Source organism: Lycium ferocissimum, unplaced genomic scaffold, assembly GCF_029784015.1.
Source record: "Lycium ferocissimum isolate CSIRO_LF1 unplaced genomic scaffold, AGI_CSIRO_Lferr_CH_V1 ctg192, whole genome shotgun sequence".
Lineage (NCBI taxonomy): Eukaryota > Viridiplantae > Streptophyta > Magnoliopsida > Solanales > Solanaceae > Lycium > Lycium ferocissimum.
In genome coordinates this window covers 1-70,512 of record NW_026718266.1, presented here as the reverse complement: position 1 = coordinate 70,512, position 70,512 = coordinate 1, and the positions used below count along the sequence as shown (strand labels likewise).

General features: G+C 34.2%; 8 protein-coding genes and 1 pseudogene across 10 annotated transcripts; 5 read left to right on the top strand and 4 right to left on the bottom strand.

The window, feature by feature from the left end:
* The first annotated feature begins 1,228 nt into the window (after window positions 1–1,228).
* On the top strand, window positions 1,229–2,170 carry LOC132042912 (cell wall / vacuolar inhibitor of fructosidase 1-like). The gene has a single exon (XM_059433415.1). It carries the CDS (start codon window positions 1,362–1,364, stop codon window positions 1,902–1,904), a length of 543 nt encoding a protein of 180 aa, XP_059289398.1. The 5' UTR covers window positions 1,229–1,361; the 3' UTR covers window positions 1,905–2,170.
* Window positions 2,171–11,984: 9,814 nt separating this feature from the next.
* Window positions 11,985–13,672, top strand: LOC132042917 (cell wall / vacuolar inhibitor of fructosidase 1-like). The gene is made up of 2 exons (XM_059433422.1): window positions 11,985–12,407; window positions 13,311–13,672. The coding sequence occupies exons 1-2, from the start codon at window positions 12,120–12,122 to the stop codon at window positions 13,521–13,523; spliced, it is 501 nt and encodes a 166-aa protein (XP_059289405.1). The 5' UTR covers window positions 11,985–12,119; the 3' UTR covers window positions 13,524–13,672.
* A 2,346-nt stretch (window positions 13,673–16,018) lies between these two features.
* LOC132042916 (DELLA protein RGL1-like) lies at window positions 16,019–18,936 on the bottom strand. The gene is made up of 2 exons (XM_059433421.1): window positions 17,461–18,936; window positions 16,019–17,100 (listed from the first exon to the last, which is right to left on the bottom strand). The coding sequence occupies exons 1-2, from the start codon at window positions 18,356–18,358 to the stop codon at window positions 16,394–16,396; spliced, it is 1,605 nt and encodes a 534-aa protein (XP_059289404.1). The 5' UTR covers window positions 18,359–18,936; the 3' UTR covers window positions 16,019–16,393.
* A 9,653-nt stretch (window positions 18,937–28,589) lies between these two features.
* LOC132042907 (putative ubiquitin-conjugating enzyme E2 38) lies at window positions 28,590–29,810 on the bottom strand (annotated as a pseudogene).
* A 2,454-nt stretch (window positions 29,811–32,264) lies between these two features.
* On the bottom strand, window positions 32,265–35,075 carry LOC132042922 (putative ubiquitin-conjugating enzyme E2 38). 2 transcript variants are annotated; one of them, XM_059433426.1, is made up of 2 exons: window positions 34,758–35,075; window positions 32,265–33,418 (listed from the first exon to the last, which is right to left on the bottom strand). In XM_059433426.1, the coding sequence occupies exons 1-2, from the start codon at window positions 34,810–34,812 to the stop codon at window positions 32,445–32,447; spliced, it is 1,029 nt and encodes a 342-aa protein (XP_059289409.1). In that variant the 5' UTR covers window positions 34,813–35,075; the 3' UTR covers window positions 32,265–32,444. The 2 variants fall into 2 exon arrangements, with proteins under 2 accessions (XP_059289409.1, XP_059289410.1); XM_059433427.1 differs by lacking the exon at window positions 34,758–35,075 and adding an exon at window positions 33,680–34,134 and having other exon boundaries at window positions 32,265–33,437.
* Window positions 35,076–37,637: 2,562 nt separating this feature from the next.
* Window positions 37,638–43,387, top strand: LOC132042921 (probable pectinesterase 67). Its single transcript, XM_059433425.1, has 5 exons — window positions 37,638–38,044; window positions 39,636–39,798; window positions 40,316–40,525; window positions 41,481–41,728; window positions 42,903–43,387. Exons 1-5 carry the CDS (start codon window positions 37,764–37,766, stop codon window positions 43,054–43,056), a joined length of 1,056 nt encoding a protein of 351 aa, XP_059289408.1. The 5' UTR covers window positions 37,638–37,763; the 3' UTR covers window positions 43,057–43,387.
* Window positions 43,388–45,624: 2,237 nt separating this feature from the next.
* On the top strand, window positions 45,625–48,382 carry LOC132042914 (uncharacterized). Its single transcript, XM_059433419.1, has 4 exons — window positions 45,625–45,784; window positions 45,864–45,919; window positions 47,880–47,946; window positions 48,026–48,382. Exons 1-4 carry the CDS (start codon window positions 45,659–45,661, stop codon window positions 48,104–48,106), a joined length of 330 nt encoding a protein of 109 aa, XP_059289402.1. The 5' UTR covers window positions 45,625–45,658; the 3' UTR covers window positions 48,107–48,382.
* A 1,255-nt stretch (window positions 48,383–49,637) lies between these two features.
* LOC132042929 (F-box protein At1g49360-like) lies at window positions 49,638–51,161 on the top strand. The gene has a single exon (XM_059433439.1). The coding sequence runs from the start codon at window positions 49,663–49,665 to the stop codon at window positions 50,740–50,742; it is 1,080 nt and encodes a 359-aa protein (XP_059289422.1). The 5' UTR covers window positions 49,638–49,662; the 3' UTR covers window positions 50,743–51,161.
* Window positions 51,162–51,317: 156 nt separating this feature from the next.
* On the bottom strand, window positions 51,318–58,455 carry LOC132042927 (uncharacterized). Of its 2 annotated transcripts, XM_059433437.1 has the most exons (13): window positions 58,012–58,455; window positions 56,939–57,350; window positions 55,861–56,470; window positions 55,528–55,568; window positions 55,126–55,194; window positions 54,034–54,134; window positions 53,878–53,956; window positions 53,336–53,434; window positions 53,159–53,227; window positions 53,030–53,079; window positions 52,863–52,944; window positions 52,651–52,745; window positions 51,318–51,814 (listed from the first exon to the last, which is right to left on the bottom strand). In XM_059433437.1, the coding sequence occupies exons 1-13, from the start codon at window positions 58,425–58,427 to the stop codon at window positions 51,703–51,705; spliced, it is 2,235 nt and encodes a 744-aa protein (XP_059289420.1). In that variant the 5' UTR covers window positions 58,428–58,455; the 3' UTR covers window positions 51,318–51,702. The 2 variants fall into 2 exon arrangements, with proteins under 2 accessions (XP_059289420.1, XP_059289421.1); XM_059433438.1 differs by lacking the exon at window positions 55,126–55,194.
* Window positions 58,456–70,512: the final 12,057 nt, after the last annotated feature.

Genomic DNA, 70,512 nt, shown 5'->3' with positions numbered 1-70,512 from the left:
AAAGTCAGTTATTGCTTTCCGGGTATATTTTTTAGTTCAATCATTTGATATCTGCCGTTTACTGATCCGATTTATTTGAGTTTGAGCACAATAGTAATGGATAGAACACTCTTTTTGGTTCCTATCTAAAAATTTGTCATTCCCAAAACTTAAACTGAGAATGAAAGGATCTTAAACATCTCAATTCTCATCACTCCCTTTGAATTTTTGGACTATTCTTTTTGTTCAACCATCTCGTACATGTGCTTACTTACCCAATTAATTTGAATTTGCGCCTAGTAGACTAATTAGGAGGTACTTAACAGTTTCACGTTTTTCAAGCTCGACTCAAAATTTTCTGATTAAGAGCCAAAGAATCCTAAACATCCTATCGCATTCTTTAAGGATGAAATCGTTATTGATTTTTGGGATACTTTGTTAATGGATCAGTGCACATAAGCTGCTCCATAAGACTAGTAGTCTTGTACACCATGTTAATTAAACCAACATACGCAAAACACAGAGACTTGTTGGACTAAAACTCTTTGATGGTGATCGATACATGTTAAATTTACTTTTTCTAGTTATCAAATCAACTTAAACTTAGGTAACTATTTCGGTTGAAATGATTTTCTAAAAAGCTGGGTTAAATTGTCTATTTTAGTGTTACAAGAAATTCAAAAATGGTTTTACTACGTTAATTTTACTAATTTGGCTAATATTTAATAATCAACTTAATACATACATAGATATATATATATATATATATATATATATATATATATATATACATATATATATATATATATATGAATTTAACTTATATATACTACTAATTAGGGGTACATGGATCGGGTTGGTTCGGATTTTTTTAAACACCAAACCAAACCAATTAATTTTCTTTTACATTGTGAACAAGTCACCTAAATGATGACTATGGTAACAAAAAATGAATAAACAGCCTAAAAAAAAAAAAAGATGAACAAGTCACCTAAATGATGACTATGGTACAAAAAAATGAATAAACAGCCTAAAAAAAAAAAAGATGATCTATCTACTACGGATAACATAAAAAAATACATTGATTCACATTGTGAGTATATATATTATAAGTTCAATCTCAATATATGTACATAGCGTTCAAATTAAAGACTATGCATACAACTAAACGTTTAATTTGCACCTACTAATTTGAAATCTTATGTCACCCTTTGATAGCTATCCCTATATATAGCTTTAGCTGTTTGTGTTTCTAGTCATCTACACAAAAGCAAACACCTTTCCACTATTTAGCCTTCTCCCATATTCTCTTTCAGTCTTCACAATCTTCTCATTTCTTTCATCAATTCTCCATATTTTCAACAACACAAACTCTAAAGAAAATGAGAAACTTATTTCCCATATTGATGCTAATAACCAATTTGTCACTCAACAACGACACTACAAACAACAGCAACAACAACAATAATAATAATCTCATCCATACGACCTGTAGGGCCACTCCCAACTACTCCCTATGTCTCACCACCTTACAATCTGATCCACGTAGCTACAAGGCCGAGGGTGGTGATGACATCACCACCCTAGGCCTCGTCATGGTGGACGCGGTGAAATTAAAGTCCGTACAAATAACGGAAAGGATAAAAGAGCTCGAAAAATCGAACCCTGAGTGGAGGGTTCCACTTAGCCAGTGTTACATGGCGTATTACGCCGTGCAACGTGCCGATGTAACCGTAGCCGTTGAAGCTTTGAAAAAAGGAGTGCCTAAATTTGCTGAAGATGGTATGGTTGATGTTGTTGTAGAGGCTGAAACTTGTGAGTATAGTTTTGAGTATAAGAAGTTGGTTTCTCCAATATCTGATATGAATAGGGACATAATTGAACTCTCAAAAGTGGCTAAATTCATAATCAGAATGTTATTATGAGGTGGGAAATAAGTCAAATTTGCGGTCCAGTGCATGAAGCTCTTGCTATGTGTGAGGTCTAATGAAGGATCAGATTATATTGGCTCTATCGTGCGCAACTTCGTGAACTTACATTTCTACAAGGGGTTATGTTTTTCTTGCCATCTTTCTATACTAGTTTAATTGTTTTTTTTTTTCTCTCTTCAGATTCCAGTGTCTTTTTGTGTGTGTGTGTCTGTGTATAAAAGATTGTGAATTTATCTAACATTAAACAAATGTAGAAAATAGTCTTCTGGTTGCATTGAATTATATTTTTCTAATTATATTTTCTATGAATTCTACATGTTTTTATTTTTATTTGGTATGATGATGGCATGATCAGTTGAGCTTAAATATAATAGTAAGGACACATATAACTTAATCCAACTTGTTTGGGATTGAGGCGTTCTTGTTATTGTTATATTTGTAGTTGTGTAAATTTTGAGTGTTTTTTTTTTTTTTTTTTTTTTTTCAAATTTTACCAACTTTTGGACAAATGTGAAGCGCATGAATACAAATTGTGCATGGAAATTAAAAAATCCAAATTAGTTTAATCTACTTTAATAATGCAGTGGGCAAAAAATCTAAGATATCTTCTCATACAGAGGGGAAAAATTGAATATTAATTTTACCATAAACAAAGAGAAGTGGAGCTAGAGGTTCTAGCTACTTTCAAAATCCTGTATTTATTTTTAAAAAATCTTAATATGTATAAATAATTTATACAAAATTCAATAAATAATCTTTTTTTTTTTAAATTTAGAATCATGAATCGTAAGCTCAAACTTTTGAATTTGCCTCTTACCCTAACTAGAAAAGAAAATCAATGCTAGCTTTAAATTCATTGTTGCTTTTGTGATGATTAAACTCCCGGCTAAACAATTGATATATTGTTTCGTTGGTGCTTGCACACAAAGCAAGCATTCTACGAGGTGATGGTTTGGTTTCAATTATCTTTCTCTTTTCTTTAAAAAGAACCTAAACTATTTTCATTATCCCATATATTCTTCTAATCTAAAAAAGTAATGATTTTCAATATAAGTAATGGGTAACTTGATTTGCTAAATTTTAAATACAACAGCAACAATATACCCAGTGTTATTCCACAAGTGGGGTCTGAAGAGGGTAGAGTGTACACAGACCTTACCCTTACCTCGTGAGGTAGAGAGGTTATTTCAAGAAGACCGTCGGCTCGAGTGCATAAGAGCAAAGTAGTTATGAAAATGAAAAAATCACTTACATAACGATTTTTGTCTTAATTGAAATCTAAACTTTGATCTCTCATAATTCTCTCTCACCTTATTAACCGTTAGGTCACTCTTCTTGATATCGAATGTCACGATCGAGCAGTAATTTATCAACAAGACTTAATTAAACTGATTTTGATTTTATTTTCTTCAACGAAACCTTTGAGCTTGTCAATCCATTCTTTGTCATTTCAACTTTATAAAATGTCCCCAAAGATAATATTATTTGGATGTCACGATCGAGCACTTATCTATCTATCAACAAAAATTATGTTAGCGCATACTTGTCTTCAAGACTTAAACTGATCTTCATTTTAACTCACTTTATTGATCGTTAAATCACACTTTTAGGGTGTTTAAATTTATTCTCATGTTAAATGTCACATGCACCAATCTATCAACAAAAAAATGTGTTGACTTGAACCGATCTTCATTTAGTATCTAACCTTCAAATCGAGCTTGAAATGTAACATATAATTACTTACATCCTTATTTTAAAAATTGAAGATAGCAAGTATTCTGTAAAATTATCGAAGTGATGAAAAAAAGTTAAAGTAGAACTATGGCTGGGAGAACAAAGCCTTGAGAGGTTGCAATAAAAGTGCCTTTAGTTTTTTAACTTCCTTCCTTTAGGACTTTTTATAAAGTGGAAGTGAGGTTTATAAAATATGATTTGTATTTAGACTAAATAAATCTCCAGTGGGCACATTTTCTTGGGGAAGTTATATAAAAGTCCATATTAATGAATAGTATTTTATTGAGTAATCATGGTGCGATGCTTTAAGGTTATGTATAATATGAAAAGCTAGAAGAAAGGCAAAACCTGTTTTTGTCATTTTCACTAAAGATGAGTGATACCCTGTAACCCACTATCTCATCAGAAAAGATGATGACAGAATAAGATTAAAAATATATATTCAAAAAGTAGAAGCATATTCTTATCTTTTAACTAATATTATATAAAGCTCTCCTAAGGTAGATATTGATATTTCATCATTTTATCATAGAACAAATCTCTTTCCTTTTTATATCTATGACGGTCAGCTTATGCACACTTCAACGATTAATTTTGTGAGTATAGTTAGACCTCTCCATAACATTAATCCAACGACCACATTTTTTTTCTTGAAATCTTATGTTATATTATATGTTTTCTTTATAATAACATTTTGCTATATCAGCTAAAGAAAATCCAGACAAATGATGTCGTTATAGAGAGGGTTGACTGTATTTGATACCAAAACAAGTATCGAGTAACTTTGTCAACTAAGATTTGCTCATGGCAAAATGAGGATTAAAAACACCTATTATCTTAGGTCATTGGGTGTAATTACCACATTTCTTATCACTAAAGACTTAAGGACTGATTGGCCCAGAATAAGTGTAGTGGGTTAGGTAAGTTGAAGCCCATAAAACAATTTACAGCCCTATAAAACAACGAAGCCTACAATTCTTGGATATTCATACTGTTGGACCATTAGACTTTTAGAGACTCGTTAAAAACAAAAACTTGAAGACTACTTCCTTTATTTAGGATAAAATTCATAAATAGCCGCTTTAAATCCTTATAATTAACAAATAATCACTGTCATAAAATTTCAAATTTCATAGAATAAATTCCAGGACATTATCATAAAATTTTACAGGTGAAATTTGAAACTCCACGACTTTGTCCACATTTCAAAGACAAAACCAATCTTATTATCATAAACTCTGGTTATTATAGTTAACGAGTAACGGTCTAAGAGATTTTGCATACTAGTACTTTGGGGAGTAACAAATGTTTTCCACCTGCAATAATGCATCTTTTGAAATTATATTGGAACCAATAATCAAATTATCTGAATACCTTAATCTTTTTTACAATGCATACAACATAAACTGCGTTCCTCACCTTAAGCATTAGTTGAAGTATAGATTGTGAAAAAAAAAAAAAATTAATGGGGGTGGTGCACAAGTGGGACACCAGGGCCCATCTTTAGGCCCAAGAAAATATCCAGCCCGGCCTCTAACACAGCCTTCTCCTTAACCGGGCTGTTGCTCGGTCGAACTGTATATTTAAGGAAAAATGACCTAATAACACATATTTAAGATTCTATATTACAAAACATAACTACATAAGGATATTTTTCCTTATTTACAAAACATACCAACAAAATACAAAGTATATCATATTTGGGTTTAAAGGGACCCACGATTTTAGAAATTTTTTTAAGGAAGAAAATACGATTTTAAATGTGTTAATTAGGATAGTTAGCTTCAGCTTCAAAAAACATTTCTCTCTCTCTCTCTCTCTCTCTCTCTCTCCCTCTCTCCTCTCTCCTTCTATGATCGACACCATTTTCATACCTAAACTCCATCTTAATATAGTCTGGTATAAATTTTCAAACTAATATTACAATGTATTTTTGATTATTAACTTGTGTATTAATTATATATAAAAATTAATTTGTATCGTTTTGAGATATATATGATCATTGTGTGTTTTGAAAATCTGTATAAATTAAATAAACTATAGTTTTAAAAAATGGTGAAACTTATATATGTATGAAATGGGTATGGAGCCTACTATATGTCATTTTTTAGATATATGCGGCACAATGTGTATGAAATGCGAACAAATTTGATATCAATTAGTCTTAAAAATGTTGAAAACTGATATGTGTATGAAATGTGAATGGAATGTAGTTTGTCATAATCAAAATATACATACAACTTTTATACATATTTCATACGTAGAAATTATAACGAATTTATACCTGTATATATATTGCATACAAAAATTAATATATATTTATTTTCTGGTATATGAACTTTGTATGGAATCTGGTTGTATCAATTACAAGTTTATTATGCATATTTTTCTCAAAATTTATACATACTTTGATTAGATTTTATACAATTTATATGTACTTTATAATAATCAAAAATACTCATATAATTTTTATACATATTTCATATATAAAAATTATAAGAATCTATTAATACATATTGCATACGAAAATTATACATATATGTTTTTTGGTGTATGAACTTTGTACATAAAAATTACTTATAATGGACTTTTTGAGTAAAAGTTGGAGAAAATTAGGTAACAATATCTCTTAATTTTGAATGGGAGAGAAAAGTGGATGAAATAAGGAAGCAAAAGTTGGAGAAAATTGGGGAACTATATATATAAATTTTGAATGGAAAGAGAGATAAAATAAGTAAAACGATTTCCTCCTTATTTAATGTGTTTTATTTGCTTCTTTTTAATTTCCTAATTTGTATAGATTTTGTAACAAGTCTATTGATATATTTTGTAAACTAAAAAATATCATCATGTTATGTAAATATACCCCCATATCATGTACATATATGTGTTTTGCCCTATAAGTAAAGATTGTGATGAAGTGGTGAATACTTAGTCTTTAAAGTAGCTAGCTTCAAGTGTCTGTTTTTTACGACAAGGTTTACATCTTAATGTTCGCAAGGAAACATTGTTTTTCAATTATTTCTTGCTAGATCGAATCGTGCAAATGGTAAGTTGAATGGTTTGGTTCCACTTAGTAGCCTAACTCTGGGCCGCTTTACCTGCTAAGTTTCGAAACAACTCACAAGCTTTGCCTTTAGAACTCAAGTATTAAAACGAATCTTATTAAATTTTTGTATTCAGATATCTTGAGTTCGAATCTTGAGAATGAAATCGTCTTTAATTAAAAAAAAAAAAATCTTAAAGGTGAAATTGGAAAAGGCAGGTGTTACAGTCTTGGTGCTGATAATGACTTCTATTTAGTCATTGTCCAAAAAGTTATCGATTTCAATTTTTATACAAACAGTTACAAACTCATAAACCTTCGTGTTAATCATTAAACACCTGGCTAATTTCTCTCTCTTGTCTTTTTCGTTAAGTTCCTTTGTTAAAAAAAAAAAAAAGAGCATATATTTTCTCGAGTGAAAATTCGAAAAGACAAACTCGCATAAAATTTATTACCATTCTTATCAAACACTACTAAAAAGCGTTCATGAAAAAAAATCGATGGAAATTTTTTTAATAATTTTTTTAAATCCATTTTTAAAAGAATAATACATCTATTATTTTTTGCACAAAAATGAGCAAAAAAAATATAATTATTTGTTATATTATTTTCTAAAATAAACCGATTTTTTTTTTTTTTATTTTTATTTTTTTATAAAAAATCGACGGAGACGGAGTAATTTTTTAAGCGAAAAAACGTATAAATTAAATATTAAGTATATGAACAAAAAATATCGGTGGTCTATTTTTAATGCCAAAACATACGGTTTGATAAATTTTTCTTTAATTTTCAAAAAAAAAAAAAAAAAAGCCGACGAGACGTCTTCTTTTTTTTTTATTTTTTTAACAAAAGCTTTTTTTTAAAACGCGAGAGAGCACTTGAGGAAAAAAATTGAGGTTAAAGAATGAACTTGAGGAAAAATAAACGAGGGAGAGAGAAATATAGGTACGAAGAACGGTTTAACGATTAATGAGGTTTATGAGTTTGTCTGCCTGTTTATATAAAAAAATAGATGGAGATCAAATTTAATAAGTTTTTGGATAGTTAAAGAAAAGCACCGATAAGTATATAGTTAAGAAAATAATTTTTAAGATAAGGGCCTAGGCCTTTTCTCGAGAAATTCTTTAAATCTAATGGAGCTAGACCTTGGATGAGAAACCAAAAAAAGAAAAAAGAAGCTTTATGTTTCAAATCAAACAATTATTTGTCAGTGTTAAATAGAGCAAAAAGTGATGAGATTGGAAGGACAGGTGTTACACTCCTGGTGCTGATAATGACTTCTATTTACATTGTAAACGTCGATTTCAATTAGTTAGGTGGATGTTAAGTGTCCACCTGGCTAATTTTCTGCTGTCCGTCACTTATGTGGGCGCCGACATATTGTGTGATGCTGCATTATTACTTGTTTGATTTTAATTTATGTGATAAATTTTTTTTTTAACCTGTCTCAAGAGAATAATATATTTATATTTAAAAATAATTTAAATTAATAATTTTTTTATTCTTAATAAAATAATTTATAACCAAATAAATATTTTCTGGATTGTTTAAAATCATAAATTTTAAAAGTCTTTTTTATTTTTTAAACATCGCATCTATTCAAATTATATCACATAAATTGAGACGGATGGAGTATTTTTTTTATTGATATTATGTGATGCTACATTATATAGTTTGTATATGTAAGTTAGGGGTGTCAATTTTTTATTTAAGCTTATAACCTTCCCGAACAATTAGGGTGGTCTTTTTAATTTATACAAAAAATCAAAAAAATTTCGAACCGAACTACCTTGCATGTATGAAATATATTTTATATATTACAGATATGTTAAATTGAATATAGAAAATATATTTTATAAGTTCTATTTTAAATATAAAAAATAATTTTGGTACAAATTTTTGGGCCTTTAGTTGATTGATTTAATTTCAAAAAAGATACCTCATATACATAGTCATACGGTCATAGATTTAGATGGTTTAAGTGGGCATATTATAGTTAGGACTAACGAAGTTTACCTCCATACTATGTTGCTTGATGTATATGTATCAACTTCATCATATTTATTGTTATGATCAATTCAACATTTGTTGTTTTTGGCAAGTATTCTTCTCCTTGGTCAATTAATGAAATTCACGTTGTTGTTGTCTTACTAATTGATCGTTTGGTTTGATTTAATTCTTTTGTGGCTTTTTTAATAGCTTTTTATTAAGTATTTCGAAACAAATAGAAGCTTTATTTGATGGTGTAATATCGTATTTGTGGAGGCAATATATGTATAATTAAACACTTTAAAACTAAAATAGCAAAATTAATCAACCACATGAAAAAAATTCGAGATGATGGGACGATGCTAAAAGTCTAATTTTGATTACACAAAAATAAAATAAAAGAATTGGGATGGTATAATTTTTTTTAAAATATATCGGATTTAAGGAAAAAATGAAATTCTGCTTAAATAATATCATGTTTGGTAACTAATATATGAATAACTAGAATAAGGCATAACTATTTATATTGTTGTAAATTATTTCACTAAAGATAAAAGAGTAAATTTAAAGTTAAATTACTCTAAATATAAATATATATCCTTCTTCTTTGGAAACTAAAAAAGAAAATCTATTACATAATTAAAACAGGGGGTTATAAATTTTGCTTTTCCGTGAAGCAAAACCAGTAGCCGCTTTTAGACAAATTGCGCAGCTCACAGCACATGGGCGTGGGGCCAGAAAACAGATTATTGTTATTTATTTATGGAGCTAGTAATATTTTTATAATCATGAAAAGGACACTGCTTTCACATTGGTGTATTTTGGGCTTTGATAAGACAGTAAATAAAAGATAGTGCAAAAATGTCAAAAAGTATGTATGGTGTGCAAATCGCTTTTAACTCAAAATTGGGCCACAACAACCTCAAGATAGTGAAGTGATATCATGAAATAAAATGTATGATCTATTATAGAGGAACTTATAACCAAAATATCCGTTTGTCCAAAATCGAATAAATTAAAAATAATTAATAAATATATAATATGTGTATAATTCATGTATAAGATGTATATAATCATATATAATCAACGATAATTTATGTATACTTGCTAAAAAAAAATAACTTATGAATTTCTACAATAATTCCAAATTAATAGTAGTATTATACTAAGAATTGAGTTCACAATTCGTAAGCAGGCTGGCTAATAATGTCATGCAATTTTATCAACCACTAGACATATATTACATCACGCAATGATCTGATAATATCGTCCAATCAAACAAGTAAGAAGAGCCAATCATGCAAACACTAACTATAAATTAACCCAAAAAAAGAAGAGATAAGAAAAAGGCAATAATACATTCCACTTTCATGAGAATAATGAAAGGAAGCATTATCTCTTATCAATATAATGATGGATGTATCCGTCAACCTTGTAATTAAATATGTCCATTAACTTTGATTCTAAATATATTTATACAATTACAATTGTATTTAAGATATATAATTTCTATTAAGTTCCTACCGATCTAGTTACAACAGGAGTTAATTAAAGCAAATACTAGGATATCTCACCTGAGATTTTATCTTTTTCTAGAATCCTCGTCTGACTTATTATATTGGATTTGTAACCTCTAATAGAGGACGGGTTAATTAAAAAGAAATGAGATCTCTTGCATTTTTATAATTTGAATTAAAGAAAATTACTTTTTCAGATCTCTTATGTGTTTTTTTTTCCAGATCTTTTATACGTAAAAAATAAAAATCACTTGTAAAAGGATCATAAAACTAAAAAGAGTTTGTAAATGGCTAAAAACTCATTTCTCCCGTTAATTTAGGTGGATCAAGGTAAATTAAAGATACTTTTCGCTTGTATGAATTTACCCTTTGCACTACGTTATCATAAAATTATTTATTTTGCTCTTTCATTTCAATGTCAAATTTTCTAAAATGTCATGTGCAACTTGTCTTTAAAAACTTGTTAGCCTAGAAACTTATTAATCCTGCTTGATTCATCCTTATCGACCCGCTTTCTATGAAAAGGTATCACAAGGCTTATATTTCAGACTAACAAACTTTCGAAAAATGTTTGCACATGATACCTTACGCAACATATGTGTCTTTTTCCCATCGTAGAAGGGCCAGTGATGCTTTTAGGTTTGTGTACACTTTGGTGGTTCCAAGTCTTATCATATAGAGTATGATTGAAGGCATAATACTTACGGGATTCTTGAATTTGTATACTCCAATTATTTATTCGGTACATATTTAAATTATTTTTAGTTCTAATAATCATTCAATACCTTGCTATTTGGGATTAGCTTTTTCTTGGACAGCCTCAACTGAAGGAGGTGTAATGCACTCACTGTCACATAATTTTTTGTTTTACTGTCACGAGTTTAAAAAAGAGTGTATTCACACTCTTTAGCATATCAACATCCGAGGGATAAAAACCTATCAAACTACCAAGTTCAGAAAGATAATTACAATAAAAATAGTTCAAATGTACATACATCAAATAAACGATGTCAAGTTTAGTTCGAAGGTCTCGAGGGATTATGCTTGTGATTTAATGATCTAATGGCAGCGTGGCTTCTTTAGAAACTTGCCCTTTCTACAAGCGAGACAGATTCAACGTTTAAATTTTGTGAGTTCAACTATTAAGATTCTTAGCACTGAATTAATTATGTTCGTAAAATTATAGACTCATATTGAATGTTTATGGCAAATTTTAGTAAATTTTTACATATTACCCCTTCCGTCCTAATTTAATTGTCTTGTTTTAATTTTTAGATTTTTTCAAAAAAATCATTTTGTATATTTAATAAGTTGATAATTCAAACATTACCATGAGACGGATTATACCTATAAGATTAAATGAATATTGTAGTATTTTATACATTAATTTACACATTTTTTAAAAATCCCTTTTATTTAACTTATTGTCAAGTTAATGACTTGGGTGGAACGGAGGGAACATTAATTAAGAGAGGTTTTACCTATTTTATCCTCATAACCGACGAAGACTAGCATGTTATATGATTGAAACACTGCTTTAATAGGAAGTGTAAAATGTTATTAAAATTGTTATGAGATAAGCTTTAAAAATATAATGGGTTATCTTTAAGAATCATTTGTATTTGAACAATTATAACATCATCTCATAATAAATAAAAATCAGTAATTAATTTGAAATAATTATTTTTTAAAAAACACGACAGGTAATTTGAGACCGAAGGGAGTAGAGCAATGATTTAATCATCCAAAGGCATCCATAAACCGGCTTCTTTACACACTCTTCTCACCCACAAGCCCGAACAAGCCCCACCGAGAAACAGAGAAAGAGATCAGCACGCAATTGAATCCATCCATCTATATAAAAAAACTCAAACAACCTCATATTTCACAACACCAATTTCTCCATATAGAAAAATCAAGAAAATGAAGAATTTGATTTTCCTAATGATGTTTCTGGCCATAGTACTACAAACAAATGCAAATCTAGTAGAAACAACATGCAAGAACACACCAAATTATGCACTCTGTGTGAAAACTCTGCGCTCAGACAAAAGAAGTGAAAAAGGAGACATAACAACGTTGGCACTAATAATGGTGGATGCTATTAAATCTAAGGCTAATCAGGCTGCAAATATGATTTCTAAACTTAGGCATTCAAATCCTCCAGCAGCTTGGAAAGATGCCTTAAAGGATTGTGCCTTTTCATATAAGGTAATGTAAAATTATGTTATATATTTCTTTTCTTTTGGGATTCAAAGTATAGTATATATATATAAAAGATATTGTGTTAGTTAATTCTCCTTGAACAAGGGTAGCTACTTCCCTACCTAAGGTCACTGGTCTTTTAATCTCAGCACACTTCCATTTAAATGGTAGTAAATGTTTTCTTTTTACTTGAAGCAATTAACTTTTAAATCTTTAAGTATAATTTAAGTTTTATGACATTTTTATAGCCACTATAAATCTTTAATCTCATAACTCCTGTTTTCCAAAGTTCCGCATTTTAAAAGGACCGTATGTACTTATCTTATACTTATTCTGGCAATAAATTTGTCATAAAAGATTAAATTATAAAGATCAGTCAATATTTTTATAAAAAAAAAATTAAGAGGTGTCAATATGTAATATATATACTTAAAGAAATATTTTTAGCTAGTTATATAATGCATTTTTTCAATGAAGGGGTGTTGATTGACACCCTTGAAGGACATGTGGCTCTGCCACTGCATCATGCGCCAAAAACCTTTCTTTTTTAGATTCCAAAAACCTTTCTGTTTTAGATTCTGTCTAATTAAATTACGCCATGTAAATTGAAATGGAATGAAATGAAAAGATGCTCTCTGTGTTCAATTTATGTGATGTCTGGTCAATTTGAAATTTGTGGTTTTAAATATATTATAAAATTTGTTTGGCTACAAAAATTTTAACAGTACATAGACATGTCATAATATTTTTGTGATTTTAAAATTTCTCCTCAAATGTAAAGTTAATTATTTTTAAATATAAACATTTGTCAATTTTTTTTAATGGGAAAAATGTCATTGGAGAGAATATCATAATAAAAATGTACTAACAAAAGATCGCATATTTTATTTTTATTATTCCAACCAACAGGTAATATTAACAGCAAGCATGCCAGAAGCAATTGAAGCATTAACAAAAGGGGATCCAAAATTTGCAGAAGATGGAATGGTAGGTTCTTCAGGAGATGCACAAGAATGTGAGGACTATTTCAAGGGTACTAAATATTCACCACTTTCTAAATTAAACTCAGCTGTTCATGAACTTTCTGATGTTGGTAGAGCTATTGTCAGAAATTTATTGTGAATTTTTGTGACGTGTGTAACTCTTTTCTTTCACAAAGTGACAAGTGTAGTGTACCCTCTTAATCATCACAAATGTATCATGACGTAATATATATTTACAAGTGTAGCACGTATTCTTATTAAATAGTAATGTTGTCCCCTTTTAGATAAGTCTTCCACTAGTGCTTTTAAATAGTAATGTTGTCCCCTTTTAGATAAGTCTTCCACTAGTGCTTTTATAACACTAAGAGTATTTAAAATATACTGATACGACTGATTTAAATTTGCCTGGTGTATCTTATAAATTTATCTGTGATTTTATACCTTCTACCAAAGCGATATAAATTTAATCCCATTTTGGATTGAAATTTATGCACTAATACCATACCAAATCTCTATTAGTATTTAAAATATGAAGGAATGCCTGTATTTATTTATTTATTTATAATTCATTGTCTTTAGTAAAATGAAGGAATTAATTTAAAAAATAAGCTGTGTAGAGTTAATTTAAAGAAAATCGCTTCCTACTACTTTATTTTTGGGGTTCAAATAAAAAATCTCTAGTTAAAGATGAAGGACTTGTATTCATTTTCATTTTTATGCTCGAACATGAGATTTTAGTTAAAGCTGGTACAAAAATTTCATCACATTTTATGCTAGCGCTCAAAACTTATTAGCTGTATATATAGATCTGTTATTCTGTTGTAGGTAAATAACCCAAATGTTCTAAACGAAAATAGGGGCAAACGTTTTTTTAAAGAAAACATTAAATACGAAATAAACATTATCATGCGAGTTTGTTAGATTGATTGTAAGCCTAATTGATTGGTGATGTTTCTTTCTCGAAAATGAAATGACTCAGAAATAGTAGTAGATCGTGTCACCATCTCATTCGCCCTTCTAATTGAGTCACATATAGTAGATCAGGTTCAAGAATTCTGTAACCATTTATATTATTAAAACATTTCATTAGCTTAAAATTTAAGTTTTCTTTTGATCCATCTGTAATTTTTTACATATTTAGTAAGTTGATAATTAAAATATCCTACATGATAAGTATATAACCACAAGATTCAAAGGACATTTTAATACATTATATACATCTTTAATTTAGGACCATAAGATTCAAAAGTCTCTCTTTATTTTTTTAAAATTTCGTGCCTAGTCAGACTAAAAACATTTAATTTGGGACGGAGGAAGTAGTATATATTTGTCTATACTGGTAGTCTCTCATTGCAAGTGTTGATCTATTAATTCACCTCCGGACAGTGTGTTCATCACTTCACAAACACAAATTTCCAAATTAAGTGTCGATTTAAAAATTTGAACAAGTAATTGAATTTGTTTAGTGATTTAAAAGATACCTGAATTGATTTGTTATAGACGAGAATAAAGTAACAACAATTAGTAATGAAATCAAGTAAATGTAAAGCAATAATATAATAAAATAAGCTTAACAAGAATTGAGAAATCTCTTAATTCGTTATTTCAGGTTGAAACACTCACCTTTAATATCTTCGAATACGGAATAAAAGAATATAGAGAACATAGAAAGTATGATGTATTGTTATATAATTTCTGATATTTTACAATAGAATGAAAATCTCTACTTATACTAGAGCTATAAGGTGCATGATCCACAAATCCTGCCCCCTTTGTTATCAAATATTAATGCTGCAATAAAAAGTAATTAAAAGGTGACAAAGGATAATAAAGCGTAATAAAAGCTAATAAAGGCTGGAGGAATCTTGGGGTATGTAACATTTCTATAATAGTTACATCTTGAATTGCTTCTTATCCGGCCACAGGTTTGTATATGGTGTCATCATGTTTGAATCACCACTGACTAGCCATCATTGACACGTGTCTCTTCCTAATTCACCCAACTCTTGACACCAATTTTTACTGTATACACTATTACTACGTGAACTTGATAATGAAATCCTTAGATTGATATTCTCATGCCTCTATCTCAAAACTTGAAATCGCCAACAATGAAATAAGGAATGTTCTATTCCATTAACCGTGGAAGCAAGTTTTCGTTTGTTACATCTAAGCATAGTTCTCAATGGTCAATGCATAATTGACCTCTACAAGGTAATGTCAAGTTTTTTTGGTACTTTTTCCACGAAAAATATTTTCTTAAAGAATGTTTCTTGATGTTTGATTGGTGAATGAAAATGTAATTTTTTGAGGAAAAAACTATTAAAATTTGGTAACGCTGTATGAACATGATCAAGGTTTATGAAAAGATACGAACTTTTAGTGCTAAAGACCGATAATGGTGTCTAAATATTGGTAAGAGCAAGTGATGTGAACATGATTAGGATGGATAAAAATTGACATTTTAGCGGTACAATGACGATGAGTAATTAATTAGTTTTTCAATTTAAAAGATTTAGTTTCGATAGCAGCTACTGCTACATCTAATACAAAAGGAAATTAATTGGAAATATCATTATATTTTGGAACAAAAAAGCAATTAGAGAACACTAAATTAAGTAGAAGACATGAATAGAATTTGGAAGTTGGACCCTGAAGTAATTATACAAAAAGGTAAAAAGATTCAAAGGAAAATCTATACATGGCTAGCTTCTAAAATACAAGTAGGGCATGTTAACTATCAATTAAATGAAAATAAGGGAGTTGAACAAAACATCTGTTTAAACACATAATAGTATATTGAAAAAAACAGGATTTTTATATTTAATGTTAAAGGGTGAGGTGAAGGTGAGCCATGGAGCTATATAGGTTAGGGATTTGAGCTGTGAAATCAACCGTTGATGCTTGTGTTAGTGTAGACTGCCTGCATCACACCACTTTTGAGTGCGACCCTTCCCCGACCATATATGAACGTGGGATGCTTAGTGCACCAGACTGCCCTTTTTAATGTTAAAGAGTGAGATAGGCTCCACGAAAAGCGCTTCTTTTGTGAAACTTCCATACAGAAAGTGAATTCAGAGGAGTTCCCTTCCAGCCAATTGCTAGAAAATTTCCATTCATTTCAAGCGTGAACGAGTTCTCACCACTGAATTTTTCCATCGCCATTTTCGCTTGGTACAACGACGAGTCACTCAGTTTCATTTCCTCCATTCCGAATCGCTTGAAGTACTTCCTCCATAAGTCAATTGTTACATGCCTAATTGTCCTTTCCTTCCCTTCAACCGCTATAACGTTCCATATTCCATGCCACATAAACTCTGATTCCATAGCCGATCTAGTTGATTCATCATTTTTCATATAATCTTCGAACACATCGAAGAACGCACCGTGATAGAACAAAGTTTCAATAAAACGGTTAACAAAAATCGGAGAATTATGATTTGCCTCAACTTCTGCGATAACCATTATACGAGGATTCAGACCTTTGATAAATCCCATCAAGAAATCCAATTTATCTTGTTGCATCAACATATTGGCGAGAAAAAATGGCGAGTAAACTGCAATAGCTTCCTCAGGATCGATATCTAACTCTTCTCTCTTGAGATCCAAGATATCTTCTACTGCAACAATCTTGAAAGAAAATGGAAAGTCGAAAGACTCAGCAAAGTTCATTAGTCGTTTACCCGTCTCCTCGATTTTAGTCCTTGATTGAGCACCTACAACAACAACATACACAGTGAGATCCCACATGTGGGGTCTGGGGAGGGTGGGGTGTACGCAGACCTTACCCCTATCTTGTGTAAGGTAGATTGGTTATTTGTGATAGACCCTCGGCTCAAGAAAAGGGTTTTTCAAAAACAGGTAATTTGAAACACTAGAGCAAAAGCTATGATGAAAATACTATAGAAAAGAAAAGTATTGACAACAAAAATAGTAAAGATAACCCTAGTGAAAGAATCAACAGTAGTAATAAGATAATATAGACTAATAATAATGATACTGATAAGATAATAATAGATTAATAACAATGATACTGATAAGTAGAAGAGGGAACAGACAAGTTGTCCATTGAGCACCTAATAAAGCAGTTATCTTAAGATGCTCAAGAGGATTTTGAGAGTTTCGTTGATGAGTTGCAAGTGCTTGCATCAAGATTGTCCATTGCACTCCCATTTTAATTTCGAGATCGATTATATGAATCTTTTTTGAGTTTCCTACATTTTCCACTATAGCTTGAATTCCAGCAAATTTTGCCACTTGACATAAAGGCATATCCTGAACTGCAATCGTGCAAGCATTTATACTCCTTAACGCGTCCTCAAAATCTCGCATTCCATATATCCCCGAACCTTTCGTGCATTTTTTTCCGGTTTCCCTATCGACTCGTTCACGAAGAGCACGAGAGAAATAGTACACCAATCTCTCAACGGGATTTCCTCTTTTGGAACTTAAGTTATCACATTCATCTAGAAGCTTAGTCGCGCGATCAAACAATTTCTCCCCAACTTTCTCTGCAGAAGCAAGAAGGCGTTCGACGAGCGCCACACTTCTAGAATCTTCCTTTGATAGGCTTAACAATGAACTAGCAAATGGATGATCAATAATACTATGTTCAGTGGATTGAATGAACTTTTGTCCACCTAAATGAAGAATTTCGTCTGTGGACATTTTACGAAGTACGCTTGGTGTGCGTTCACTTTCACTAGTTTGGATCATAATCTTTTGTCCCTTTAACTTTCTGAATCCATTTCCATAGTCTTTTAATATGTTAAGTGAAGAAATCAATGGAGATTCCTTCTTCTTTTGTGGGACATAGAGATTAACTTTGTTTGTTTCCTCTTCGACGTCGAAATCCCAATCATCAAAACTCACAAAATCTTCATCAGAAAGAAGTTTTTTCTTACTTGTTGCATCTTCTTCATCTTCTTGATTCAATACAATTCCATTCGAAAACCAGCTGATTTCATTTTCCATATTAATATTCAACTTTGGAGATTTGCGGAATCAATTTCTTGATAAAAAATGCAGATTTTTATAGGATTTTTAGTATGATTAGAATAATAGGAACATTGGTGGCATCAAATAATCGATGTTTTTCATTTGAAGAAAGACAAAATCAAGTGGTAGTAATTTCGGTGACATCAGTAACAAGAAATTTTAGCTGTCTCTCTCACACATATATAGCTGTGCACCCGAATTAGTCCAAAAATGAATAAACCGATATGTGTTTCAGAGGCGAATCCAAAGTTCAGAATGAGTGTGATCTTAAAAAACTTATATGCTTTAAGTTTTTTGACCGTATGTTTACATAGTTCGAACCCAAAGCAATGAGCTTAGTTGAACCCACAAAACGTGTCATAAGTCCGCCTCCACATATATACGAGATGATATCTTGGTTTTTTTCCCCATCCTGCTGGTTTTGTCGCCTACTAGTCCCAACCAATTTGTACTAGTCAGCTTTGGACCGAAGATTGATGATTGACCGAACGTGCTTTGGTAGCTTGTGGTGGAGTCCTCTCTGACGAATTGCCTCTATTATTGAGGGAATGATCGAGATTAGTAAGAGCATCCTTAGGGATCGTATAAATCAAAAGCTGAAATACTTAGAGAATCAACTAAAACTTTGTCGCATTTCTCATTTGGTTTATGGTTTACTTTGAACCAACTAATAAGTACATTAACACCTAAAATCTATATCTATGTATAATATAAAGCTAGGCATAGATAAGGTGATGTGACACCTCTCTATGGCCTAGAATGCTATTTATCTTTTTTCTCTTTTTTTTTTTTTTTTTTTTTTTTTTTTTTGACATTTTTCCTATTTTTCTCATTTATATTCTATGTAAAAAAATAAAAAAAAATAAAACACTTAAAAGTCACTTAACTAATATTTAATTCTCTTAATTATGTTAAATATGCCACGTTATAAACTGAAAGATACTTTCATTCCCTTAAATACACATTCACTGCTTTCTTATTCCTTAACCGTTTGCTCCACATCTCTAATTAACTAGACCACGTAATGGGTAGTAATGCTTGTACCTTTTCACATTCTTTGCAAGTAACTATTTATAATCTACATCCAATTTATATTTGCAAGATCTTGGAAATATTCGAATTGGAATTGGACGCACAGAGAGATATATTTAGATAGTAGAAGTATATTAATAAATCTGTTCAACCATCTTCTTTACTCTAAGCGTAGGTGTCTTATTTATGTTGGGAATAAACCCGCCACAGAAATAATATTCACGATATTAACAGCGGAATAATAATGTAGCACCGTGATATGGTTAATCAACAAGAATAAAAAAGAGCGATAATGACACCAAGATTTTTACGTGGAAACCCAAAAGGGAAAAACCACAAGCCGAGAGAAGCAACTGATATCACTATAGCAAGGATTTTACACTTTGTAGGTCTGAGTAAAATACTCCAAAGACCACTACACACTCAAAAGAAATTACCCTCTTTTAAGATTTTTACCTCACTACAATATCGCTCACACTCTTTATTTTTCCTCACAGACTATTTTCCTACCTATGAATGCCTCACTCTTCTTTCTCTCTTTGTTGGTATAGAAATGAGAAGCCTGAAGGCTTCTATTTATAGGGAAAACTGCCTCCCTCTTAACCAATCAAAATGAAGGAAACATTTGCAATTTGCAATTGCAAGATGTCGTGACATAGTCTTCAAGTGGCCAACTTGTTAGTCCCAAAAACATGTCCAGACTTCACTTTTCCTTTCTATCAATTTAATGGATATGGACCTCTTCAATCTCCCCCTCCAGACCCATTCACCGGAATGAGGTAACACCAGGTTTCTAGTTTGAGTGCATCTCGACAAGTTCCTTGCATAGATCGAACTTGTCTCTTGGTACCAATCTTGGTCAGCATATCCGAAGGATTCTCAGATGTAGGGATCTTTTTGACCTGCATAGATCCGTCCTCTATCTTTTCCCGAACCCAGTGATGTCGCACATCTATATGCTTTGTTCTTGCATGGTACATGGAGTTCTTGCTCAAGTCTATTGCACTTTGACTGTCACAATAGACGACATACTCTTTCTGATGCAATCTAAGCTCTTGAAGGAATCATTTCAGCCATATTATCTCCTTGCCAGCTTCTGTAGCGGCAATGTACTCTCTTCAACAGTAGAAGTGCGACACGAAAACTCGCAACTTTGATTGCCATGATATAGCTCCCCCGAAAATGTGAACAGGTATCCAGTAGTAGATTTATGAATATCAAGATCACCTACCATATCAGCATCTGTGTAACCCTTCAAGACTGGATTAGATCCTCCGAAACACAAAGAGTCTCCAGTAGTACCTCTCAGGTACCTAAGTATGCACTTGACTGCTTCCCAGTGTTCTTTTCCAGGATTTTCAAGAAATCTGCTAACAACACCAACTGCATGAGCAATATCAGGTCTAGCATATCATTGCATACATCAAGCTTTCCGACTGCTGACGAATAAGGAACTTTAGCCATGCCCTCTTTCTCCTCCTTTGTCGTAGGACACATCTGCTTGCTCAACTTTAGATGACCAGGAAGAGGCGTGCTAGCGGGTTTAACACTCTTTATGTTGAAGCGTTCTAGAACACATTCAATATACTTCTGCTGAGATAGCTACAACTTTCTGCTTGTTCGTTCTCGAACAATCTTCATCCCTAGAATTTATTGTGCTGGGCCCAAGTCCTTCATGTCAAATGACTTGGATAGATCTCCCTTCAACTTGGCAATCAGCTCCTTGTCTTGTCCTACAATTAACATGTCATCCACATATAACAACAAAATATTAAAGTTGTTGTCAGAAAATCTTTTGAAGTATACACACGGATCAGAATAAGTCTTTGTGTAAGTTTGACTTTTCATGAATGAGTCACACTTCTTGTACCACTGCCTTGGTGCCTGCTTCAATCCATAAAGACTCTTATTCAATTTGCACACCATGTGTTTTTTCCTGTTACTTCAAATCCTTCTGGCTGCTCCATATAAATCTCCTCTTCCAAATCTCCGTGAAGAAATGCAGTTTTCACGTCTAATTGCTCCACTTTCTTCTGTTCGAAGCCTTTACCACCAATCGAGCTTTGTATCTGAGCAGCTTGCCATTTCCATCTTTCTTGAGTTTAAAGAACCACTTACATTTGAGTGATCTTTTACCCTTTGAAAGTTCAACCAACATCGTGCCATTTTTACGTAGAGAGTCCATCTCTTCTTGTATGGCTTTCATCTATGGAGTCTTTTCTTATATGGGACAACACCTCCTTCGGACTTTTTATCCCCTTATCAGCGATGAGGACATTCGAGGAAGGTACTTGGATGTTATGCGTAAATGCCTTTCGATCTCCTTAGGTTGAGATTCTTCTTCTTCCGAGTAGGTACTCAATTGCTCGGCATAATTATCAAGTTGCTCCCCCTGCTCAAAGAATCTCGTCAGATTGCTCCCCTTGCTCGGCAACCTCGCCGGTCATACTTTTTGCATATCTGGGATGGTTAGAAGGAATGGTAATAAGATTAAGGACTATATCATTCTTTCCCTTCTCGACGGATGAATCAGTCGGGGACTAACTTCACTTTTTCGGAAGACTACGTCTCTGTATCTGATGACCTTCTTCTTTAAAAGATCTCACAATTTATACCCGAAATTTTCATCTCCATATCCGATGAATATACAGGGAATGGATTTATCATTTAGCTTTGTTCTCTGCTCCTTCGGTACCTGTGCAAAAGCTCTGCAACCGAACACCTTCAGATGCGAGTAGGACACCTCTTTATTAGTCCAAACTCTTTCTGGTATGTCAAACTCCAATGGAACTAATGGACTCCTATTGATCGTCGTAATAGTCGTTCGAATTCATTTCACCCGAATGACTTAGGCAGTTTAGCCATTCTGAGCATGCTTCTCACCTTCTCAACAATGGTGCGATTCATTCTCTCAGCTACACCATTGTGTTGTGGAGTTCCAGGAACTGTCTTTTCATGTCTGATTCCATGGCTTGAACAATACCCTTCAAATTCACTTGAAGTGTACTCACTTCTATTGTCACCGTGGAGACGCTTTAGCTTCGACCAGTCTGCCTCTCCACCAGAGCATGAAATTTCTGGAAAATTTGAAACACCTGATCTTTGTTTTCAAGATATAAATCCACAATTTTCGTGAAGCATCATCATTAAAAGTAACAAAGTATTTGTTACCGCCCATCAATTCTATCTCCATTGGACCACAAACATCAGAATATACCAAACCAAGCATATTCAATTTTCTATCAGACTATGTCTGAAATGAGACTCTATGCTGTTTACCAAATAAACAATAGTCACATGGTTTTATCGTTGTACCTTTGGCAAAAGAAATGAGTGATTTCTTGGCAAGAATTTTCAATCCTTTCTCGCTCATATGACCCATTCTTTCATGCCATAAATCTACAGAAATCTCATCTTGAGCCGCATTCAATTCACGTAGGCATATTTCTGCATTTGTCCTGTACAAGGTGCCACGAGCAACTCCTTTTGCAATCACCAATGATCCCTCGGTGAGTCTCCATTTTTTATTGCAAAATAGTTCTCGTATCCATCTCGGTCCAAAGCAATTCCTGAGATCAAGTTCAACCTCAAATCAAGTACATGGCACACATCCTTCAGAACCAATGTGCATCCGACATTTGTCTTAATACAAATGTCTCCGATCCCCGCAATCTTTGAGTAACAGCTTCTTGGCAGATGATGCATGTATGACCATTTAATTTTTCTACATTTAAAATTGTAACCTTTCAAAGTGTAATGAATTAGCTATTATAGTGGACCAAAACGTCACTACGAGAAAGTATAGAAATTGCAACAGCTCTTTTGACAACAGAAAAAATATAGTTGGCAAAAGATAATATTTGACAACAACTTAGTTTTATTGTTGGCATATATGATGAATCTTAAAAATGAATTTTTTTTGGTTGCCAAAAATTTAATTTTGTTGCCATATAGTATTGACTATTGTTGCAAAAAGTACTTTTAGCGACAAAAAAAAAAAAGTTGTTGCACGTCATTGCAATAACATCTCGTGAAAAGTTTATGCAACAATAAAAAAAATGTTATTTTCTTTCAAATGCTTTTTTACAATAAACGGTAGTCCTATCTTTTTTGTTGTCGAATGTCTGCTTTCTTGCGGTGCGTTTATAATTGTTCCGTAGATTAACCAAGATTTAGTTTGCATTCCATTTACGTTGCTGGAATCTAAAGTGTTGCATATTCACATGCATTGAATTTCATAGGTGTGCATTGACTTCATAGGTAAATGTGAATATGCATTGAATGTCACGGGTAAATGTATGATTTCCGTTGATAAATGTGTGAAAAGACTAATCATTAAAATATTATATAAAGCCAAGAAAGAGTTTCATTTCCCTGAAGTCTTCCTCCATATTTGTGGGCTCTAAAGTTTCACAGGTTTTCAAATATTCTCTACTCCTAAGCAGCTTTTTCTCAATGTCAAAGTTAAGGCTATTGAAATACGCTATGATTTTTTCTGGATTCGTCGAAGGATCTTCTTCTCAGTAATCTACTTAAAGATGCAATGTAACTATTTATTTTGTTTTTCTTTTAATTGTTTTTAGTCTTTTACCCCATGTAATATATTTCTAGCATCATACTCTAGGAAGATTCACTTTTTGTTAGATGTATAAAAGGGTGTTGTTCGTATTGTTGAAATAATTTTCATCTCCTACAAACTTCAATCCATGAAACTGCATTTGCAAAGAGTCAAAAATATTATTAAATTACTCAACGAGGTATACACGTGCAAAGCACGTGCTCATTGTTATATCCCATTTTAATCGGAGTCAAAATGATTTACAATATTCCGGTAATTTCGGAGTTAATTAAAATTAAAGAGTCGCCACCTAATTATTTATGGTGAATTAGGACACCTAAAGTTAATAAAGTGATTGTCTAAAGTTAAACTCCGTTTATGGTCTACTTAACTTAAGATTCTAGGTAAGGGTTCAATTAATCTAAAGGGAAGGTATTAAGCACCCTTTAAGATCCGTTAAAAGACAGTTAACCAGCCGGACTTGGAGCTAGATTAAAAAGGCTAAGTGGGTAACTAAGTTAACTTTGGAAAAAAGAAATAATTCGTACTCCTTAGATTGATGGAAGTAACAACACTTTAACAAAATGACTCCTGATTAAGAGTTGAAAAATGGAAAAAGCTTCAGATTTCCAAATACATTTTGTATAAGAAAGTAGTTAAGGTCAAAAGAGGACCAAGGCCAAAACATTGCTCTAGATTAAAGATGGTCTACTACCATACTTGTTATTTTGAAATAAATGTTATTCTTGAGTTGAAAGGCCAAAGTTGATAGAGTGAACTTACTGGCTTTCTAAATTAAACAAGGGACTAAAAGCCAAAAAAACCAGTTAGCTTAATTCATTTGACACCAATGACATTTTTGGGTAGGAAAAGCAATTAAGACTCGACGAAAATCACATTCTTGACTAAAGGTAACACATAAGTGAGCAAATAAGTATCTTAGTGTTGACTAAAAGAAGGACTTTACATAATTAAGTAAAGTAAAGCTATTAACAACTAATTACCAAACACAAATAAAATGACGATCACACTAGCAAATAAGCAACATTAGGGAATAAAAAAAAGATGAAGTAAAGCCATATTTTGGCTCCTGTAGAAAAGCAAAGTTTTTGGGGTTCGCCGTTTGACTCGACCCTCTCTTCGGATGTATATCAAGGAAGAAGAGACGCAAAGGAAGATGCAGATGCACATTTCGGATTTAGCAGCGATATTGAGTCATAAAGTGGGACTCTTCGGCTCCGGTATGCCATGCAAAAATAGAAAAGAGAAAAATAGTCAGAGTAGGAATCTGGTTATCAATAACACATGAAGACGGGATGAGAAATCACATTGTCTTTAATTTTTAAACAAATAAGAAATTAAATATTCATATAACACTTGGATAGGAGCATGTTATCAAGTACAGTAACTGAGGAATTTAAGCAAATTCTTAAAATGCTTACACTATATCAAAACAAACATTTTTTTTTTTGCACGATCTTGGAAGCACATTTTTTTGCTACTAAAGAAAGTATTTCACGTTAACATATGGAATGATTATGGAGGATGGACAAAGTAAAATGTAAAAAAAAAAAAAAATATATGACCACAGTTAGATGCACAATGCACTACCATATTGAATAACACACAACTTCCGTATTACAAGATTTAGCATGGTGATATATACCTTGTATTATCAGGAAAACTAAACAGAGTCCATTTTTTTTAATCTGCATATTTCTCATGGCTTGACTTATACCAGGATGAATTAACATGTAGATGTAAGCATAAGAGACGAACTCAGTTTAAACCACAACATTACTGTTAACATTTAGAGGTTCAAAACAGTAGCTAATTTCATGACTCAAGCACAAATAAATCTGAATTTAATAGTACCTTATAAACATGATCTTTCTAAGTGAATCATAGAATTTTAACTGAAGAAAAAGTAAGAAGAGGACCGCATTTTACCTCTTCTGGGTCCAGTGAATGGAGACGTCGGGGCCTCGAACTTACCCTCTCGTTATGAACAGATTCGAAACTAGAGTGGGATGAGTTTGAATACCTTTTTCGTGGCTAAAGTTAACCAAGAAAGAAAAGAAAGTTTTTGAAGATGATGAGAGTATTTTCCAGGAGTTCCCCTGGCGGCTAAAAAGTATGAACATATTTATAGGTAAAAGTGACTAGGGTTTCAGTTTTGAATTCGAGATTTTTGGCTCGAAACCAAAGTTAAAGGAGCCGTTTGAATTAGCCCGTGAATGAATCTTGTGCTCAGATCTCTGAAAAGTCATTCTTGGCTTCTTGTTATATGTATATGTTGACCAAATATTGTGACAGAGAAGAGGAGAGAAAAGGTGAAAAAGTGAGAAACTTACTCTAAATTGGAGGGGCAATCTTCTGCCATGGATGGAGAGAAATGTTTTGTTGTCCAAAATAGAAGAAGGCGTCACTTTGAGGGTAGAAAAAACCCTAACTTTGTTTAGGAGATATGATGTGGGCTGCTGTATTTCATTTTTTTTTGAGTGCCCTTCTTTTAAGGGTGGTCTTTAAATTTTGCCCTCATATTTGAAATCTTTAAAATTTGCCTTTTGGCTAACACCCAATAGGTTCCGTGTTCGAACCCACGCGGAAATAAAATTTTAAAAAAATTCGCAAGGCGAGTTTAAATTTCGCTATCGCCGGACCAAAGATACTTTTGTTAAGGAATTACCCAAGTTATCCGGACCCAAGATACTTATATATGCTTGAGCAAAGGTAGACTTGGCATAAGTATGTCGGGTCCGGCATAACTTTGATAATTCCTTCACAAAGTTATGCGGGTCCCCAGGCATAAAAGTTTGCCCATTAAAAGTATCTTTGACCGGCATAACTTTGTGAAGGAATTATCAAAGTTATGCGGACCGCATACTTATGCCAAGTCACGCCATAAGGCATAAGTATTCAAGAAAAAGTCGATTCTTCACATAATTTTTAACTACATGCCCATCCTAATTAAAATAAACGAAATCCAAACTTAACAATATTAACACATCTCTGCCACGATTGATAACCTCATCATGAATTGCATTTGCACCGATCTATACCATTTCCACCCGGACAAGAGCATGTTTATTCTGTCAAGAAGTAAATCTTAGATAAAGCCAAAGACAATAATTACGGTGTAAGTAAGCTAGCTATAGATGGTCGGTCAAGCACACCGAATGCTATCCACAATGTCGAAACTTTAGGTCCTCCACGTGATACACCTAGCAAGCTTCCACAAGAATGATGAATATTTTGAACCACTTTTCCAGGATAGCGGGTAACAAAACATGCTATGACTTATCACTCAAATATTTATTTCGTTAGGACCCGCATAACTTTGATAATTCCTTCACAAAGTTATGCGGTGGGGGCATACTTTTAATAGGCAAACTTTTATGCGGATCCGCATAACTTTGTGAAGGAATTATCAAAGTTATGCGGGCCCGCATATACTTATGCCAAGTCCGCCCACAAGGCATAAGATGCGGTCCGCATAACTTTGGTAATTCCTTCACAAGTGTATGCCGTTGGCGCATAGCGAAATTTAAACGCTTGCGAATTTTTTTTAAAAATTTTGATTTGCGCGTGGTTCGAACCTAGAACCTATGGGTGTTAGCCAAGGCAAAATTTAAACATTTCAAATATGAGGGGCAAAATTTAAAGACCACCCCAAAAGAAGGGCAATTCTGCGAATTGCCCGCTGTATTTTGGGCAAAAATGGGCCAATTGGGTTGATCGAAAATAGTTTTGGTTTTCAAATAGTGGGCTGATTGGGTCACATTAATGGGTCCTTTTCCTCTTATCCTAATTCATTATTTGAGCTTCTTTATATCAATAACTTGGGATATACATGGAATAATTATGCAATTAGTAATTAATAGTAATAAGCTATAATTTAATGATACTAAGTTACTAATAATAGTAAAACTAAAAATATATAGGTAATGTAATAATAGAGTAAGAAATATTATCTATCTTAACTTTATGATTAATAAGTAATAAATAGGTAGTAATGTGAGGGTAATATTAAAATAGTAATAATGAAGTAACGATACTTTAAATAATTGCAGTGATAGTAATAACGTAGTAGTGAATAGAAAATATTTAGTTTATCAATAAAATTAAAAGCCCGGGAAAATAAATTGGAATAAAGGAGGGACAAAATTGGGTGTCAACACTCATATATATATATATATATATATATATATATAACAGAATCACATTTATTCTGAACCACCAACTGTAGATTTTGAATTCACCTCTAGCCAAAAGTTCATAGAGACTAGTCTTGGGTGGCTCTGAAGCAAGAATTTCTCTCAAAAAGGAAAAGAAATAACTAGAAAAACAACCCCAATTCAGCTTCATGAGAGCAGAGGCGGAACTACAGTTCTGCTTATGGGCTCGGCAGAACTCAATAGCTTTGTCTAAGATTCTGTATTTCTGTTTGAACATCTACGCAATATGTGTAAATAATTCATTTAGAACCAAGTTTTCTTTTTTTAGAATCCAGAACGCATAAACTCAAAATCCTTGCTCCGCCTCTTCATGAGAAACCAATTATCTACCAAAACAAAGGAAAAAGCTTGGGTATGAGACAGAATATGACCTTGTTATTGTAATGCTGAATTAAAGAGCATATATTGACATCTAAATCTGAAGTAACATTTCATTTTTTCCAGTTACTCTACTTGTTCTTTAATAAAAATTTGTAAAACATAATATTTCCCTCATTCAAAAATGTTCTTGATAAAGCCTATTATTCTCTGCATAAATCCACTTGATGAACTCTCTTTGTTTTTTCCTCTCTTCTTCTTCTTAGCTGGCTCCTTTGCTTTTTTTCTCGACCTGATTTGGAATACTTGAATTGCTTAACTTCTTGAAAGCCATTTGTAAATCAGCACACATTTTTTTCAGCTTGTTTTGAAAATCCGCTGTCACGTTTACACGGGATGAATTCTGGCTATTTCCTTGATACTGACCTACAATTGCCTTTCCATCACCATAGGCTTTAATAGCTGCCAATATGGACTCTCCACGTTCGCGAAAATGCTCGTAGGCAAAGGCCTCGAAATTTTTTTGGAGGCTCACAAATGTGACAAAGCATCGTTTTACAGGACAGAAAGAACACTTCCCTATTGTAATCTAAAGACTTCTCCAGCCAACTGTCGGACTTATTAATTTTTTCGCGTCCAGGCTCGTTGAAGTGAGGTTGATCATTGAGCACGAGCCCCTGGATCGAGACGAGGAGCTGAAGGACAGTAGAATTCTTAGTCCATTTTTCCGAATTGCTCCCAGACCAAGTGTTGATTAGGCTCAAACAAACATATCCCTCGGGATAAAGATTCGGATTCATATCATAGCCTCGTGACAAATAGTAAACTTTCGGAGGATGGCTCGGGTAATCTGAAGGAAACACTAATCTGAAGGAAACACTATGTCAAAGAAGAATAAACCGTCATGGTAAGGAGTCCCGGAGGCACCAACGATCACTGCTCGGAGCAAATCCATACGCAACTCATAAGCGCGAACGTAAATGGATTCAGGGAGATTTTTCTCAAGGATTTTCCATTCTTTCATGATGCTTCTGTAAGTAGAAGTGTTTCCATCATTGAAGCAATCTCTCTCCTTTTTGGATTTGTTTGATTTGATGTAATAATGGTCTGATTCATCTGATGCAACATCAAAATGTGAGAATTTCCTCTTTTGGCCCTTACCTGCATAAACAAATACTCTCAGTGCATGACATATTTGATCTATGTTACTCGGATTCTTCAAAAATGTCGACAAGTGCTGTCGGATCCTCAAAAGGTAGTGCATTTTTGGAGGAACCGACATGGATGCGGCAACATTTTTGGAGAGTCCGGGCAACATAGCCTTGCAATAACATAAATCATTTATTTTCCTAACATATTGTACATGCAAGTTCTAGCAAACAAAAATTAACATGAGGACAAACAGAGTTTTTCAAAAGTAAGCTAAGCATGTTAAGTGAGCTTATAAACCAAATGTAAGAAGTGACGGAGCTAGGAATATAAAGATGAAGGGAATTAAATAAAATCGAACTTGTGACTTGAAACAATTTTTGAACTAGCTTTGCCACTACGACGAAAAAAAAAAAATCCCTTATGTCGAGGGGATTCAAAAAAATCGAACTTGTGACTTGAAACCATTTTTGAACAACTTTTGCCATTACAATGAAATACTTCTCTTATGTCGAGGGAATTCAAAAGTTTATAGATACGAAAAAGTTTGTTTTTGACCTATTTATAAGTTACTAGGCAAAGTTTTTGTCAGCTATAGAAGCAGTAACACGTTGCGCAATTAAGATTAGGACAATCTGAAATTACATGTTCGAATTTAATGATTACAAATCTAAGTGGATAAAATTGCAGACAGAAAATCTATGAGATTACATGGACAAAAAAAACCCAGTAGATGCTCCCAAAAATAACCAAATGAGAGAAAAACTTCTTGTAAGATTACACAATGATTTCCAATAATTTTGCATAATTTTTTATGATAATAGCATATTTTCATATACTTTATATCAACCAAATTTGACTGCGCAAACATGTCAAATTTCACAACAAATGGTTTATTAGGTACGAATATACCACCACTGGTTGTGGTAGCCGTGGTGAGATGGACATCCACCTTTAATTTAACGGACCTTACACGGCGCGAATCTCAATTGATCTAGCACCAGAGCAGGTAAAAATGTACCAACATAAATTAATCCTTTTACGTTTTTTTTTCTTCACTTTTTTTGTTTTCCATCCAATATGTGCATGGCACCCACTTCACAGCATGACTAATATCCGCACCACAAAATTTGTGGTAAAGTACTTCGTGCAAAAGGTGATTCCATTCCCACAGTTTGAACCCGAGACCCCTTGTTAAATATGGGGATACTTATCACTCGACTCTAACACAACCTTTAATTGGTTGAATGTGATGTCAAACAATACAAGAAGAAAAGAAACTCAAAGAATTAAAAAAAGAAGAGAGAGAACCGTACTCATGGTTGTTCATGAAATAAAAGTGTTGTTAAACTTCTCTTCTTGTACTTCTTCTATGCGACTGATATTTGAAAAAAGTACTAATGAGTTAATTTAGATGATTATCACTTGGATAAGTAATTAGTTTCATAGCAATAAGAGTTTTTGTTCTTCTAGATAAATTATTTATCATGTTACTTTAGAACTCCTAATGTGTGTAAAACTCTTCAACAAGTCTTATTATTCTAATCTAATATACTAATAACTTTTTTGGTCCTTGGAGAAGAGAAAGAATAACGGAAAAGGAAAAAAAGTAATGAAAAGCAAAAGAAAAGGCAAAAATAAAGAGTGTAGTGTTTAACTTGGAAAGGGTTTTGCCTTTTACAAATATGGACAACGAATTATTATGGTTCGAAAGATTAATTATTCGTCTTACTTTTAAGATTTGGGTCTTCCAAATAGTTAATTTTTCCTATATTGTAAACCCTTGTTCTTGCAATCCAAATGAGGTAATAAGTAGGGATCTAGTAGCTCAGTTGGTTGGCTACCTGAGCTTCAACCTTATTGATGAGGGTTCGAATCCCACGTTGTAATCCCTCCCCATTTCCCCTTACCCTACCCCTAAGTAATAAAAAAAAGAATTTTAAAAAAATTAGGTAATAAATCAACAATGCACACCTTGCCCAAGTAGATCAAGCCATTTTTTATTTCGAAATAGATTTGAATAATTCAAAAGTATGAAATTATTGACATTTCACTTAATGGAAAAGATTTGATGTCACTAGCTGAAAGTAGAGGCGGATTTAGGGTGAGTTCTACAGGTTCAGCTGAACTCATTACTTTCAACTCGAACCATGTATGCATATGCTAAAAAAATAAAAATGCATACATATAACAATCATTCTGAACCCACAAACTCTGGATCATGAATTCGTCTCTGGCTGTAATTGGTCTGTACATGGAGACTGGTATTAGGTGGCTATGAAGCAAGCAATTCTCTGAAAAGGAAAAGAAATAACTAGAAAACTTACTTATAGTAACAGGCCAATCAAACTTGTAGATTCTCATTTGGTTTATGGCTTACTTTGAGCTGACTAATAGGTGCACATTTAACACCTTAAAATACACAACAATTACACATGCTAATTCTGTCTCAGCCACTACATAGCTGAAAATCGAGGCGGATTTAGGGTGAGTTCTAGGGGTTCAACTGAACTCGTTACTTTCAGCTCGAACCATGCATGCATGTACAACAAAACTAAAAAAAAATTCATAGAGATAATAATATCACTTCATTCTGAAACCACCGATTATAAATGTTGAATTAAACTCTAGTTGAGTATGAGACAGACTACTGCAATACTGACCTAAAGATCATATAATGACATCTAAATCTGAAGTAAACATTTCATTTTTGCTACTACTCTACTTATTCTTAATGAAAATTTTTAAAACATAATATTTCACTGATTCAAAAAATGTTCTTGATAAAGCCTATTATCCTCTGCATAAGTCCACTTGATGGCTCCTTTGCTTTTTTCCCTTTCTTCTTCTTCTTCTTAGCTGGATCCTTTGTTTTTTTGGCAACCTGATTTGGAGTATTTGAATTGCTTAAATTGTTGAAAGCCCTTTGTAAATCAGCACACATTTTGTTCAAATTCTTCTGAAAATCAGCAGGCACTTTAACACACGACGACTTCTGGCTATCTCCTTGATAATGACCTACAATTGCCTTGCCATCACTATAGGCTTTAATAGTCGCCAATATGGACTCTCCACGTTCGCGAAAATGCTCGTAGACAAAAGCCTCGAAATTCTTTGGAGGCGTGCGAATGTGACAAAGCATCGTTTTACAGGACAAAATGAAGACTTCCCTATTGTAAGCTAAAGACTTCTGCAGCCAACTCTCAGACTTAATATGTTTTTCGCGTCCAGGCTCGTTGAAGTAAGGTTGATCGTTGAGCACGAGCCCCTGGATCGAGACGAGGAGCTGCAGGACTGTAGAAGTTTTAGCTGTCCACATTTCCGACGAAGTTCTGCCTTTCCAAGTGTTGATTAGGCTCAAACAAACATATCCGTTGGTATAAAGATTCGGATTCATATGATAGCCTCGTGACAAATAGTAAACACTTGGAGGATGGCTCGGGTAATCTGAAGGAAACACAATGTCAAAGAAGAATAGACCGTCGTGGTAAGGAGTCCCCGGGGCACCAATGATTACTGCTCGGAGCAGATCCATACGCATTTCATAAGCGCGAACGTAAATGGATTCAGGGAGATTTTTCTCAAGGATTTTCCATTCTTTCATGATGCTTCTGTATGTAGAAGTGTTTGCATCCTTGAAGCAATTTTGTGCCTCACCGGATTTGTTTGATTTGATGTAGTAATGGTCTGATTCATCTGATACAACATCAAAATGTGGGAATTGGATCTTTTGGCTCTTACCTGCATAAAAAGATCAATACTCTTAATGGTCGTTTGGTAGGTAGCCAAAATTATACCGGGATTAATTTATCCCATCTCTTGGGATTATTTTATACCATCTAAAAGATGGTATAAAATAATGCCGGGATAAATGGAATATCCCACCTTTGGGATTATGCTTCATTTTGTACCGTGTTTGGTAGGAGTTATCTCACTTCCTACCAAACACGGTACAAAAAATTAGTGCTGGGATATCCCAGCCTATACCATGCACCAAACGACCCCTTAGTGAGTGACATATTCTTCTAAGATCTTTGTTGCTCGGATTCTTCAAAAAATGATGACATGTGTGTCGGATCCTCTAAAAGTAGTATATTTAGTTGGAATAAAAAATTAATGGAGCTGACACTTTAGGAGAGTCGGAGCAACTTAGACTTAGACTTGCAGTAACAGAAACCATTTATTTCCTAACATACTATACATCCAATGTTCTAGGAAACAAAAATAATGGTAACATGAGCATAAAAACAGTTTTGCAAAAGTAAGCATGTCAATTGAGTTATAAACCAAATGTAATTTGCCACTACAAGGAAAATTTCTCTTATGTCTAGGGGATTCAAAAGTAAAATTGTAAACTACTCTCCACAGAAATATATTCGTTCAAGAACGAAATGACTGATCTATTCACTCTATTAATAAGAGAGTTGATATATGTAAAACACAATTAATTAGTCATACAATGATTTCCAAGAATTTGCATAATCTTTTATAATAAGATCTCATATTTATATACTTTGTAAACCAAATTTGACACCGGAAACATGTTAAAGCCTCCCCCACGCTAATTATTTTGTACTTCACAACAAGATAGTTTATAAGGTATAAACATTATCAAGGGTTATGGTAGGATGGATAGGATTCTTCACCCTTAATCAAAGGTCTCAGGTTCAAGCCCTGGATTGAACAAAAATTGGTAGGGAAAGCTTCCCCTATAATAGGTCTTACCCGTTGCAAATACAAATTGGTTGGGCACCAAAGCGGGTACTCCACACCGGGAAACCAAAAAAACTGAAAAGTTTAAAACATAAGATAAACCTTTTATGTTTTTTTTTTCTTTTTTTCTTTTTTGGTTCTCCATCAAATATCTGGCACCCGTTTTCTGACCCCGATTAATTTGGATTCGCTTTGGGTCTCAGGTTTTAGGGTTTGAACTCGAGATTTCTGGTTAACGATGAAGGGATATTTACTACCCCATCACAACCTTTAGTGGTGTTGATTCATTGGTTGAATGTAATGTCAAACACTATAAGAAGAAAAAAAAATCAGGGAAAAGAATTAAAAAAGAGAAAAATTAAGGTACCTGAAGTAGTCGTACTCATGTTTGTTCTTTCAGCTTCTCTCTTTCTTTTCAGCATCAAATATTAAAGAGTGGTATTTGAAAAGTATTATGAGTTACTTTGGATGATTATCACTTGGAATATATGAAGAGTTCTTGTTCTTCTAGGTAAACTATTTACCATATAACTTTAGAACTCCTAATATGTGTAAAACTCTTCTACGAGTCCTATTTTTTTCCTAATATAAAAACTTTTGGTTTCTTTTGGGGTCATTGAAAAGCAAAGAAACGGCAAAATAGTGTATTCCTAATATAAAAAAAATTTAGTTCTATTTTGGTCATCGGAAAAAAGGTAGTGAAAAGCAAAGAGAAGGCAAAATAAAAGAGTGTCGTATTTGTTTCATTAAGAAGTCTTTCCATAAGTCATTAAAGGGTTTTGACTTTTTATTGATTTTTTTAAGAAGCAAATAATTGAAACAAATATGGTTATGCAGTATGGACGAAATTTTTTTGCCCGCATCGGGTGTTTACACCACCAATAATATAATTTATTCATGTGACCTTAAGGTGCACCACCAATAATCTATATATTTATATAATTACAAAATATAGGCTCGATATTAATATTTATTTATATCTCTAAAGCCAACATTAGTATTTATTTATTTTCTGATAATTTTGCCTTTTTGTCTAAATTTTAAATTTAGTTAATAATAATGAAAAGGTGTCTCGCCACATTAAATCATTGGTCACTTCCTGTCACTTCTTTAAGTTTCCTGCCTTCCTCTTTTTCATTCCCATGTTTTCCTTTCATTTTGTGGCCATAACAATCCCAAGGGGGTGCTCTCTCTCCTTTGTACTTTTTTCGACAAAATCTTAGTATGATACCCTTCCCCATTCTTTTTTCACTATTATGGTCCTCTCTCTTTCTCCTAACTTCTTCCCTTTCAATTTTTTCATATTTTCCCTTTTTTTGGCTTTATCAATGTGTTGTTTCTACTTTTATCCTTACTTTTTTCGTTTTTCCATTATTGTTGCTAATTTGTTTGTCATTTATCTTTTTCTTTTTCTTGAACAGTTACAACTTTTACCATAATCTACCATATATAAGACCATTATTATATAGTTCCATAATTCTTTATTACAGACAATAAAATGTACTTGTACCTATTGTCATATACTATATGACAGTCCCCCCAATACAAAAAGAAGATCCGAAAGGAGAAGCTCGAGTAAAACTGTGCAATACGGAATTGATTTCCAGAAAGAAAAAAACAAGAAGAAAAAAAAAAAGGAGAAACAAAGGTTTTTATTGCTAGATCTTACCAATGAGTTAAAATATATCTAAATAGAACATTATTGCTAACAAAATCGATGACTAATTATCATATTTAAGGACTATTACTTGTATCCAAAGCTCAAAAGCGAGAAGGGAAGAAAGAAATGTTTAAACTAGCATGACCGCGAGAAAAAAAGTAAGGATTTAAACCAGGGTGACATGTATTAAGGATGATTCTCAACAAGTTTTGACAGGAGATAATGAGATCAAGGACAAATAAAGAGATTACTTTGATTAATTGTCCAACTCGAACAAGGAGAATAATTTTCACTCTACTAATAAACATTACTGGTGTTTATATCAAATCATATTAATAACTTATCATGATTGTAATTTAATGAAATGAAAAACATTACTTAACCATGATCAAGTAAGAGTAATGGAACTTGAAATTAAAGTTAAACAAAAAAGAAAGTAACAAATATTAACATCAGAATAATTGTGTTTTGATTTTCTTTCCAAAGTAGTCTTACATTATATATTTGGTTTCACTTTTTGTATTATGATTTATTATTTAGCTCGATTAAGTTTATAAAAAGATCGAATTTGTTAGTTCAGATGTTGACCGCGCGAAGCGCGGCTACATTAACTAGTATAATTATGATAGGATGCATAGTTTTCATTCGCACTTAACACACAAGTCTCAAGTTCATTTTTTGGGAATAAAATTTTTTAGTAAAAAATATTTTCTCCTCTACTGAGTCGTATGTGGTACAAATTTAATTTAATCGGAGCTCTAAAAAATTAGTAGCAGATGAAAAACTTTTTTTTGTGTGGATTGTCCTTCAAAGGCACTTGTCTTTAATCTTTGCCCCTCAAATTGCTGGTCTTTAATTTTTGCCCTTCGCTTTATATCATGAGGTTTGGCGTTCGAACTCCAGCTCATTCAAAAAAAAAAAAAAATCGCAAGGCAGAGTTTCGTAGCAAAATTAGTCATATTCGGGCAAAAGTTAGGCCTTAAGGCAGATTTTAGTAAAAAAAAAAAAATAAAAAAATCCCTTAATGCAAACCTCTACCTTAAGGTAGAGTTTTGTTGTCTTATGCCTGAAGGTAAAACTCTGCCTTAAATAGAGTTTGAAGCGAACTCTGTCTTAAGGTAAAATTTGAAACTCTGCCTTTGAATTCAAACTCTACCGTGCAAATTTTTTTTAAATTTTTGACTGAGCTGGGATTCAAACCTGGAACCAAAGTTTTTAGTGAAGGGCAAAAATTAAAGACCACCTCCGAAAAAAGGCAACCGTGCAACTTGCCCGATGAAAAATGGTAGAAGATATATAAGCAAGTTTTACTTTTTAGTCCATCACATAGGGTTCTTCACTAAAATAATCAACTTTTGGCACCTAGGAAGGAAAAACAATAATAGTAGTAGGTATTATTAATACGTGTATGTACTATGGAATTAAATCTACAAATAACAATAACCATCAAATTTTCCACCTTGTATAATTAACAGTTCAATTTCACCTAAACCATAAAAGAAAAAAATTAAATTTCACCATCTTTTAGGCGCTAAATTAGCAAGTCCTAACAATCTTTTAAATCGTTTAGAAAAGAAAAAACCTATGAATGAGAGAGAATTAATGTTGGAATTAAGAAGAAAGCCTCACTTTTTTTTAAGGCTGCCCTTAATCTTAATCTTATCCATTCTACTTAGGATATATGCACCAAATTAACTTAGAAACTAAGCACTCATGAAATTTTTCCTTTCAAAATTCTTCAAGATGAATAGTAATGTTACATTTTGGGCCATTTTCCTTGTTATAAATGTTATTTTCTTGGATTTTGCCCATGGTTTATCTGTGAAAAATGTGATTGATTCCCCTCTATTAACAGATAAAATTGCCACTAATCGCACAATTATAGTTGATGTTAATGGGCAAGGGAACTTTAAATCTGTTCAAGCTGCAATTAACTCAGTTCCAGATGGGAATTCTGATTGGATCATCATCCATGTTAGAAAAGGGACTTACAGGTACTTGGTCAATTCATCACTAGTAATTGCGTTTGCTGGCAACTTTTTGGCCTGATCTTTCAAAACTTATCATTTTTCTGAAGTTTTAAATTTCATGAGTAAAATTTCATGACATTATTCTGGTGTTTCATTTAAACTCCGGGATAGTGATTATTTTTCAATTATAAGATGCTGAAAAGTCGTTATTTGCGAATTTTTCCCATTTCTTCGCTGCATTGCGCTACATTTTTTATTTTTGTTTTCATGATATATCTGCTCCAGACAACTTACACTACTTGTTAACTTTTCACCAGCACAGATACCATATCACTCTATTAAACTAGCCTTACTTAGATGGAAAAAAAAAAACACCGACCATTTTGAAATTTGAAACTTTTGTCTACCAGAGTTTTTGCACACTTCATTGGTTGTAGGGGTGTACAGAGGAAACCGACAAACCGCACCAAACCGAGAAAAAAACTCGATTAGTGGTTTGGTTTGACTTGGTTTGGTTTTAAAAAGAAAAACCCGATCACCATTGGTTTGGTTTGGTTTTAACTAAAAAAAGTCAAACCGAACCAAACCAACCCGACATTACCTGTATAAAATTTCAAAAATATTTTATATATAAAAATATTTATTATAATGTAATTTATAAATATTTCTTAAACTTTTTCATAATTTTTGTCTTTTAAAATATTATTTCAAGCTCGGATTTAGAATTTTGAATGGTCCAATAAGTTTTATAGCTCATAGAGGTTAGTAACTCAAATAAAACCCAACAAAAATTAAATCAATACTAATGCTAACAAAACAAAATCAATTCTAACACTAGGAATGACAATAATGTTGGATATCTATTTTTTAGTTTTACACATATTAGTTTGGACAGTGAAAATACATAACTTTTTTTTTTTTAATATTTAGTCATGTAATTAATACTTATTGGTCGTATTTATTTTAGTATGACTCAGTACTTTTAGATTATAATTATTTTCTATTTACCTTATAAATTAGCCATATTTATTATAGCATGACTTAGTACTTTAGATTATGATCGTTTTATTTTATGCGATTTCGTTACACTTTTTTGTTGAATATTTTAGTGCAATGTCATCTCATATTTTAAGTTATTTTCTTAAAAAAATATCTTAATTAGATAGTCGTATCTTACTAGGACTAAAGAAATATTTGAACTACAAGTTATATGTTTTGTATGAAGACTTTACCGGAAAAAAAACGAAAAACCCGAGCAACCCAAAAAAACCGAGAAAACCCGAGGTTGAAAAACCCGACTTTAATTGGTTTGGTTTATAGATTTAAAAATCCGACGCAATTGATTTGGTTTGGTATTTGAAAAATCCAAACCAACCCGGTTCATGTACACCCCTAATTGGTTGTTAGACCACACACCCTTGAAGCTAAAATTGCTTCATACACGGAGCATTAATAATCTCAACAAATATTTATTTTTGAATTTATCGTCACTCAATATTATAATACATTCCGCAATAAGACATAAAAATTGAACCCATCAAATTTAAATTTTTGAACCGGTTCGAAGCTGCAAATAACAATGAATTTGTTGAGATTTTTGCTCTATGTTTTGCAGAGAAAAAGTCCATGTACCACCCAAGAAGTCCTACATTTTCATGAGAGGCAATGGAAAAGGAAAGACATCAATTGTATGGTCAGAAAGTTCCACTGATAACACCAAATCTGCTACTTTCAAAGTTGAAGCTCCTAATTTTGTTGCCTTTGGCATTAGCTTCAAGGTTCATAATTCTCTAATCTATCCACAGAAATTATAATTCTCTAATCTATCCACAGAAAACATTCTTTTAATTCTTACGATTATACTACTATATCAAAACATTTAGCAATTAAATTGCCATGCATGCTGGTAATATTAATTCATGATCTATCTTTAGATCGTGTCTCGCATGTCCACCTTACTTATGATCTTAATTACTTGCTATACAGGCCGGGCTTACTTATATTAGTATTAATAATAACTTGAGTGTGAGCTAAAAAACAGATCAATTTGTGTTAGATATAACGTGAGTCGTTTTTCATGAAAAAGTTATATTAACACATAACTTAATATACACTTTTGGTATTGGTTATTAAATCTTAGTTAATTAACACATATTCAAATACCTGTTTTTAACTTAATCATAGTAAAATAGTATGATCTAGTATAAACATGGGATGCGGATTTTTAGCAGTGTTAAACTAACATATTATGAATGGTTTTTAATATTCCCTTTTGTTAACTTTATGATTTGCTAGAACCAAGCACTCAATGGTGTAACGTCAACCTCACAAAACAAGACATCAGTAGCAGCATTGGTGGGAGCAGACAAAGTTGCCTTCTATCATTGTGCATTTTTGAGTACTCACAACACTCTATTTGACTACAAAGGCAGACACTATTATGATGATTGTTACATTCAAGGTTCCATAGACTTCATATTTGGCCGTGGTCAATCCTTATTTCAAGTGAGTTTAATTTCTTTGCATCCGTATATATTCTTTTATACAATCAGGTTAGTTATAAAAATTGATTCAGATAAAACTTTATGATAAGCTTCGGAAACCTGATAATTAGAACGGTAAACAGTTTGCCATAACAAGTTAAGCTATACTGATAGTGTGAAATAGTCGTTGTACTGTCAATGTATATAAGTTAAATTTGTACACTATTACTGTATGCACAGAGGATATATATAGGTAAGCCTCCTTAAAATGTGAGATTTGTACTCTTGAAAATAAGAGAAGTTCCTGCTACGACAAATAAAGGTGACCTGATGGTGTAAAATTCTTTACACTGACGGTGTATATAACTTAAACTCGTTCTAATTTGTTGTAGTAGCAAATAAACTGCTTTATTTTCCAGGTTCCTGGTACCTACTTTTTATGAATCGTTACCTAATTAGAAATAATTGCAAGTAATTCTCTAGAATAACCGGAACTATTTACTTAATGAAATAGACAACCGGTTACAAGAAGTTGAACTACACTGCTAGTTACATACGTTGCCAGTGTGAATAAATTTTACAGAGTCAATATGTTAACATGTTGTAGTTGCTATTTTGCCTTATGTTCTAGGGCGTTTCAGTTGCTTGACTTCCAAAATGTTTCCAAGACTCCGTGTCGGATCCTCCAAAAATACACCTTGGAGAATCCGACACGCACCCGTCGATATTTGTGAAGAGTCCGAGTAGCATAGGTTCTAGGTTACTGATCTCGCCTATATATAATTTTCTTTTAGGCGATTTAATAGTGTTAAAAAAAGACATTACATTGTCACTACATAAAAGTTAAACTCTTTTAAAATACAATGGTGAAATAATTATACTGATGAAAAAGACATTACATTGTCACTACAAAAAAGTTAAAACTCTTTTAAAATACAATGGCGAAAAAATTATACTGATATTTTTTCTTTTTGCAGAACTGTGAGATATTTGTAGTTGCAGATAGAAGGGTTGAGATTCGTGGTTCTGTGACAGCACAAAGTAGATATAGTGCCAAAGAAAACAGTGGCTTTGTGTTTGTGGAAGGGAAAGTGTATGGCATTGGAGGTGTGTACTTGGGAAGAGCCAAAGGGGCATATTCAAGGGTTATTTTTGCAAAAACTTACTTGTCTAAGACAATTGTACCTCAAGGCTGGACTAATTGGAGCTCTCCTGGATCAACAAAGTAAGACAACCCTTTTCTTATCGTAAAATTTTCATAGATATAGCACTACAACATTATGCATATATAGTTATGATTATTGAAATTGAACATTTTAATCAGATTAATAAGATTACGACTATTAAAAGAAACTTGATTGTGAACGAATAGAATTTATGAGCCGCTAATGTAGTGGCTTGTTGAGTCTGCTTACAACCATGTTGATCAAAATGACTAAGTTTACTGACTTGATTAATCACTAAAATTTCTATTTTAAGATAAAATACGAGCTTGTTTTATAGTAAGAGTAATTAATCGTTGTTGTTTCAAGGTCAATCTATTCACTCGTCTTGATAATATTTTTCCTTGTTTACTTATAAATCGATTAATTAAACTCGTGTTTCTATAATCAATTCGATCCCCCGATTAAACGCCTACGAAAAGATCGCTTGAATTTAAGAAAAGGTTGCTTGGATTTATCCATGATTTATTTGTTTAATTTATTCCTTATCCCATTCTTTACCCATAGTCGTCGATGTTCAATTCCCCTGAGTTATAGGTGTTTTTCTTCAATGTATACATTTATCTCGATCAGAATACACTATTTGAGTAGAACAAAGGAGCAAGTGGTACTTCATACCCAATCATACTAAATCCAAAGGAGATGTATCTCAATTTACTGCATTCAGGGAGGGAGCTAGATTGTGCCAAGGGGTTTAATTACCAAGGGGTTTAATAGAGTCCCTTTTGCTAGGAAATCATACTGCATAAATTTAGCGCAAAAAATAGATATTTTTAGTCATATATAAACTGTTGAATTTCCTTGACACGAAGAACTGCATAAATTTAGCGCAAAAAATAAATATTTTTAGTCATATATAAACTGTTGAATTTCCTTGACATAGAGAACTATCTTAGGGGAAAGAGGGTCAAGTATTGCTTTAACATTTTAGTAGTTTTTTGAATCCCCTTGTTAGGAACATCTGGCTGGCTCTGCCACTGGCCGGGTTCAATTCAATATTTTGGATATATAACCTAAATATATGTGAAAAACTAATACAGTTTCACAAAAATACTAAATTCCGAACCTATAGCTTTGAAAGTGAAATGAGTTCGGTGACATGAACTTAAAAATTGAATTCACGCATCAAATTTAAATTCTGAATCCGGCTGATTTCATTTTGTAACTTTGGTGCAGGAATTTATATCATGGTGAATACAAGTGCCGTGGACCAGGGTCTGCCATAGAAGGTCGTGCTTCATGGTCAAAACAACTCAATGACAAAGAAGCCATGCCATTCACCTCCGTAGAATTTATCCAAGGCAAAGAATGGCTTCCAGCATGGATTTAATTCAAGTTAAATCACTTGAAGATTAACATATATAGAAGTTAATCTGATGAAGATTAAATTAGAACAATAATATTAGTATTATTAGCCATGAAGTGCATCTTGTAGTAGTGTTTTATGATGCCTCTAGCTAAATACTTCTTGCTTATTGAAATTGTTAATTAGTAGTATAAGTTAAATTATTGCTAGTTTAAAAGTACTAGGATGATGTTATTGGCGGATATAAGTTGAATACTTAAATTAGACGAGTGATGACAGTCTTAGTTCATACAATATTGTGCTCTAATTTGAGCTTTATTTCTATAAGACACTTTATTATTCCTTTTTAATTATATTTGTCTAACGGCATCGACCAACCTCAACCGAAAATAATCTTCCGTTGTGGTCATTAATCAATCTTGACTACCTTAAAACTCTTGATCAATTTATCAAACCTATTGAATCAATATGTTAGGTTGAGCTTAATTAGTTCACAAACTTACAACATGTCTTCCAAGCACTCTAAGGGTGACTAGTAGTCACTGAAGTCTCATGTTCAAATTTCGTAGAAGACAAAAAGAGATAGATGATTCTTCCTATGTCTATTAATTTGCTACACAGAGTTACCCATTATCGATACTGGTAGGAAATAGCAGATATCCCGTGAAATTAATTGGGCGTAAGCTGGTCCGGACATCACAATTATCCAAAAACAAATTGCAACATGTTTTTATCGTCTCAATTTTGGAAAGCACACACTATCTCCGTCCCAATTAATGTGAAGATGTTTGACTTAGCATGAAGTTTAAGAATGGAAAGACTTTTGAAATTTGTTGTCCAAAATAACTATAGATATTTATGTGGCCAGAAATCATCTTATTAAGGGTAAAATGAGAAATTTAAAGTTAAATTGTTAAAATACTAAATATAGAAATGTGTCATTCTTTTGAACTGATCAAAAAAAAAATAACATCACATAAATTCAATTGCAAAAGAGGAAGTACAAATTGTGTCAATCTGACATAAATTGTGAAGGATTTATATTGAAGTTATAAGCCTCAGTTATAAGATATAACTTGTGAAAAAAAATGAACCACCAAATTATTTTCATTTTTTTAATCTAGCACAAATTGTTTTCATTTTTTTACGCGGACTGCCCTTCAAATGCACTGATCTTTAATTTTTGTCCCTCATATTTGTGATCTTTCATTTTTATCCTATTTCTTATTTAACGAAAATTTGTGGGCTAAAGTACTCTTATTCGCCGGTCTATGGAATCAGAGCATAGGAAAAAAAAAAAAAAATTTAGCAAGGCAAAATTTGGGTTAGAACCCGCATAAGGCCTAAAAAAATCGCAAGGCGTATGCCCATTCGAAAAAGTTATGCCTTAAGGGATAACTTCTATATAGAAACTATGCCTTAAGGCATAACTTGCAGGACAGAAACTATGCCTTAAGGCATAACTTTACCCCAAATAGGCATAGTTTGCTTTGAAACCTGGTCTTACGATTTTTTTTTTTTACCCCGAATAGGTTTCTGTAGTTTCTTTAGGCATAGTTTGCTGTGAAATTTTGTCTTATGAATTTTTTTTACACTTTGCTGGGGTTTGAACTCGGAATCTCAGGAATATCTTCGGCCACTTAAAGTGCAAATGACCCAATTATTTTTACACAAATTTCTAAATGGGAACACAAAATAGCGGCCTTAACTTAAATTATCCAATTTGTGCAAATATCCTAGTATCCAAAAAGCGGGCAATTCCCTGTAAGGCCCTTATTTTGGGGTGGTATTTAATTTCGAACCCCATCAAAAGGAATTTCGCAAGGCAAAGGTTAATTTTTTTTTGCCTTTCAAAACTTTGCCTGAAGGCACAAATTAAGGCAGAGTTTTACCCAAAACTCTACCTTAAGGTAGAGTTTGCTAAGGCATAGTTTTCCCCCGCAAAACTCTACCTTAAAAAAAAAATTCGCCCCAGGCGTAATTTGCCCGCAAACTCGCCCCAAGGGAGAGTTTGGTGCTAAACTTGTAGCAACCTCTCGCCTAGCGAATTTTTTTAAAATTTTGCTTGAGAAGGGTTCGAAATCCTAAGGTTTCGCTATACCTCGAGGCTTAGTTCGAGATGGGTATAGTTTTAACTAAAGTTATGCCTTAAGGCATCATAAATCCGCATTACTTTAGTTATGCCTTAAGACAACCTATACCGCATAAGGCATAATTTTTCCAAAGCCTTGCCTTGCGAAATTATTTTTATATTTATGCCTAAGCTTTTTCAAATTTTAACCTCGATTTTGGCCACCTTTTCAAATTCGGGCGGCAAAACTTAAACACCACCAATTTGAGGGACAAAATTTAAGACCACATATGAAATTCTGCCTTACGATATTTTTTTATACTCTGCTAGGATTTAAACTCAGAATCTCAGAAATATTTTCGGCCACTTAAAGTGCGAATGACCCAATTACATTTTTACACAAATTTCTACATGGGAACACATGCAAATATCCTAGTATACCAAAAAGCTTCTCCAAGCCCAATACGAAATCAGGCCCAATTAATAACAAAATCTTAGGGCTCCAATTTAACACTTACAATTTGGTAACCCACTCTCTGAAACTTTCAAGCAAAAATGGAGGCCGGAGACGAAGCATTAGAGATTAATGATTCAAAGGACTTACAACAACAAAGCAAAGCATTAGATAAACTAACTGACCATGTTGAAGATCGTCAACTCGATTCATCTCGTGTTCAAACGGTACCCTTTTATCCACAAAACTGTGAATTTTTTTTTTTTTTTTTTTGTGATTTTAATGATGAAAGTTTGTGTGTTTTAGGCTATGGCTTCAATTTATGCATCCAAAGAAGCTGATCTTCAAGCTATGAGGATGAGGTTTGTATGCATTTATTTATTTATTTATTTATTTATTTCTGTCTTTTAGGCTATGTGTGTGTGTGTGTGTGTGGATATATTTGGACTGTATTACTGATTGAGGAGTCGAACAGTTTTTTTTTTTTGTTTTTTTTTTAACTATTTTTTATAATTTAATATTTTTTTTTTTTACCAAATATTTTTGACTAGAAAATTTTGTTAGTTATATATTTTTTGTTATGCAGCTTCTGAGAATGTAATTTAGTTCTATAAAGATGGTCCGAGAATTAGGGTCCGTTTGGCCATGGGAAGTTTTCACTTTTTTCCGGAATATTATTTTGGACATAGAATTGTTACAATTTTCATGAAATTTTCCAGAATGCAAAAAACTCCAAAATGCCTGTGTTCACGATATGCTCGTGTTCACGATTTTTACTCCAAATAACTCACAAAAATTCAAATACAACTCCAATTTGTATTCATGTCCAAAACACAACTCTATTTTCCAAATACAATTTTCAACTTGAAAACAAATAATACTACTTTTTTTTTTTTTTTTTTTTTGAAATTTTACAATTCGTATGTCTAAACGCCCACTTAGATTATGGCATAAATTACGTCATTCAAGGAAGTTGACCTTCAAGCTATGAGGATGAGATTTGCGTCTCTCTCTTTTTTTTTTTAAAAAAAAAAAAAATGTAATTGAGGATAAGAAATCTACATTATGGCTATTTGCAGAGTTGAATAGTCCTTTTCTTATTTCAAATACTTTTAATTATACAAATTCATTGTTTGAAGTATTTTTTGTGTCATCTATAACCATGTAAATTTTTACTGAAAGAATTAAGAGATCACCTGCACTGCAAATTAGGATATGGCTTTACTTGCTGCATTGAAGAAAATTGATATTCAGCTTTGTCTTATTTTGTTTTTTGGCTTTTTATATCTTGGTAGTTGGAGAGTTAATGTATGGGTTTGACTCTTAAATGCTTGCACTCAGAAAGAACTACAGGGTTTAGAATACAATAGTCAAATCATCTAAACTTTGAAGTAAATTTCGTACGTTATTTCCTCTTTTTTGAAAATAAGATTTGCATACTTAGACATTATGGTATGGGTACACCCCACCGTCCCCAGACCCCATTTGCGGGATCACACTGGGTATTTTTGTTGTTGTTGTACACATTACGATATTATCCTTTTTGTCATATGACAACGAGCGTCTAATTATATTTATATGACCGTTCTAAATCATAAATCTCTTTTGTTGATCTTATCCATAATCTCTTGTTTGTTTATGTGAAAGGTGTTTGTACTAGTCATTTAGGTGAATTTGTTGCTTCACAAGAGTTGATGAGTGTTTGGATTGATTACTTATGTGAAGTTGCATTTCTGTAGCTTTCAAATCATTACCCGAAATTTGGGAAGGATTGCTTGTAAACTCCAATTTGGGTAACCTTATCTGATAATAAAATAAGTTTGAAGTCCACAAGTTTTTAGATACATGGAACTTAGTTGATGTGTGCAAGGGACTTTTGGTTATCCAAATTAAATAATTGGATTTGTTTGGGATGTCTTCTCATGATTCTTATACGTGCATTGAAGATAAATGAATAGCTACTTAATCATGGAAATCAAATAACAAAATAGTTTATGAGTTCATTGATTTTGAAATAGATACTCAAACTGAAAGTGATTAGATTTAGTCTATTGAAATAGATAACAAAATAGTGTATGAGTTCATTGATTTCGAATTGCTGCCATGATCCGCTAAGATTTAGTCTATTGCCTCTCGGATCCGCAAAAGAAAATTTTAAAAATAAAACCACAAAAGGCATAACATCAATATTAAAATCAATATTACGTTTCCATGTGTGTTTTTCAGTGTCTTTTTGCTGTTCTTAAAATGTCTCTAATGCTTCTTTTGAAGTCACATAATCCTTGATAAATTAGATGACATCAAGAATTGTGTCTATTACAGGGAGAAGGAACTAGCCGCTGTTAAGATTAATGCTGCTGATATTGATATAATTGCAAACGAACTAGAGGTCAGTTTCCTCTTACATTTACACCTATTGTTCTGTTGGTTTATTTTAAATCTGTCATGTTGGTTCGATTATGGAATAGGTGGACAAGAAGGTTGCCGAAAGGACCTTGAGAGAGCATAAAGGTGATGCTGTAGCTGCAATAAGGCATTTGCTCAACTAGTACAACAACTACCACACCTCAGTCCCAAACAAATTGGGGTCGGCTATATGAATCCCCACTTTGTTATTTAGCTCGTTTCATGTCATTTGCTCAACTAGTGCTACAACAAAGATGAGGAAAAAACAGTGCCGGGAAATGTTTCCTTCGATTCTGGAATGTACTGGCAAAGAGACTATTAAATGTTTATGCTATATATGTAACTTTGATCTGTTGAATGTTGTCTTTCAATTATTGTACTTGGTAATTGCTAATATTGAAGTGAAAAATTAAAAGTGATTGCTGAGCAAGTTTGGGTGAAATCTTGGTTATGTTAGGACTCATTATTTGATCCCAAAAAGACACGTATGTGCACATACTATTTTGTGATTGACTTGACATGAAAATTATTTAAGAGGCACTGGAAAACTTTGCAAAAATTTGTAAGTTGGATGACTATTCGAGTAATTTTGAATTTCGACTTAAAAGACGGGTGTGTTCGGTATGGAGGAAATTTTTTTCACAATTTTATTAAATTTTGTATTTTTTTCATGGGGTAAATGACTATATAGGAAAACGAGTTCACAAGTGTAACTTTGATCTGTTGGAAAAAAAGTTTGATATTATTTTTGGTATTTTGTCAATTATTGTCACAAAAACATTTTTTTTTTTTTTTAAAGTTTTGAATTTTTTTTTTTTGCACCCCCACCCCATTGATACCCCTCCCCCCCCCCCGTGAAAAAAAAAAAAATATTTTTGAAAAAAAAGTTTTGACATTTTTTGGTTTTTCCACCCAGCTCCCCCCCCCGAGCACATTTGTTTTGTTTGGGTGAAATCAAAAAACTTTTTGAAAAAAAGTTATGGTTTTTTTTTGCACCCCCCACCCCGCACCCTACCCCCACCTACCCCCTCCCACCCACCTCCGACTCATTATTTGATCCCAATTTTTTTGAAAAAAAAGTTGACATATGTTTTGGTTTTGCCTACACGCATGTGCATTTTTTGATATTATTTTGACATTTGTTTTGAATTGACTTGGCATGAAATTTATTTTAGAGGCAAAAAACAAAAAAAAAAAAAAAAAGGAAAACTTTGCAAAAATCAAAAGAAATTTTTTTTTTTGAGGGGGTGTAAGTGGTGGATGACTATTCGAGTAATTTTGAAATTTTATTTTCTTAAAAATTGACTTATTTTCTAAAACATTTTCAGACATGAACACACCCTTAGAGAAGGTTGAACAAAGTTGGATGATTTAATTGTTGAGAAATAATCAGAAGTTACTTTGTTGGATTATTTCCATAATAACTTGAATAAAACATCTAAATAATCAACTCCAAAGTTTTATTTAATTTATTTAATATAGTAAGGTTAAGAATCAGAGAAGCTAGTTCTACATAAAAAAGGAGCACGCATTGGATCCTGTTTGAGTTTCCCCCCAAATCCTTGTCAATATAGGAATATAGTCCTTATAAGTATTAGCTCCTTTTTCAGTACCATAAACAAAAGTTATTACTATTTTTTCAGTACCATAAACAAAAGTTATTACTACTTTTTTGCCGTAGACCTTCTCTTTCAAAGCTATGGCGAACTGGGCAGAGCTGCCCTTCGACCTCCTTGTTTTGATTGCGAAGCGCGTTAAAGTGATGGAAGATTTCATTGCTTTTGGTGTTGTTTGTACCTCGTGGCGTGCTGCAGCCTCCAAGGAGAATTTTGATGTGCTCGCGCCCCAAGTTCCGTTGCTTATGCAGGTTGCCCCACATAACTTTGATTATCGAGAATTATACTCTCTTTTCAAGCAGAAAGTTTCAAGCATATTTCTCCCAGAAGCTAGAGGGGTAGTATGTTTCCCAACAGAGGGATGGCTCTGCACCATGGCATATAATATTAACGGTGCAGAGATGAATTTGTTGCATCCTTTCTCCCGTACCCAAATTCAACTTCCTCGACTAAAATCCTTATGGGCTCGGAATCAGGGTTACTTGAACATAGTTGTTTTATCTGCCAGTCCTTCTCGTACATCGAATTATGCACTAGTGGTTCACTATTTTGCACGTCATTTTTACTACTTGGCTTTTTGGCGACCTGGAGACCTCAACTGGACTCATATTGACACTAAAACAACCTGGACTCATATTGACCCTAAAACACAGGATATATTCAGAAGCATCATTTACTATAAGGGCCAATTTTATTGCGCGACTTTCTCTGGCCAAGTCTTTGTTTTTGACGTTGGAGGGCCTAGCATTCCTCAACCAATTGTAGAGCCAAGCTTGCTTGTTAGGCAGCTAATATATGATTCCTTTGAGTTCTACCTAGTCGAGGTATCGAGTTCCTTATTAATTGTTTCCCAATTTAGAGGAGATGGGGGAGAGATCTTTTCATTTAGAGTGTCTGAATTAGATATAATCAGAGGTGAACTGAGGGACATTAACACTTTGGGAAATTCAGCAATTTTCTTGGGCCTTAAAGGAGCAATTTCCATTGACTCCTCTAAGTCTACAACTTTCAAGCCTAATCACATATATTTTGTTGATGGATGGAGTGATTTACCCAATGCGAAGGCTTACAATCTTGAAGATAAAAAAATTGAATCTTTTTATCCTGAATCGTCACTAATAAGTCTCACTTGCCGGTCAAATTGGGTTACACCATCATTCTGATAATGTCACTCAACGTCATGTCGCGATTCAAATCACGAGGAGTTATTTATCTTTTTAGTTTGATTTTCTTACTGTTTTCTTTTTCCAAATTGTCATTGTAGCCTGTTTGATCTACTTATTTCCCTTCACTGTAATATGCTGATAGATGATATATCAATGTTGCCGTATTTAATCAATTCTAATGGGTGTTATGCAGCATGTTGTTGATCTGATATTTTTGGTCTCCTTTTCCCCTGCAACAAGAAACTCTCCTTACATTACAATCTCCACATTATTCATTCTTGTATAAATGATCACTACATAACTATTCCCTGTATAACTTGTTTTGTACCAAACGACCCGTAAGTGATCATGGAATAATCGAAGCATGCACAAGCTAACCAGAACACTATTGTTATCGGTAAAAACAAAACGTATACTGAAGCTTCAAATGCATTAGGTTGGTGCTAGAAGGACGAGAGAAGGAGACAAGTGGTGAATGATACTCTCAGTTGCAGATTCAGCCAAATTAAAGGTTGCATTCAAAGGAGCAAAAGCAAAGGAAGAAAACCAATAACCTCTAAGACTCACACGTCCCAACTTGAACGCTAATTTCTCATTCAATATACAAAATATTTGAATGCTGCAACCATATAAAACCCACAACGATTTGCAGACGAATTCACTTCACACAAGATAACAACCAATGCAAAACTGTGAACTCATCGAAGAAGAATCATGTTAAGACTCATGTTAGTCAGTTAATGACAAGTAGCGACTCTGACTCCAGTAAAATGCAGCTGCTTTTTCTCCATTTGAATTGACTGCAAGCCTAACATTTAGCCTCTGAACATAGAATCCGACAACACAAGCAGTTCGTGAGCTCTGACTGACGACCAACTTTCATGCGACAGCCATAAAATCTTGAAGAGTTAGCAATGCGTCTGATGAAACTCAACCACAAATGCCCGCTATTTGTATCTAATGTTCCTTCTGGCTGCTACGTCCTGCCTGCGCCTGAATAACGTACTGCTTCAGCAAATCCTTAAGTTTCTCCACCAACTCTTGGAATGAAGGACGACATTGTGGCTCACTGAGTTGGACAAAACATAAAAAGTTGCATATCAGCTCATTTCAGAATAACGAGTACACCTCAATCCCAAGCAAGTTGGAGTCTGTCGCTCCATTTATACAGCTAAGTTCAAAAGATGTGTAAAGTTAATGTGATTCAAAGCAAAATGGTTGCTAGGGATGAGACAGATTTATCTAAAAATTAGTCAGAGAATCAAATTTAGACGATAATACTTATTAGTCGCTGTAAAAAAGAAGCACTGAACTCCAAACCTCCTTTTCCAAAAAAGGTCTCATTCTTAAAGATATTATAATGTCTCAGACATCAAATATGAACTAACATCAAGAGGCTAAACCAGGTTACATATTGTCCCCGTTAACTTCTACTTTAATTTCTCTCAGATTATCAAGCAAAATTATTGAATATGTTTTGATATCAGATGTTCTTTTTTATACTCGTGGTGTCCATGCCAGCTTGGGCGCACTTCAACTAATTCCGCAGGATACCTGCCACCAGCAACAGGTACAAGGTAACTCTGTCCACCAAGGCTAGGATAGATGGGAAGAAATCAACTAGTGTTTTTGTCTCTGCTAGGATTTGAACTTGAAACCTCATGGTTCTCAATCCACTTCATTGACCACTAGGCCACGCCCTTGGGCCTTGGGTGCGTTTTGATGTCAGATTTTGTAAGGACGAGTCCGTTTGAGAATGAATTGAAATACTAAGGAAATAGGCCTTGGAAGTTCGAAATAATAAGAATAATTTATGACATGTTTTTGATGTGACGATTTCTTCCTGTTAAGGCTATTTGCTTCAACAAAACAAATTATGGTGACAAAAGGAACTAAGATGCAAACCTGTGCCAACAGCTCTCGATAATAGAAGCCAATTGAGGATGAACATCCTTTGGGATGTCTAACCGCTGATTCATGAATCCTACAGCTCCAATCACCTGTAATCAACTCCCAAAAGTTCCTTTTTTACCACTATATGATGAATAATCCACTTTTATCTATCCGTGAGGACTAACGAATGTTGTCCATGTGAAATTTCAGTTAGATGAAAATACCTGCATTGTGTTGAGGTTATCCCAAGGAATTTTTTCAGTGGCGAGTTCCCATAGTATCACTCCGAAACTGTATATATCAGACCTAAATGCACATTCAAAGAGGGATCAATCTCGTTAAAATATTCATGAATCTACATAAAAATGCACATATCTCGTAGTTTGCATACTTCTCATCTGAAAGTTCATTGCGAAGAACTTCTGGAGCCATCCATTGAGGCTGCACGAGGATTAGGGTGAATTAAAATAGCTCATACTGATAGACTAAGAAAGAGAGCTCCTGAGTTCAAGCTGAATACCGTTCCTTTACCCGTCTTTGTTGCTAGATACGTTTCATGTTTAAGACGTGACAGACCAAAGTCTCCAACCTAATTGATATTTGCACGGTGAGAATTTTTTCAAAGTATTAAAATCTCTTATGTACTATACAATTAGACATTCAGGAATCATGACAGTCAAATGAACTGAAGCCAGACCTTAACAGTCCAGTTCTTGTCCACAAGAAGATTTGAAGACTTCAAGTCGCGATGAACTATAGGAGGGCTAAGATGATGAAGATAGTTCATTCCACGAGCCTGAAAAAAAAGCAGCAAAAAGAACCATGATAGTTAGCCTAAAAGAATAATCCTGGTAGCTCCAAATATCTCAGATCAAAATTATACTCCCTCCGACCCAAATTATGTGACACTCTTTCCTTTTTAGTCAGTCCCAAAAAGAATGACATCTTCTATATTTAGTAACAATTTAACTTTAAACTTCCCATATATATATATATATATATATCCATATCATGTGTGTGTTTCAAAAGTCTTCCTTTCATTCTTAAACTCCGTGCCCACCTTCACATAAATTGGAACAGAGGGAGTATAGTACTAATAGAAAGAATTTGATGACCAGCTACACATGAAGGAAAAAAGACAAAAAATTAAAAGGATACGGGCAAATCCAGTAAAAATAATGGATTTTATTCTTGGTAATAGTTAATATAACTGGTATTACGGATCTCCTAGGAACTTACTACGTCTAAAGCCATGTGGATTCGTCGTCTCCATTCTAATTTGGATGAATTCTTCTGTAATAGCCTGAACAGACTTCCCCTGCAATAATGGAAAAGGTGAAATGGTTTATCAGTCGCACTACAAATACTGATACGGTCATAAGGAAGAGGATTTACCGTGGCAGAAACTCTGTCACAATGCAGAGGCGTTGCGGTGAAGTGACAGCACCCATGAATAGAAGAATATTTGGATGTCGAAGTCTTTTCATAAGGGCGATCTTCAAAAAAAAAAAAAAAAAGAAGCACAAGGCCTGTCAGAGATGCTTCTGGTCCTAGAATAATGTTAGTAACCATAGTTGAATTAGAGGAAAAAAGGCATTAAGCTTGCATTAAGCTTAAGTCTTCAGCACTAATATCAAGCACAAAAACACTTTCCAAGACATACTATGAATGAGTCATTTCATTGTAGAACTATCTTCTTTGGCAATTAATCGAGAAAATGACAAAAACAGTCCCTTATCTTTGGTAGTAGGTTCAAAATAGTCCCTTAAGTAACAAATGAGCAGTTTTGGTCCTTTAGGTTTGCCAAAAGTGAGCACTTTTGGTCCATTAAATTTGCCAAAAATGAGCACTTTTGGTCTCCGTCAGATATTTTACCAATTAATCCTTTGTACAAATCAGATAGTATTTGGGTTAGAAAGTAAATGGAGGGACTCCAAGCAAAAGTTGATCAAAATTCATAGAATACAAAAGATAGCATTTTTTTTTTTTTTTTTTTTTTTTTTTTTGAAACTGGTAAATTTCTATTCCTCAGCCTTAAGGATATGCTAGAGACCTTCAAAAGTGTTAGTCTAAAAACAGAAGAGAAAAGAGATAGTCACATGAAGTGGACCCTATTGTGATAGTTTCTAATAAACAGGAAATGGTAGTAGTTTGTTTTAGACACATTTAATTCTCATCATTTGCAGATTACTCTTCGCATTGGTCCTGCATTAACTGGGATTGATTACACTAAAAAGTTCAAAATTTGGAGAAATCACAGTGACGAAGAGCATCCATTGCTGGTGAATTTTGACCTAGGTTCACTGACCTCATTAGAGGCTGTAAGAATTCTATGGCAAATTTTATGAAATATGTGGAAAGACCGTCAATATGACTGCCATATAGCTTAAAGTCCTTTAGAAAAAACAATATTCAATCAGGAAAAAGGGGGGGGGGGGGGAAAAAAGCAAAAGCATTTCATAATATATTTATCACAAACAGACCAACCTCCTGTTTGAAGGAATATATCACTTCTTCAGAATATTCTTGCTTGGAGAACACTTTAACAGCGACATCCTTCACGACAAAGACATCATTATGTACAAAGGAGAACAAGTAAAATACAACACAAAATACTGGCTTAGAGAAATTTTCGACTTTGACATCGTACATATGATAGGACCAAAAAGCCAGTTTTATTCATTGTGTTGCAGGCTATAAGCATAAGAGTAAATGCTCACTCACAAATGTTTAACAATACTTGACGAATAAATGCTTAGAACATTCTGTCTCCAGGAAGTTTAATGAACAGAAGAGGCAAAGAACTCTTGGCAAAAGAATAATAAAGAAAGAAGAGGCAAAGAACTCTTGGCAAAAGAATAATAAAGAAAGAAGAGGCGAAGAACTTACTGATCCATACCACAGCCCATGATAAACAGTTCCACAAGATCCTAGAGAAACACAGATAAAAGAAAAAGTGAGAATGAAGAGGTAAAAGAAAAGGCGGAAAAAACTGTCAAATACATAAGAATATCATAGCTGTAAAGCTGGTATAGATCCTTCGTAGTGAAATTAATGTGCTAGCTTCAGAAAAGATATAAAAGGTTTAAGTGTAACAGAAGCATATATAATGGATGGAAAATTGAAAATGAAAGTAAACAAAAAGATTCTATGATCAAGTTTGGAATAACTGATAGACTTGTTTTTTTTGATAATTTCACCTGTAAAAGGAATTCCGCGTACCTTCTCCAATCTGTTCTCCAATAGTTAAGTCCTCCCACAAGATTTCATAATCCAGGCAGTCAGTATCCATGTCCACCTTATTAACAGCACTACTGGCGTTGCTTCCATAGCTACTAACACTGCTTGTGCTGTTGATATTAATTGAAGACCAGGATCCTGGAGCTTCATTAGTGGTTGTCCGGTTAGTCTCAATAACCTGATTGTCTGCTTTAAATGTATTAATGTGATTTAACTCATTGTCTTGGTCATTGTTTAGCCAAGGCCATACAGATCGTGTAGTACTTGGCTCTGATGCTTCTCGCTCATTACCTTTCCATGGCCATGATAAGCTCTTCTTCGCCATCCACGCCTCTGCCTTCGAGGTGATAATCTTAGAAATCCCTTGTTTTCCCTCACTTTCATTCCCAGAAAATACTCCAAAAGGAGAAGGGTGAACGTCTCCCCTAGGCGTACTACCTCCACTTGAATTTGCATCCTCCCTGTGATCTGAGAGAGCAGCATCAGAAAATGCATGGTCAGAATAATGACTATCTCCACTTCCACCTTCGCGAAGCACGCTACTCTCTCCCGTCTTTATTTTCGATTTAACCTTGTTGCTCACCTTTGAGGCCTATTATGAGGTTTAGTCATGTCAGCATATGCCACCCTTAACAGACAACAGTAAAGAGAACAAAAAGAGTTAATAGCACTTCTGGTCCCTCAGTTATCGTAAATTCTGATTTTAGTCCTTGTGAAATCTAACTAAGCATAATTACTTGAAATATGCACTTTTAGTCACAAATTTCCTAAAGTATAACCATTTCACCATCTAATTACCCGTGTATTATGTTAAGTTTGTATCGTTACTCCACATTTGAAGGTAATAGACATCTAAGAATATGTCTAAATATAACATATCCTACATATAGGGGATAAAAAGTGCACATTTCAAGTAATTGAGGTTAAATGTGTTTAGTCAGATATCACAAGGACTAAATTAGAATTTACCAGTACTTGAAGGACTAAAAGTGTTATTATCCCAACAAAAAAAAAAAACAAAAGAAAACCAGGCTACTACCCAAACAAAGACAACACTAACCAAATTAGATATTTTGTTGGCAATGGCAACTTGTAGGGGCTGTTGAGGATCAAGTCCAAGTTTGGAAGAAGCAAGGGTTCTGGCTCTAAATCTTGTATCAGCTTCCAACTGCTTTACTCCCATCGACTCGAGCCCTGTTTCTTGGAAAGGCCTCATATCACTCGATATACAAATAACACCGAGCAAAGTACCATTATCGTCATAAAAAGGGGTATTGGTAGCAACTACTACGAATTTTTCCCCTTGCTTATTCTTAACTGGAAATTGTCCAGTCCAACTCTCACCCCTTAACACTCGGTATACAATGTTATTAGCAGCATCATGATCCCGAGTATCTGTTAGGAGTTCAATGAGATCTCGTCCAAGAGCTTCTGCAGCAGAATAACCATATAGTTTTTCAGCAGTTCGATTCCTGTGCAACAACAGCTCAAATTACACTCCTATATTGATAACATTAACAAACGTGACAAACACCAATCAAAGTCTAACTAAGGCCAAGTAAAATGTTCTTAACTGTTTGCACAATGTGTTTTAGTTATGCGGGATTGTAAGTTGATAATCAAACACCATACTTCTTGGCGTACTGAATTTTAAAATTTTTAACTAAAATGCTACCAAACATAGTACTAGTTATGATGGTTTTAATACATGAATAATTCACTTCCTAACCAACAACCAAACGACCCCAGTGTTTACTGTTCATCACTGCAACCATGGACAACAACAACATACCCAGCGAAATCTCATAACGTGGGGTCTGGGGAGGGTAGAGTGTCCGCAGACCTTACCCGTACCTTGGGAGGTAGAGAGGATGTTTCCAAAAGACCTTCGGTTCAAGAGAAAGCATGACAAAAAAAGGTCAAATAAGGACAAGCAATTCAATGCATTATGAAAATGAAAATAACGAAAGCTAATAAGCCATGATAAAGCGGTGCAGTAACTGCAACCATGGACTAACCAACTAAAAAATAAACTCAAACTCACAAGCTCAATCTCTCTCACCCAAGTCCTAACGAACGAAAGGAAAAAAACGAAAAAAGCAAAAGATAGGATGTCCATTTCAATTAACTCACCAGTAAATTATTTGACCATTGAGATCAAGTATATGCACTGCTTGTCCCATTGACTGTAATATATTCAAATACTGTCTATCAGTAAATTTCACAGCAGCAGGGCCTCCTCCACCAATACTACTCTCTCCTCCCTCACCTTTACTACTACTCTCTCTTTGCAATGGTGAAGAATGCCTGAATGAAGTTGACCCTCTTTTCCAGGCACCATCAAATCCACCACCAGCTCGAATTCGAGGCGGTCTTTGTGGTGAAATTGAATGTGACCTTTGTCTTTGTGTTCTATGATCATCACAAATCATTAGCTTAGACATCTCTTGCTTCAATTGAGCATGTCCTGCTTCCAATTCTTGAATCTTTTTTAACAACTCCTCAGCTGGTGGTGTTGGACCTTGTGCTGATGCTGTTGTACTTTCCATTTCAATTTCAAGATTGATCAAACCCCACTTCAGAAGCTGTGTCTATATAGCCATTTCTTGCTGAAAATGAAGAAAATTGTCACCCTTCGAGTTCAAGAAGCCACCTTTTTCAGCCTCTAACAGCTAGCTTCCTCATATCATTTCCGTTAAGACAATGACTGTCAAAGGTTAACGACACAATAGATGACAATGACTGTCAAAGGTTAATGACACAATAGATCCCAAGCCCCCCACACCTTAGGCTCACAGCCTAATGGTGATGACTTAATATAAAAAGAACACAATAGATCGAAGTACTTACATTGGCCATGTATTGAGCGTAATACAGAGCAACCCTGAGGAGCCTTAAAATATTGAACCTAATAAGCCATTCATTGCTAAAGAACCTGAGCAAGGCCAGCTGGCTATGTCTGTTACGTGGACTCCTTTATGGGTATGTATGATCTAGTCAGAACTTTTGAAAAACAATATGTATACATACAATAGGTTGGAACCATTCTTCTACTGTGTTGGTTAGCTCAACCATAACTATGGTAAGAAAGTGGGGGCTCAATGCCGATCCTTATAAAAGTCCACCATTATGAAAAACTCCTTTGTATCTCTTAGTACTGTTCTTATGCTGGTGATGACTCTCTCGTACTTGTCTTTATGACATCTATATATTTAATATGAATACATTTCTTCTCCAACAACTAGGACTTAAAACAGATGAAGCGTATTAAAGAAGATTATCAACAAGTATTGACTGGAGATAATGAGATCGATGAGAGGTGAAGAAGCTATTCTTGATTAATTGTTCAACTTGAACCACAACAATAACAATTTGGATCCACAAATAAATATGTACGTGATAGAAACTTTAGCTATGCCGTGCCACTAAAAATGTGAAGCTCAGAAAGCGTGGTCCAAATAGTATCCTGACAGAGGTTTGGAAGTGTCTTGGAACAGTTGGAGTAGGATGGCCTACCAAGCTAGTTAAAACTATAATAAGTGGTGGGATATTGATGAGTTGAGAAGGAATACTTATCCTCACTGGATGTTTACACCTAACTAAACAATTAACATTAAGAATCAGCAAATCTAAGTGAAAATGCATAACATTTAATGGTTGTGTTAAAAAGTCTATATGAAAGGCATTTCTTACATTCATTGGCTTAGTGTAAACAGCCGGTGCAGGTAAAGTTTTTACTGTTGAACAAAGGAGAGATTCAAAGTTGTGCGAACTATAATAATATTAAATATAACAATCAATTTAAAATATGAAATAAATTCTTACCCATAGCTAAATTTATCTCACAGCTTGTACTTATCCCCGTGTACGCCACTGACATAAATGGCAGTCCACAATCATCCACAACTTATGCTAAAATAAGAAACTTAAAGGCTTGACTAATGTCCAAATATTCCAGAATTCTTGGAATGGATCCATATAGAATTCAGTTAAAGTGATGTCAATGTGACCCAAATGCACTTTCTAGCAAAAACAGGCCTTGGAAAAGGTGAAAATGTCTTAACATAGTTCCAATTTTGATGATCTCATACCTCTCATGGTCCTGAATCATTGGAGGTTAAATGAATGACTAGAAATTTGGCCTCATCTGCAGCTATTATACAACCAAAGGGCTGAATGTGACCTCTCTGGAATCTTTATTTAAGCAATAATTTGTTGTTTGTACACAAGCTCTTACACTATCTTTTGGGAAAAAGCAAAGAAAAGAGCTTCAAGTAACTTGTTAGGGCTATTTTTTAACACGTTTTCTAGAAAAAATTAATTTGTGTAAGCATAACTATCTTTAAAATAATTATTTTTTGACTAATGAGTGTGTGGCAGTAGCCCCTTCCTCTTGTTCACATAACCTGTATCACTGTTTTATTATGCAGTTTAACTCTTATCATTTCCTATTGTAATGGGAATGTATTATGTTCTCATTGTAACAATTCTTTTGAACTAACCTTCCAAAATTATTCGTTTAGTTTCCAGGATAGGAAATTCACCCTACCGTTGAATGATTCACTTTCAATTTCTCGCCTTCGACCTGGGAGCGCACCTTACCCGCCTAAAGGAATTCTTATCTCCTTCATGTGGTCAAGAAGATAGGGGAACTGAATTCTACCTCTTCCTTTCCATTATATTATAGAGAAGTACATTCTTGTCATGACATGGGGCGACTAAATTTCTGTGTAACGTAGAAGAATAGTTAATGGAACTGCTTTGAAAATTACGTCGGTGTACGTACCCGATAAATGTTAGGAATTAAATATATTTAATTTTGCACACCCTTAATACAAGTGAGAAAAAAATTGCACACCCTTCACCAAATTCCTAGCTCCGCCACTGCGTCATGATCGATCCACGTCCTAGCATAGTGACCGGCTTGCTTAGCATAGAAAACTAGCTTATTGAGGTAGTTATTTTTCCATTATGGAAATAGAAAGTAAAGGGATTTTTCCTTGATTGCACGAGCTAATTTGCCTCTTGTTGTCATTGGATGTGGATTTACAATCACTCAGTTAATTATTATTAGTATACACTACTAGCGCAAAACTATTTCACCACTAGTACAACCACAACATACACGGTGTAATCCCACAAGTGGGGTCTGCGATATTTTACCATTAGTAAGTAGCTTAATCTGCTATAACATGTTACTACCTTGTTTTTGGAGTTACAATTTCATGTGTAATATAGGGAATTATCAGTAATTAGCTTTTAATGACCTAATAGTGTACAAATTATGCACGGTCAGATGTGATGGTAGCTGCTTCACTCTCTTCTGATCAAATGTGTGCCTGAAATTCAAAATTAATTCAATTGCGTAGCGACTATCTTTCTGTTTAAGGTATACGAATAGTTAATGGAGCAGCAGCACAATGTGGCATTTTGAAATAAGCCAATTCACCTGAAGACCCAAAGAATGTGCCAGCAAGAACAGCCCATTCAGTTAAGGTTATGTTTTAAAAACAGTGAAAGCTGTGGGAAAAGATTGAGGATATCACAAATACTATCTTATTTAATGAATTCTTGGAGATAGTAATGTAGAAAATTGGTATAAATATATGGGGTAAAGTGGGATAATACATTGCAAGTTTGACCAGCTAGATATTTCTACTATGTATCACAATAACAAGATAAAAGATGAGATACAATTGCTCACAGATTTGGAAACAAAGTCAACGAAAGGCTGCTGCTTTTTTCTATATCCAGATTTCCTTGCAATGTGTGACAGCAAGCTTAACATTTTGCCTCTGAAACTCAAGCACAAGCGCGCTATTTGTATTTACTGTTCCTTATGGATGCTATCTCCTGCAGTGCTACTTGCTGTTTGGGCTTGAATAACACTGTCTCTGCAGATCGTTAAGTCTCTCCACCAATTCTTGGAAAGACGGGCGACATTTTGGCTCACTGAAATGGACAAAACAGTAAAGTTGCATATCAGCTCAGTTCAAAAGATGATTACAAATAATGTGATTCAAAGCAAAATGGTTGCCCGGGCTAGCGCAGAGCTACATGGTCCTGATGGGGTTCAATTGAATTCCGTTTATCGAAAATTATACAGTGTAGAAATTGTAGAGGAATATAGCAGAAGAAAAGTAAATCGGAGAAACCTTCTGCTAGCCCAAGATCGTTACTAAGAAAGATTCAACTAAAGAAGGAAGGTTTGGAAAGGAGAAAGAAAATTTTAGATATAACTCGGTTATGGAAGAAGCGTTTTCGAATTACTTTCGAATTACTCGTTACAAATGATCAAGCTTCCACTCCTATTTATACTGTCAGGATGGTTCTAGACATTACATTCTTCGTATACATCTATAAGAAAATCTAGAAACCTTATCTTCTTGCAATACTCTGAACTATCTAGAAATCTCTTCAAGATATTTATTCAAGATACTATACTAAAGTTATTCTAGTGATCATATTAAATATCTAGATTTTTTGTAGTTCCAAAAAATCTACTTTATAATTTCACACTCCCCCCTAAAGTGAATTTTTGGAACTAGACCAAGCTTGTCGCGAAAGAACTCGAATTAAGCTTTAGGAAGTGACTTGGTGAAGATATCGGCAATATTCTCCCCGACTTCGCACTTCCAAAGTATTTATAGTTCCATCAAGAACTTTTTCTACTCGATGAAATGATGTTCCACCTCAATGTGCTTAGTTCTAGCATGGAATACCGGATTGTTTGCAAGCTTGATGGCACTTTGATTGTCTTCGAAAATAGCAGTTGGCTTTGATATAGACAGATGCAAATCTTCAGCAAGTCTTTGGAGCCATACACATTCTTGAGCAGTAAGAGCTGCTGCTTTATATTCCGCCTCCGTAGTTGATAAAGAAACTGAGTCTTGCTTCTTGCTGCACCAAGAAACACTTGTTCCACCACAAAGAAAAATATAGCCTGACGTAGATTTTCGATCATCCAGATCACCACCAAAATCGGCGTCAGTATATCTAGTTAATACCAAATCATTCTTCTTTTGGAAGAGTAGGCCCATATTTGATGTTGAGTTGATGTATTTCAGAATCCTCTTTGCAGCTTCCAAATGAGGCTTTCTTGGTGATTGCATAAATCTGCTGACATATCCAACAGAAAAAGCAATATCTGGCCTTGTAATAGTCAAATACAAAAGACTTCCAACAAGAGCTCGAAAAGGCTTGGGATCTGCAAGAAGTGAGCCTTCTTCACGCCTTAACCTCGTGCTAGTCTCAAGAGGAGTAGAGCACTTTTTGCTTTGTTTTATCCCAAACCTCAGTCAACAAGCTTCTGGCATACCCTTCTTGGGTAACAAAGATCCCTTTACTCGTGTTTGTCACCTCTAAGCCAAGAAAATGATGTAGCTCTCCCCCAGCCTTCGATATCAAATCTTACGGCAAGCTCTAACAAGCCTCGCAACTTCATCATCATTGTTTCCTATTATTATCATGTCATCCACATATAACGTAACAACAACGTGCAAGTCTCCATGTTTTAACAAACAAGCAGATCTGCACGTGATGCGGATATCCACAAAAATGTAGATATTGTGCAATTTTTCCATACCATGCTCGCGAGCCCGCTTGAGTCCATAAAGTGCTTTCTTAAGCACGTACATAATCAAGATATAAGTTAGAGACATACCCAGTGGTTGATCCATATAGATATCTTTGTCAAGTTCCCCGTACAAGGCATTCTTCACGCCAAGTTGCCATAATTTCCAACCGTACGACGCCGCCATGGCTAATACAACTCGAACCGAGATCATCTTAGCCACCGACCGAAGGTTTCTTCGTAGTCTTCACCATACTCAGAAAATCTCGAGCAACCAGCCTTGCTTTATATCCGTTTATCTTTGCCATCTTACGCTTCTTCTTTTAATTTTATAAACCCATTTGCAAGATATGGGTTATACGTCTTTGGGCTTTGGTACAAGGCTCCAAGTTTGATTTTTCATTAAAGCCTCCATTTCATCGTTTATAGCAAGCTCCCACTCTTTGACTCCTTTAGCTTTTTCAAACGAGGAAGGTTCTTCATCGTCAATTAGTCCTGCAAAGAAGCAAGAATATGTACTAACAAAATTTTCATCTACGAAGCGGGCCGGCTTAACAATAGTTCTTCTTGGTCTTTGAATCACGTGAATTATCTTCTTGTTGAGCTTCATATTGAGTTCCCCGGCTCCCCTTTCTCTAGCTCCTCTTCCGCAAATTCGTACTATCCGAGGAAACACCTGCGATGGGTAAGTTTGGAACTCCGAGTTCAAGATTTTAAAACCCTCTCCTTCAAGTTTGTTCCATAATACGAGGAGACTTCATCAAATACGACATCACGAGAAATAATAAAGCGATGAGTTTTCGGTCCACGCACTTCAACCCTTTTTCCTTTCGTCATATCCAACAAAGATGCATTTCCTTGCCTTGGCATCCAACTTGCTTCGTCGAGAATATGGGATATGAACATACCGATAGAGCCAAAAATACTTAGGTGTTTGATGCTAGGCTTTTCTCCAAACATTAATTCATAGGGTGACTTCATGTTGTTTGGAGAAAGCGGCATCCTGTTGATCACATATGTTGCACATTTCATACTTTCAACCCATAAGGCTCTAGGTAAATTTTTAGCATGAAGCCAACTTTTACATGTCTCGGTTAAGTGTCGAATCTTTCTTTCTGCCACTCTATTTTGTTGTGGTGTATCAAGACAGTGAGCTCTTTTAATACCATGCCGATGACAAAGAGAGAAATTCTTCGTAAGTGAACTCACCACCATTATCAGGCCGCAACCGCCTTATTCGGAACCGAGCTCGCCTTCAACCGTTTTTGAACTCCATAAACTTGTCGAAAACTTCGACTTATGCCTCACAAAGTAAACCCAAGTGAATCTAGTAAAATCATCAACGAGAATTAACATATAAGAATAATGAGAATGAAGGAGTTCTTGTTATCCCATCAAATCACCGTGAATTAGTTCTAAAGAGCACCGCATCTTGACAAGGATCTATCAAAACGGAAGACGATGTGCCTTTCCGTATTGACACGTCTTGTACAAATCTCTCCCTCCACCAAAGTTGCTTAAGTTTGGTAATCCTTTTACTAGATTGAATTTCACTATAGCTTTTAATTTATCCATGCTAAGATGCCCAAGTCTAGCATGCCACGGATATGTATTATCATTGCTACTCATCTTCTCAATATATAATTCAAGGGGCTAGATAAGACATATAAGTCATTAACTCTCTTACCGGTATGAATGATATCTCGCCTTGAGTTCTTTGATATTTTGAAGGAACTTCACGTCATGCGGGCCAAATAATAGATAACTTCCAAGATCTATGGCATTTGCAATCGAAAATAGATTTTTCCTCATACCGGAACATGAAAGACAACATTTGAGAGTGATAGTAGTACTCTCGCTTCTCGTTGATTTACAACAGAGCCTTCCTTCTCCACATGATGAATTTAACCGAGTTATCCGTCGTTACAATGACATCACGACCATTGTATTTTCGGAAGTTGGAAAATTTAGATTCATCTCCGGTGAGATGGTGCCCACATCCTGAATCCACAATCCAGTCTTTTTCAAAATTGATGGAAGCCATGGCATCTACTGCTCGAGTCTCAACTACAAAGCACTTTCCCGCCTTCTTCTTCTTCAAATAGCTTTTCGGCTTTGAGCCATATTACTCTCTTTGACTCGGCAATATCTTTTTATGTGTCCTATTTTGCCGCACCGATAGCATTTGGGAGGCTTCTTACCGTGATTGTTAGAAGACTTTTCCTTCTTTCCTGGCGACCTTGAACCACTTGAGGAGCGAGAGTGTAGCCTATCTCTTGCTTTTCCTTTAAAGTTCCCCTTATTGGCTAAAAGAGCATTTTCTTCACCTTCTTTGATAGATACACCAGCCAACTGTTTGGCTAATAACTCCTGTGACGATAACAAATTCTCAAATTCCTCCAAGGATGGTTGTTGAACCCATCCCTTGAATTGATGTAACAAAAGGAATATATTCGACTTTCAAACCACGAATGATAATTCTTCTCATTCGTGCTTCGTAAATAGCCTCGTCCGATTTAATAGAGATATTTCAGACATAAGTTTTTAATCTTCAAGAAGTACTCAAAGAATAGAAAGATTACCTTGAATAGTGTTGACGATTCGTTCTCCAAAATCTCAGCGAGCTTCATCCGTCTTGTTGAACAAACGATCAAGGTCCTCCATATTTCATGAAGCCGATTTACACCTTATAATATGATCAAATAAAGCTCGGAGAGAGATGGACCTCTTCGAGATGAACTCCGCCTTGGCATTAATCTGCTTCCACTTCTTACGTGCGTCATTATTGTTATATCCCGTACTTTGTACGTTGGAATATTCTAAGTTGGTTGCGACAAGTTATGGACAAGGCTATTTTTCGACTTTGTTTCAAGGCATAAGTTGCTTGTGATTTTATTGGTATGGAATATTAAGGAATTTGGGGTTAAAAGTGAATTATGAAAGTTAACATTTCATGAAAATTTGGGGCTAGAAGTTGAAATTATTTTTCATGAAATTGAGGGCTACGTGTCACAGTGTGTACACATGTGTGGGCCATGGGCCACGTACGTGTTAATTATATAAGTAGACATAAGATGACTAATTAAGTCATGTTCATCATTTTCACCTTAAGAAAATTCGAAGCTTGGAGAAAGAGAGAGAGGCATTCGGCCATGGCTTGGCCGAAACCCTTGCCCAAAACTTGATCAAAAAAAATTATTTTCTCCTAGATTTTCTACCAATTGGAAGGTCCTCTACAACGTGGAGTAGTTGTTGGAGCAAGCAAAACATCCGTTTTTGCAATTTACAAGTCTGGCCGAGTGAAGAAGTGGAGTGAAAAAGGTGAGTTTCAATCTTCTTTACATGTTTTGTAGGTGTTTGTGCATGTTGTGATGTGTAGAAATGGATGAAAATCATGAAACACTATATGTTGATGTTGAACCCGAGTACGGGTTTTGGCGTTGCATGTGTGGTGTTGAATAAGAGTGAAGAAGCCAATTTTATTTAGTATATTTTTGGTTGTTGTGTTGTGGATTATGTGATGAAAATGAAAGTATTAGATGATACAAGTCAAGTTGGACCGTTTGGGAGTTAATGTAGAAGTTAGTATATTGGTAATATAGTTTCTTGCATTTACGAATGATATTGTAATATGTGGTTGTTGATATAGTTTATGAATTCCAAAGAAAGAAATGTGTTATCGTTGCTTTCTTGAACTTGAGAGGTTTCAGATTGCATGGTATATTGGATGGGTTGTTTTGAATATTGTGCGGATTGTTTGGAACGTTCTTGAATCTTGTATGAATGGTTTCAGATTAGTACTTGAACGTGAGATCATTGATATTGGTTTGAATGTATGTAGTTGAATTGAATATAATTGGAATGTTGTCCAGTATGTAGAAAGGGTTACTAATGTTAGAATGCGTTTTGAATTGATTATTGATGTTGTTAGTATGGCTGTTGTATTGTTGTTGAAGATTCAACGAGTTGAATTTTGGGGATGTTAAGTTTTATGGGGAAATGCGCCCAAATTTACGTAAAAAATAAAGCGATAGCTTTGAATTGAATTCTTAAGTGCTTATAGCTAATGTTTGGTACTTAATGACCTTATCAGAGATTTTGTAGTTAGACTTGAGTTGCATTAGCTTAGAAGCGGACGAGGTATGTAAAGCGATCCTTCTTTTTTAACATGTCCGTACGTAAGTAAGTTATGATATGTCATTAGCCTTTGGGGTAACTCTATTCTTAAAATCCGATCATGTTTACGATTCTTAATTGCCCCTTGACGTTGACATTCTTCGTATGGTGACCATGGTCCTGAGTCTTGGCGTACGATCGAATTCAAATGTTGCATAAAAGTTTTTGTTCTGGGGTGTGCTAAAGTTCTATGTCTAAAAATGTCCGTAACTTTCATGAGGAACCGTATGGCTTTGACGTGTTCGTAAATGATTCCATAACGTACGTTGTCCCTAACTTTCATGTATGGTCTCGATTCTTGAAATGCTCGTTATGTGGTCTATAATGGATAACGCCCGTAACTTTCATAAAGTGCTCGGATTGGATCGATATATGACTATGATCACTACGGTGCTTTGATATGTTTTATAGTGTTTGATATGTTTCAGCGAATGATGTCCGAAAGATATTTGATATGATGATTTGTCTCCTTATCTCGCCGAGTCCGTAATGATGATTTGTATGCATATGGTTTCTCACTACTCGCGCGTATGATTGATACCCTTTTCCGAGTCCCGGCCGGACATGCTTTCGTGCGCGGCTTTACCGTATTATTCACCGAGTCCCTCGCAGAGGCGGACAAAGCAGGGAGAGATGATGATGGCGCCGGGGCATGATCCCCTTATGATGTACATGATGGGGACAGATCCCTTTCCGAGTCCCCATTAGAGGGCGGACACGTTTATCCACCGAGTCCCTCGTTGTAGTACGGACACGCTTATATGTATATATATGACGTGGACATGATCTTCTTTACCGAGTCCCCACCAGAGGGCCGGACACGTTATATGTACATACGATGATTTCACTTACCGAGTCCCTCACTGTAGGGCCGGACACGCTATGTATACGCATATGTATACGATGATTACTTACTCATGTTCTAAGTCCCATGATGATTCTTGACATACATGGATATGCACGAATTATGTTTCAAAGGTAAGTCTTGCGGGTTCTGGTTACGTACACTTTCTCAGTACTCCGTACTTCGCATGATCCTCGTTTATCGTGTTTCATGCTTTACATGCCTCGCACATATTCCGCATCCCCCTTTCTTCTGGGTCGCGTTTTCATGCCACGCAGTACATTCCGCTGCCGTAGTGCAGTAGGATGTTAAAGCAGTAACATGTTCCGTACGGATTGGCGAGCTCCATTTCTCCGAGTGCCGCCGAGTCGTATTTACACGGGGCATCATGTTCTATGTTAGACTTCCTTTGGTTGCAGTCATGTGTATGATATGCCAACTTTGTAAGTCGCTCTCAGAAGTCATTGTGTCATTATGTGTTATGTTACAGATTTGTTATGATTACAAATTTTATTTGCTTTGAAAAGAACTAGAAGCATGTTTCTTCGAAAGACTTATATTATGCATTCATGTTATGATTTAAGGGCCCAGTATGATTACGAGTATTACGAGAGTTAATGGTTCGCAAGCGGCCTAAGTAAGGGTCGGGTGCCCATCATGCCCTATCGAAAATTAGGGTGTGACAATTATTTTCCGGTGCATCGGCAGGAGGATTTGTGTTACTCTCATTGACAACTTCCCACAAATCCTTACCAACAAGGTAGGACTCCCGCGATGTGTCTTCCATACCTTATAGTTGGGACCGGTTCAATAATTCCATCCCCACCATTAATAAGCACGACCACACACATCCATTTAGAAAAAAAAAACAATTGAATCGACCACTAACCCGATCTTGAAAATATATCCGAAGCCCAACGATATATGGCTATGGCTCGATACCATGTAGGAATATAACGAAGAAAAATAAAGAAACCTTCTCCGCTAGCAAGATCGTCACTAAGATTGGAAGATTCAACTAAAGATGGGCTTTGGAAAGGAGAAAGAAAAAATTTTAGATAGAGAACTTGGTTATGGAAGAAAGGCTTTCGAATTACTCGAATTACTTGAATTACTTGGTTACAAATGATCAAGTCCACTCCTATTTATACTTTGTCTAAGATGGTTACTACATTCTTAGATACATCTATAAGAAAAATCTAGCAAAACCTTATCTTTGCAATACTCTAGACCATCTAGAAATCTCTTCAAGATATTTATTCAAGATACTATACTAGGCTATTCTAGGATCATTACTAAATATCTAGGATTTTTGTAGTTCCAAAAAATCTACTTTATAATTTCACAGAAATAAGGTAAAACAATTGCATATGGGAAGCTTTAGGGGTTGTTTGGTAGGGTGTATATGAATATTACTGATTAAGGAGTTTAGTAATGCTGGGATTAGTTATGCTAGGATTTGTTGGTTTGTTGTATTAAATAATATGCATTGCATAATTTCAAAATAATACTGAATAGGGTGTATTAGAATAAGAATAGTACTAGTATTGTTAATGCCATGGTTTATTATCTATAAGAATAACCCTGAATAGGGTGTATCACTAACTAATCAAAGGTTGAAAACACTACCAAACAAGGGATTAAATAATAACAAAGCTGATACCAATATTATTTTCTCTAATACCTCCCACCAAACGACCCCTTAGTGTAGTGTAAAGTGACTCAAAATTGCTTTAGGTTGTAGGTTAGAATTCCAGGTGTGGCGTTCTCTCATTTTTGTAAATTCCCTTGTAAGAATTCCTGGATCTGCCAACAGGCTAAGGCAGATGCTTTGCCATTGTAGTGAAAAGCTGAAGTGACAGGATAAGTTTATACTATAAGTTTAGTCAGAGAATCAGATTCGGCCAGTAATACTTATTAGTCACTTGTAAATGAAATGCACCAAACTTCAACCTCCCAAAAAAATTTGTTCTTAAACATATCAGTAAAACCTTCAACGTCCCAGACGTCAAATTTAAACTAATATCAAGCAAAAGGGAGG

What these genes read in the sequence shown, in the direction of transcription:
- LOC132042921 (XM_059433425.1), top strand. Translation starts at nt 37,764, where the DNA reads ATGAAATTTTTCCTTTCAAAATTCTTCAAGATGAATAGTAATGTTACA. An exon ending in GTTAGAAAAGGGACTTACAG is followed by an intron (nt 38,045 to 39,635) that starts GTACTTGGTCAA and finishes TATGTTTTGCAG; the next exon opens with AGAAAAAGTCCATGTACCAC. An exon ending in GTGGTCAATCCTTATTTCAA is followed by an intron (nt 40,526 to 41,480) that starts GTGAGTTTAATT and finishes TTCTTTTTGCAG; the next exon opens with AACTGTGAGATATTTGTAGT.
- LOC132042922 (XM_059433426.1), bottom strand. Translation starts at nt 34,812, where the DNA reads ATGCTGAAAAGAAAGAGAGAAGCTGAAAGAACAAACATGAGTACGACT. An exon ending in CATGAGTACGACTACTTCAG is followed by an intron (nt 33,419 to 34,757) that starts GTACCTTAATTT and finishes CTTTTTATGCAG; the next exon opens with GTAAGAGCCAAAAGATCCAA.
- LOC132042929 (XM_059433439.1), top strand. Translation starts at nt 49,663, where the DNA reads ATGGCGAACTGGGCAGAGCTGCCCTTCGACCTCCTTGTTTTGATTGCG.
- LOC132042916 (XM_059433421.1), bottom strand. Translation starts at nt 18,358, where the DNA reads ATGGAAAATGAAATCAGCTGGTTTTCGAATGGAATTGTATTGAATCAA. An exon ending in TAAGATAACTGCTTTATTAG is followed by an intron (nt 17,101 to 17,460) that starts GTGCTCAATGGA and finishes TTGTTGTTGTAG; the next exon opens with GTGCTCAATCAAGGACTAAA.
- LOC132042914 (XM_059433419.1), top strand. Translation starts at nt 45,659, where the DNA reads ATGGAGGCCGGAGACGAAGCATTAGAGATTAATGATTCAAAGGACTTA. An exon ending in CTTCAAGCTATGAGGATGAG is followed by an intron (nt 45,920 to 47,879) that starts GTTTGTATGCAT and finishes TGTCTATTACAG; the next exon opens with GGAGAAGGAACTAGCCGCTG. An exon ending in TAATTGCAAACGAACTAGAG is followed by an intron (nt 47,947 to 48,025) that starts GTCAGTTTCCTC and finishes ATTATGGAATAG; the next exon opens with GTGGACAAGAAGGTTGCCGA.
- LOC132042927 (XM_059433437.1), bottom strand. Translation starts at nt 58,427, where the DNA reads ATGGAAAGTACAACAGCATCAGCACAAGGTCCAACACCACCAGCTGAG. An exon ending in CCAACAAAATATCTAATTTG is followed by an intron (nt 56,471 to 56,938) that starts GTTAGTGTTGTC and finishes ACCTCATAATAG; the next exon opens with GCCTCAAAGGTGAGCAACAA. An exon ending in TCCACATGGCTTTAGACGTA is followed by an intron (nt 53,435 to 53,877) that starts GTAAGTTCCTAG and finishes CTTTTTTTTCAG; the next exon opens with GCTCGTGGAATGAACTATCT.
- LOC132042917 (XM_059433422.1), top strand. Translation starts at nt 12,120, where the DNA reads ATGAAGAATTTGATTTTCCTAATGATGTTTCTGGCCATAGTACTACAA. An exon ending in ATTGTGCCTTTTCATATAAG is followed by an intron (nt 12,408 to 13,310) that starts GTAATGTAAAAT and finishes TCCAACCAACAG; the next exon opens with GTAATATTAACAGCAAGCAT.
- LOC132042912 (XM_059433415.1), top strand. Translation starts at nt 1,362, where the DNA reads ATGAGAAACTTATTTCCCATATTGATGCTAATAACCAATTTGTCACTC.